This window comes from Pan troglodytes, chromosome 20 (genome assembly GCF_028858775.2).
Source record: "Pan troglodytes isolate AG18354 chromosome 20, NHGRI_mPanTro3-v2.0_pri, whole genome shotgun sequence".
NCBI classification, from domain to species: Eukaryota; Metazoa; Chordata; class Mammalia; order Primates; family Hominidae; genus Pan; species Pan troglodytes.
In genome coordinates this window covers 2,448,033-2,519,426 of record NC_072418.2, presented here as the reverse complement: position 1 = coordinate 2,519,426, position 71,394 = coordinate 2,448,033, and the positions used below count along the sequence as shown (strand labels likewise).

Genomic DNA, 71,394 nt, shown 5'->3' with positions numbered 1-71,394 from the left:
GGCCATACAGGTAGAGTAGATAGTGTGAATCTACTGGCCAGGCAGGTAGTATAGACATGGTGGATCTGCTGGGCAGGCAGGTAGTGTAGACAGGGTGGATCTGCTGGGCAGGCAGGTAGTGTAGACAGGGTGGATCTGCTAGCCAGGCAGGTAGTATAGACAGGGCGGATCTGCTGGGCAGGCAGGTAGTGTAGATAGGGTGGACCTGCTGGGCAAGCAGGTATTGTAGATAGGGTGGATTTACTGGCCAGGCAGGTACTGGAGACAGGAGCGATCTGCTGGACAGGCAGGTAGTATAGACAGGGTGTATCTACTGGACAGGCAGGTAGTGTAGACAGGGTGGACCTGCTGGACGGGCAGCTAGTGTAGACAGGGTGGACGTGCTGGACAAACAGGTAGTGTAGACAGGGTGGTTCTGCTGGCCAGGCAGGCAGTGTAGATAGCATGGATCTATTGGCCAGGCAGGTAGTGTAGACAGGGTGGATCTGCTGGGCAGGCAGGTAGTGTAGATAGGGTGCATCTACTGGCCAGGCAGGTAGTGTAGACAGGAGGTATCTGCTGGACAGGCAGGTAGTATAGACAGTGTGGATGTGCTGGAGAGGCAGGTAGCATAGACAGGGCGGATCTGCAGGATAGGCAGGTTGTGTAGACAGAGTGGATCTGCCGGACAGGCAGGTAGTATAGTCAGGGCGGGTCTGCTGGACAGGCAGGTAGCATAGACACGGTGGATCTGCTGGCCAGGCAGGTAGTATAGACAGGTTGGATCAGCTTGCCAGGGAGGTAGTATAGACAGGGTGGATCTGCTGGGCAGGCAGGTAGTATAGACAGGGTGTATCTGCTGGCCAGGCATGTAGTGTAGATAGCGTGGAGCTTACGGCCAGGCAGGTGGTGTAGACATGGTGGATCTGCTGGGCTGGCAGGCAGTGTAGATATCGTGGATCTACTGGGCAGGCAGGTAGTGTAGAAAGGGTGGATCTGCTGGGCAGGCAGGTAGTGTGGACTGGGTGGATCTGCTGGACAGGCAGGTAGTTTAGGTAGGGTGCACCTGCTGGACAGGCAAGTAGTGTAGACAGGGTGGACCTGCTGGACAAGCAAGTAGTGTAGACAGGGTGGATTTGCTGGCCAGGCACGTAGTGTAGATAGTGTGGATCTACTGCCCGGGCAGGTAGTATAGACAGGTTGGATCTGCTGGAAGGCAGGTAGTGTAGACAGTGTAGATCTGCTGGACAGGCAGGTAGTATAGATAGCGTGGATCTGCTGGAGAGGCAGGTAGTGGAGACAGGGTGTATCTGCTGGACGGGCCGGTAGTGTAGATAGGGTGGACCTGCTAGACGGGCAGCTAGTGTAGTCAGGGTGGACCTGCTGGACAAACAGGTAGTGTAGACACGGTGGTTCTGCTGCCCAGGCAGGTAGTGTAGATAGCGTGGACCTATTGGCCAGGCAGGTAGTGTAGACAGGGCGGATCTGCTTGTCAGGTAGGTAGTGTAGACAGGGTGGATCTGCTGGCCAGTCATGTAGTGTAGATAGGGTGGATCTACTGGCCTGGCAGGTAGTGTAGACAGGGCGGATCTGCTGGGAAGGTAGGTAGTGTATACCAGGTGGACCTGCTGGAGAAGTAGGTAGTGATGACAGGGTGGATCTGCTGGCCAGGCAGGTTGTGTAGATAACGTGGATCTACTGGACAGGCAGGTTGTGTAGACAGGGTGGATCTGCTGAGCCGGGTGGTAGTGTAGACCGGGTGGACCTGCTGGATAGGCAGGTAGTATAGACAGGGTGGATCTGCTCGACAGGCAGGTAGTATAGACACGGTGGATCTGCTGGACAGGCAGGTAGTGTAGATAGGGTGCACCTGCTGGACAGGCAGGTAGTGTAGACAGGGTGGACCTGCTGGAGAAGCAGGTAGTGTAGACGGGGTGGATCCACTGGCAAGGCAGATAGTGTAGATAGCGAGGATCTACTGGCCCAGCAGGTAGTGTAGACAGGGTGGATCTGCTGGACAGGTTGGTAGTATAGACAGGGTGGATCTGCTGGACAGGCATGTAGTGGAGATAGCGTGGATGTACTGGCCAGGCAGGTAGTGTAGACAGGTTGGATCTGCTTGCAGGCATGTAGTGTAGACAGGGTGGACCTGCTGGACAAGCAGGTAGTGTAGACAGGGTGGATCTGCTGGCGAGGCAGGCAGTGTAGATAGCGTGGATCTACTGTTCAGGCAGGCAGTGTAGATAGCGTGGATCTACTGTTCAGGCAGGGAGTGTAGATAGCGTGGATCTACTGGCCAGGCAGGTAGTGTAGACAGGGTGGATATGCTGGGCAGGCAGGTAGTGTAGACAGGTTGGACCTGCTGGAGAAGCAAGTAGTGTAGACCGGGTGGTTCTGCTGGCCAGGAAGGTAGTGTAGATTGCGTGGATCTATTGGCCTGGCAGGTAGTATAGACAGGGTGGATCTGCTGGGTAGGCAGGTAGTGTAGACAGGGTGGATCTGCTGTACAAGCAGGTAGTGTAGACAGAGCGGATCAGCTGGGCAGGCAGGTAGTGTAGAGAGGGTGGATCTGCTGGACAGGCAAGTAGTGTAGACAAGGCGTGTCTGCTGGACAGGCAGGTAGTGGAGATACCACGGAACATCTGGCCAGGCAGGTAGTGTAGACAGGGTGGATCTGCTGGGCAGGCAGGTAGTGTATACAGGGTGGATCTGCTGGAGAAGAAGGTAGTGTAGACACGGTGGATTTGCTGGCCAGGCAGGTACTGTAGATAGCGTGCATCTACTGGCCAGACAGGTAGTGTAGACAGGGTGGACCTACTGGGCAGGTAGGTAGTGTAGACAGGGTAGATCTGCTGGACAGGCAGGTAGTATAGACAGGGTGGATCTGCTGGACTGGCAGGTAGTGTAGACAGGGTGGATCTGCTGAACGGGCAGGTAGTGTAGACAGGGTGGACCTGCTGGTCGGGCAGCTAGTGTAGAGATGGTGGACCTGCTGGACAAACAGGTAGTGTAGACAGGGTGGATCTGCTGGGCAGGCAGGTAGTGTAGATAGGGTGCATCTACTGGCCAGGCACGTAGTGTAGACAGGGGGGATCTGCTGGACAGGCAGGTAGTATAGACAGGGTGGATATGCTGGAGAGGCAGGTAGCATAGATAGGGCGGATCTGCTGGACAGGCAGGTAGTGTAGAGAGAGTGGATCTGCTGGACAGGCAGGTAGTGTAGACAGAGTGGATCTGCTGGACAGGCAAGTAGTAGAGACAGGGCGGGTCTGCTGGACAGGCAGGTAGGGGAGATACCGTGGAACTACTGCCCGGGCAGGTAGTGTAGACAGGGTGGATCTGCTTGGAAGGCAGGTAGTGTATACAGGGTGGACCTGATGGACAAGCAGGTAGTGTAGAGAGGGTGGATCTGCTGGGCAGGCAGGTAGTGTAGACAGCGTGGACCAGCTGGATAAGCAAGGAGTGTAGACAGTGCGGATCTGCTGGCCAGGCAGGTAGTGTAGATTCCGTGGATCTACTGGCCAGGCAGGTAGTATAGGCAGGTTGGATGTGCTGAGCAGGCAGGTAGTGTAGACAGGGTGGATCTGCTGGACAAGCAGGTTGTGCAGACAGGGCGGATCTGCTGTGTAGGCAGGTAGTATAGACAGGGCGGATCTGCTGGGCAGGCAAGTAGCGTAGACAGGACGGTCTGCTGGACAGGCAGGTAGCATAGACAGGGTTGATCTGCTGGACAGGCAGGTAGTATAGACAGGGTTGATCTGCTGGACAGGCAGGTAGTATAGACAGTGTGGATCTGCTGGCCAGGCAGGTAGTGTAGATAGCGTGGAGCTAACGGCCAGGCATGTGGTGTAGACATGGTGGATCTGCTCGGCAGGCAGGTAGTGTAGATGGCGTGGATCTACTGGGCAGGCAGGTAGTGTAGAAAGGGTGGATCTGCTGGGCAGGCAGGTAGTATGGACAGGGCGGAACTGCTGGACATGCAGGTAGTATAGACAGGGCAGATCTGCTGGCCAGGGAGGTAGTATAGACAGGGCGGATCTGCTGGACAGGCACGTAGTGTATAGAGGGTGGACCTGCTGGACAAGCAGGTAGTGTAGACAGGGTGGATCTGCTGGCCAGGCACGTAGTGTAGATAGCGTGGATCTACTGCCTGGGCAGGTAGTATAGACAGGGTGGATCTGCTGGGCAGGCAGGTAGTGTAGACAGGGTAGATCTGCTGGACAGGCAGGTAATATAGACAGGGTGGATCTGCTGGAGAGGACGGTAGTGTAGACAGGGTGGATCTGCTCGCCGGGCCGGTAGTGTAGATAGGGTGGACTTGCAAGACGGGCAGCTAGTGTAGTCAGGGTGGACCTGCTGGACAAACAGGTAGCGTAGACAGGGTGGTTCTGCTCCCCAGGCAGGTAGTGTAGATAGCGTGGATCTATTGGCCAGGCAGGTAGTGTAGACAGAGCAGATCTGCTGGTCAGGTAGGTAGTGTAGACAGGGTGGATCTGCTGGCCACGCATGTAGTGTAGATAGGGTGGATCTACTGGCCTGGCAGGTAGTGTAGACAGGGCGGATCTGCTGGATAAGCAGGTAGTATTGACAGGGTGGATGTGCTGGAGAGGCAGGTAGTATAGACAGGGCGGATCTACTGGACAGACTGGTAGTGTAGACAGAGTGGATCTGCTGGACAGGCAAGTAGTATAGATAGGGCGTGTCTTCTGGTCAGGCAGCTAGCGGAGATAGCGTGGAACTCCTGGCCAGGCAGGTAGTATAGACAGGGTGGATCTCCAGGGAAGGCAGTTAATGTATACAGGGTGGACCTGCTAGAGAAAAAGGTAGTGATGACAGGGTGGATCTGCTTGCCAAGCAGGTAGTGTTGATAGTGTGGATCTGCTGGACAGTCAGGTTGTGTAGACAGGGTGGATCTGCTGGGCAGGGTGGTAGTGTAGACAAGGTGGACCTGCTGGATAGGCAGGTAGTATAGACAGGGTGGACCTGCTGGATAGGCAGGTAGTATAGACAGGGTGGATCTGCTCAATAGGCAGGTGGTATAGACATGGTGGATCTGCTGGACAGGCAGGTAGTGTAGATAGGGTGCACCTGCTGGACAGGCAGGTAGTGTAGACAGGGTGGACCTGCTGGACAAGCAGGTAGTGTAGACAGGGCGGATCTGCTGGCAAGACAGGCAGTGTAGATAGCATGGATCTACTGGCGGGGCAGGCAGTGTACACAGGGTGGATCTTCTGGGCAAGTAGGTAGTGTAGATAGGGTGGACCTGCTGGATAGGCAGGTAGTATAGACAGGGTGGATCGGCTCAAAAGGCAGGTAGTATAGACAGAGTGGCTCTCCTGGACAGTAAGGGAGTGTAGATAGCGTGGATCTGCTGGCCAGGCAGGTAGTGTAGACAGGGTGGATATGCTGGGCAGGCAGGTAGTGTAGACAGGATGGATCTGCTGTACAAGCAGGTAGTGTATACAGTGCGGTTCTGCTGGGCAGGCAGGTAGTGTAGAGAGGGTGGATCTGCTCGACAGGCAAGTAGGATAGACAGGGCGGGTCTGCTGGACAGACAGGTAGTGTAGACAGGGTAGATCTGCTGGCCAGGCAGGTAGTGTAGATAGCGTGGATCTACTGGCCAGGAAGGTAGTGTAGACAGGGTGGATCTACTGGGCAGAGAGGTAGTGTAGACAGGGTGGACCTGCTGGATGGGCAGGTAGTATAGACAGGGTGGATCTGCTCGACAGGCAGGTTGTATAGACAGGGTGGATCTGCTGGACAGGCAGGTAGTGTAGCTAGCGTGGATCTGCTGTCCAGCTAGGTAGTGTAGACAGAGTGGATCTTCTGGACAGGCAGGTAGTGTAGACAGGGTGGACCTGCTGGACAAGACAGTAGAGTAGACAGGGTGGATCTGCTGGCCAGGTAGGTAGTGAAGACAGGGTGGATCTGCTGGGCAGGCAGGTAGTGTAGACAGGGTAGATATGCTGTATAGGCAGGTAGTATACACAGGGTGGATCTGCTGGACAGGCAGATAGTGTAGACAGGGTGGATCTGCTGGACAGGCAGGTAGTGTAGTTAGGGTGCACCTGCTGGACAGGCATGTAGTGTAGACGGGGTGGACCTGCTGGACCGGCATGTAGTGTAGACAGGGTGGATCTGCTGGTAAGGGAGGTGGTGTAGGTTGCGTGGATCTGCTGGCCAGGCAGGTAGTGTAGAGAGGGTCAATGTGCTGGACAGGAAGGTAGTAAAGAGAGGCTGGATCTGCTGGAAAGGCAGGTAGTGGAGATACGATGGATCTGGTGGCCAGGCAGGTAGTGTAGACAGCTTGGATCTGCTGACAGGCACGTAGTGTAGACAGGGTGGACCTGCTGGACAAGCAGGTAGTGTAGACTGGGTGGATCTGCTGGCCAGGGAGGTTGTGTAGATACCGTTGAACTACTGGCCAGGCAGGTAGTGTAGACAGGGTAGACCTGCTGGACAAGCAGGTAGTGTAGACAGGGTGGACCTGCTGGACAGGAAGGTAGTATAGACGTGGTGGATCTGCTCGAAAGGCAGGTAGTATAGACAGGTTGGATCTGCTGGACAGCAAGGTAGTGTAGATAGCGTCGGTCTACTGGCCAGTCAGGTAGTGTAGACAGGGTGGATCTGCTTTGCAGGCAGATAGTGTAGAGAGGGTGGACCTGCTGCACAAGCAGGTAGTGTAGACAGGGTGGATCTGCTGGCCAGGCAGGCAGTGTAGATAGCGTGGATCTCCTGGCCAGGCTGGTAGTATAGAAAGTGTCGACCTGCTGGACAAGCAGGTAGTGTAGACAGGGTGGTTCTGCTGGCCAGGCAGGTAGTGTAGATAGTGTGGATCTACTGGCCAGGCAGGTAGTATAGACAGGGTGGATCTGCTGTGCAGGCAGGTAGTGTAGATAGGGTGGATCTACGGGCCAGGCAGGTAGTGTAGACAGGGGGGATCTCCTGGACAGGCAGGTAGTATAGACAGGGTGGATGTGCTGGAGAGGCAGGTGGTATAGACAGGGCGGATCTGCTGGACAGGCAGGTAGTGTAGACAGAGTGGATCTGCTGGACAGGGAAGTAGTATAGACAGGGCGGGTCTGCTGGACATGCATGTAGGGGAGATAGCGTGGAACTACTGCCTGGGCAGGTAGTGTAGACAGGGTGGATCTGCTGGGAAGGCAGGTAGTGTAGACAGAGTGGACCTGCTGGAGAAGTAGGTAGTGTAGTGAGGGTGGATCTGCTGGGCAGGCAGGTAGTGTAGATTGCGTGGATCTACTTGCCAGGCAGGTAGTATAGACAGGGTGGATCTGCTGAGCAGGCAGGTAGTATAGACAGGGTGGATCTGCTGGACAAGCAGGTTGTGTAGACACGGGGGATCTGCTGTGTAGGCAGGTAGTATAGACACTGCGGATCTGCTGGACAGGCAGGTAGTGTAGACTGGGTGGTCTGCTGGACAGGCAGGTAGCATAGACACGGTGGATCTGCTGGACAGGCAGGTAGTATAGACAGGGTGTATCTGCTGGCCAGGGAGGTAGTGTAGATAGCGTGGAGCTATTGGCCAGGCTGGTAGTGTAGACATGGTGGATCTGCTGGGTAGGCAGGTAGTGTAGATAGGGTGGATGTGCTAGGCAGGCAGGTAGTGTAGATAGGGTGGATGTGCTGGGCAGACAGGTAGTGTAGACAGGGTGGATCTGCTGGACAGGCAGGTAGTATGGACAGGGTGGATCTGCTGGACAGGTGGGTAGTATAGACAGGGCAGATCTGCTGGCCAGGGAGGTAGTATAGACAGGGCGGATCTGGTGGACAGTCACGTAGTGTATAGAGGGTGGACCTGCTGTACAAGCAGGTAGTGTAGACAGGGTGGATCTGCTGGCCAGGCACGTAGTGTAGATAGCGTGGATCTACTGGCCAGGCAGGTAGTATAGACACGGTGGATCTGCTGGGCAGTCAGGTAGTGTAGACGGGGTAGATCGGCTGGATAGGCTGGTAGTGTAGATGGGGTGGATCTGCTGGACAGGCAGGTAGTGTAGATAGGGTGGACCTGCTGGACCGGCAGCTAGTGTAGACTGGGTGGACCTGCTGGACAAACAGGTAGTGTAGACAGGGTGGTTCTGCTGGCCAGGCAGGTAGTGTAGATAGCGTGGATCTATTGGCCAGGCAGGTAGTGTAGACAGGGTGGATCTGCTGGGCAGGCAGGTAGTGTAGATAGGGTGCATCTACTGGCCAGGCAGGTAGTGTAGACAGGGTGGATCTGCTGGACAGGCAGGTAGTATAGACAGGGTGGATGTGCTGGAGAGGCAGGTAGCATAGACAGGGCGCATCTGCTGGACAGGCAGGTAGTGTAGACAGAGTGCGTCTGCTGGACAGGCAAGTGATATAGACAGGGCGGGTCTGCTGGACAGGCAGGTAGTGTAGACGGAGTGGATCTGCTGGACAGGCAAGTAGTATAGATAGGGTGGATCTGCTGGGAAGGCAGGTAGTGTATACAGGGTGGACCTGCTGGAGAAAAAGGTAGTGATGACAGGGTGGATCTGCTGGCGAGGCAGGTAGTGTAGATAGTGTGGATCTACTGGACAGTAAGGTTGTGTAGGCAGGGTGGATCTGCTGGGCAGGGTGGTAGTGTAGACAGGGTGGACCTGCTGGATAGGCAGGTAGTATAGACAGGGTGGATCTGCTCAACAGGCCGGTAGTATAGACATGGTGGATCTGCTGAACAGGCAGGTAGTGTAGATAGGGTGCACCTGCTGGACAGGCAGGTAGTGTAGACTGGGTGGACCTGCTGGACAAGCAGGTAGTGTAGACAGGGTGGATCTGCTGGCAAGACAGGCAGTGTAGATAGCGTGGATCTACTGGCCGGGCAGGTAGTGTAGACAGGGTGGATCTTCTGGGCAAGCAGGTAGTGTAGACAGGGTGGACCTGCTGGATAGGCAGGTATTATAGACAGGGCGGATCGGCTCGAAAGGCAGGTGGTATAGACAGGGTGGCTCTCCTGGACAGGAAGGGAGTGTAGATAGCGTGGATCTACTGGCCAGGCAGGTAGTGTAGACAGGATGGATCTGCTGGACAAGCAGGTTGTGTAGACACGGCGGATCTGCTGTGTAGGCAGGTAGTAGAGACACTGCGGATCTGCTGGGCAGGCAGGTAGTGTAGACAGGGTGGTCTGCTGGACAGGCAGGCAGCATAGACACGGTGGATCTGCTGGAGAGGCAGGTAGTATAGACAGGTTGGTTCAGCTGGCCTGGGAGGTAGTACAGACAGGGTGGATCTGCTGGACAGACAGGTAGTATAGACAGGGTGTATCTGCTGGCCAGGGAGGTAGTGTAGATAGCATGGAGCTAATGGCCAGGCAGGTAGTGTAGACATGGTGGATCTGCTGGGTAGGCAGGTAGTGAAGATAGCGTGGATCTACTGGGCAGGCAGGTAGTGTAGAAAGGGTGGATGTGCTGGGCAGGCAGGTAGTGTAGACAGGGTGGATCTGCTGGACAGGCAGGTAGTATGGACAGGGTGGATCTGCTGCACACGCAGGTAGTATAGACAGGGTGGATCTGCTGGCCAGGGAGGTAGTATGGACCGGGCAGATCTGGTGGACAGGCACATAGTGTATAGAGGGTGGACCTGCTGGAGAAGCAGGTAGTGTAGACAGGGTGGATCTGCTAGCCTGGCACGTAGTGTAGATAGCATGAATCTACTGGCCAGGCAGGTAGTATAGACAGGGTGGATCTGCTGGGCAGTCAGGTAGTGTAGACGGGGTAGATCTGCTGGATAGGCAGGTAGTGTAGATGGGGTGGATCTGCTGGAGAGGCAGGTAGTTTAGACGGGGTGGATCTGCTGGATGGGCAGGTAGTGTAGATATGGTGGACCTGCTGGACCGGCAGCTAGTGTAGACAGCGTGGACCTGCTGGACAAACAGGTAGTGTAGACAGGGTGGTTCTGCTGGCCAGGCAGGTAGTGTAGATAGTGTGGACCTATTAGCTAGGCCGGTAGTGTAGACAGGGCAGATCTGCTGGTCAGGTAGGTAGTGTAGACAGGGTGGATCTGCTGGCCAGGCATGTAGTGTAGATAGGGTGGATCTACTGGCCAGGAAGGTAGTGTATACAGGATGGATCTGCTGGACCGGCAGGTAGTATAGACAGGGTGGATATGCTGGAGAGGCTGGTAGTATAGACAGGGCGGATCTGCTGGACACGCAGGTAGTGTTGACAGAGTGAATCTGCTGGACAGGCAATTAGTATAGACAGGGAGGGTCTCCTGGACAGGCAGGTAGTGGAGATAGCGTGGAACTACTGGCCAGGCAGGTAGTGTAGATAGGGTGGATCTGCTTGGAAGGCAGTTAGTGTATACAGGGTGGACCTGCTGGACAAGCAGTTACTGTAGACAGGGTGGATCTGCTGGCCAGGCACATAGTGTAGATAGCGTGGATCTACTCGCCAGGCAGGTCGTATAGACAGGTTGGATCTCCTGGGCAGGGAGGTAGTGTAGACAGGGTAGATCTGCTGGATAGGCAGGTAGTATAGACAGGTTGGATCTCCTGGGCAGGGAGGTAGTGTAGACAGGGTAGATCTGCTGGATAGGCAGGTAGTATAGACAGGGTGGATCTGCTGGAGAGGCAGGTAATGTAGACAGGCTGGGTCTCCTGGCCAGGCAAGCAGTGTAGATAGCGTGGATCTACTGGCCAGGCAGGTAGTATAGACAGGGCAGATCTGCTGTGCAGGCAGGTTGTGTAGACAGGGTGGTCTGCTGGACAGGTAGGTAGCATAGACTCGGTGGATCTGCTGGCCAGGCAGGTAGTATAGACATGTTGGATCAGCTGGCCAGGGAGGTAGTATAGACAGGGTGCATCTGCTGGCCAGGCAGGTAGTGTAGATAGCGTGGAGCTAATGGCCAGGCAGGTAGTGCAGACATGGTGGATCTGCTGGGCAGGCAGGTAGTGTAGATAGCATGGATGTACTGGGCAGGCAGGTAGTGTAGAAAGGGTGGATCTGCTGGACAGGCTGGTAGTATGGACAGGGTGGATCTGCTGGACAGACAGGTAGTATAAACAGGGCGGATCTGCTGGCCAGGGAGGTAGTATAGACAGGGCGGATCTGCTGGCCAGGCACGTAGTGTAGATAGCATGGATCTACTGCCCAGGCAGGTAGTATAGACAGGTTGGATCTGCTTTGCAGGCAGGTAGTGTAGACAGGGTAGATCTGCTGGATAGGCAGGTAGTATGGACAGGGTGGATCTGCTGGACAGGCAGGTAGTGTAGACAGGGTGGATCTGCTGGACGGGCAGGTAGTGTAGATAGGGTGGACCTGCTGGACGGGCAGCCAGTGTAGACAGGGTGGACCTGCTGGACAAACAGGTAGTGTAGACCAGTTGGTTTTGCTGGGCAGGCAGGTAGTGTAGATACCGTGGATCTATTGGCCAGGCAGGTAGTGTAGACAGGGCAGATCTGCTGGTCAGGTAGGTAGTGTAGACAGGGCGGATCTGCTGGCCAGGCATGTAGTGTAGATAGGGTGGATCTGCTGGCCAGGCAGGTAGTGTAGACAGGACGGATCTGCTGGACAGGCAGGTAGTATAGACAGAGTTGATGTGCTGTAGAGGCAGTTAGTATAGACAGGGCAGATCTGCTAGACAGGCAGGTAGTGTAGACAGAGTGGATCTGCTGGACAGGCAAGTAGTATAGACAGGGCGGGTCTCCTGGACAGGCAGGTAGTTGAGATAGCGTGGAACTACTGGCCAGACAGGTAGTGTAGACAGGGTGGTTCTGCTGGGAAGGCAGTTAGTGTATACAGGGTGGACGTGCTGGACAAGCAGGTAGTGTAGACAGGGTGGATCTGCTGGCAAGGCAGGTAGTGTAGATAGCGTGGATCTATTGACCAGGCAGGTAGTGTAGACAGGGCGGATGTGCTGGCCAGAGTTTAAGGTTATCTCCCTTGTTCCCTGAAATTGCTGTTATCCTGTTCTTTTTTCAAGGTGCCCAGGTTTCATATTTTTTAAACAACTTGTGCAGGTAACGCAATTATCACAGGGTCCTGTGGGGACATTCATCCTCAGCTTATGAAGATGACCGGATTAAGAGATTAAAGTAAAGACAGGCATAGAAAATCACAAGGGTATTGATTGGGGAAGTGATAAGTGTCCATGAAATCTTTACAATTTATGTTCAGAGATTGCAGTAATGACAGTCCTAAGAAATTATAGAAGTATTAATTTGGGGAACTAATAAATGTCCATGAAATCTTCCCAATTTATGTTCTTCTGCCGTGGCTTCAGCCAGTCACTCCGTTTGGGGTCCGTGACTTCCCGCAACACGTTTCTCTCTACTCACAGACTTCTGACCAAATGTGTGTGCAGAGTTTCTACACCAGTTCTCCAACTCTCTGGATACCAACTGCGTATCCCACGATTCCATTCTGACACTACCTAGAGTTAGCACTGGACCCACAGGTTAGGGGCTCAGTCCCACAAGACTACTCTCACTTCAGATGCCAGTTGCAAGTCCTAGGTTGTCACCTGTATCTTGACCAACCAGTTAGAAATCAGGGTTTCCCATGACCCTCTTCTTGAGTTTAATTATTTACTAGAACAACTCACAGAACTTAGAAAAACAGGTTTTTTTTCTTTTCTTTTTAAGAGACAGGGCCTCGCTCTGTTGTCCAAGCTGGTGTGCAGTGGTGCAATCATAGCTCATTGAAGCCTCAACCTCCAGGGCTCAAGTGATTCTCCTGCTTCAGCCTCTCAAGCAGCTGGAATTACAGGGTTCCCACCACCACATTTGGCTAATTTCTTTTATTTTTTGTATAGATGTGGTCTTTTTATGTTGCCCAGGTTGGTCTCAAATTCCTAGGCTCAAGTGATTCCGCCCACCTCTGCCTCCCAAAGTGCTGGGATTACGGGCATGAGCCAGCACATCTGGCCACCTTATTTTCTATTACTGGCTCAATGTAATGGCTCCATCTCAGGAACAGCCAATGAAAGAGATGCACAGGACAAGGTAAGTGGGGAGGGGCACAGAGCTTCCATGCCCTCTGTTGGGCACAGTACCCTCCCAGGACCTCCTTGTGTTTAGCAACACAGAAGCTCTCCAAACCCTGCTGTTTGGGTGTTTATGGAGGCATGATTGATAAAATCATTGGCCATTGGTAGTTAAGTCAATCTCCAGTTCCTTTTGCCTCCTGGAGTTCAGCAGGTGAGGCTGAAAGTTCCAAGCCTCAAAAAATGTGGTTGGGGCCAGGTGCGGTGGCTCACTCCTGTAATCCTAGCAGTTTGGAAGGCTGAGGCACATGGGCCACTTGAGGTCAAGTTTGAGACCAGCCTGACCAATGTGGTGAAACCCCATTTCTACTAAAAATAACAACACTTAGCTAGGTGTTGTGGCACATCCCTATAATTCCAGCTACTCGGGAGGCCGAGGCAGGAGAATTGCTTGAACCCGGGAGGTGGAGGTTGTAGTGAGCTGAGATTGTGCCATTGCACTCCAGCCTGGGCTACAAGAGCCAAACTCCGTTTAAAAAAAAAAAAAATGTGGTTGCTTTCTCTGGCAGCTAGCCCTCCTCCTGAAGCAGTCTAGGAGCTTGCAGCCACCCTGTTAGCTCAACAGCATCCCACGTGCATTCTTACCATGCTGCAGATCTGAAAGACCTTAGAGGCCCTTGTGTCAGGAACCTGGGACTAAGACTAAATATCAAAACAGAAAATGCTCCTATTACCTCTGTCACGAAGGGCTTTATAAGAGCGTTGGAAGCTCTATGCCAGGAACCAGGGGCAGAGACCAAATGTATATTTCTTTTCTTATATTGGAGACAGAGTCTCACTCTGCCACTGAGGCTGGAGTGCAGTGATGTGATCATAGCTCACTGCAGCCTTGACCTCCTAGGCTAAAGCAATCCTCCCACCTCAGCCTCTCCAGTAGCTGGAACTACAGGCATGCATCATCATGTCCAGCTGATTTTAATTTTAATTTTGTAAAGGCAGGGTCTTCCTATTTTCCCCAGGCTGATCTCTAACTCTTGGCCTCAAGCAATCCTTCCTCTTTGGCCTCCCAAAATGTTGGGATTACAGATGGGAGCCCCCATACCCACCAATCACAAGGATCTTTATAAGAGAAGGAGGTAGGAGAGTCAGAATTAGAGAAAGTGATGTGGTAATGGAAGAAGAGGTCAGAGAGGGAGATTTGAAGATGCTGCACTTCTGGCCTTGAATATGGAGTCATGCGGTAAGTCAAGGAATGGGGGTGTCTTCTAGAAGCTGGAAAAGGCAAAGGAGCACATTCTGTCTAGAGCCTCCCCCAGAAGGAATGCAGCCCCTCTGACACCTTGACTTTAGCCTTAATAGACCTAGTTGGGCTTCTGGCCCCCAGAACTGTAAGATGGTAGATTTGTGGTGTTTGATGCCACTAAATGTAGGGTACTTTGTTGTAGCAACAACAAAAAATGAACATGAAGCTGGGACCTCATGTTACAGTTGCTCACGCCTGTAATCCCAGAACTTTAGGAGGCTGAGGTGGGAGGATCGCTTAAGCCCAGGAGCTTAAGACCAGCCTGGGCAACATAATGAGACCTCATGTCTAAAAAAAAATTTTTTTAAAGGCCAGGTGCAGTGGCTCACGCCTGTAATCCCAGCACTTTGGGAGGCCGAGGAGGGTGGATCACGAGGTCAGAAGTTCAAGACCAGCCTAGCCAAGATGGTGAAACCTCATCTCTACTAAAAATACAAACATTAGCCAGGTGTGGTGGTGGGTGCCTGTAATCCCAGCTACTCGGGAGGCAGAGAATCACTTGAACCCAAAAGGCAGACATTGCAGTGAGCCAAGATCGCACCCTTACACTTCAGCCTGGGCGACCGAGACTCCGTCTCAAAAAAAAAAAAAAAAAAATAGCCATGTGTTGTGGCATGCAGCTGTAGTCTCAGTTCCTAGGGTGGCTGAGGCAGGAGGATTGTTTAAGCCCGGGAGGTTGAAGTTGCTGTGAGCTGTGATTGCACCAGTATACTCCAGCCTGGGCAATAAAGCAAGACCTTGTTTCAAAAAGAAAGAAAGAAATGAGCATGGTGGGAGTGGGGACAGATGGCAGTGTTAAGTAGAGTGGTCAGGGTTGGCCTCATAAGTGAATATTGAGCAAAAGTTTGAAGCAGGTGATGGAGCTGGCCAAGGTACTGAGGGAAGAGCATTGTAGGCTGAATCAACAGGATAAAGGCATTAGGAGGAAACTCTCTGGTGTGTCTGAGGCTCTGGAAGGAGGCCAGTGGAGCAAAGAGATAGAGGGAGCGAAGTCAGCGAGGAGGCCAGGGAGTTGCTGGGCTGGGATCGGTACAGATCATGTAAGCCCTGGGAGGCTATTGCTGGGGCTTTGGCTTTTACTCTGACTAAAATGGGAACCACCGAGGGCTTCTGAGCAGAGAGGCGACATGATCTGTCTCCTGATTTAAAAGCACGACCTGGCTGCCAAGTTGAGAAAGACTATGGGAAGATTTGGGTAGAAGCATGGGGGCCAAGCTGTGGCAACATCCCGGTGGGAGATGATAGTGATCCTGACCGGGTTCACGGTGGTGGTGAGAGATGGTTAGAGCCTGGATACATGTTGAAGTCAGTCAGTAGGATTTCCTGATAGACTGGATGTGAGCTGTGAGAGAAGGCAGTGGTCAAGGTTGAGTTTGATTCTGATTGAATTATTAAGTAATTTTAAAAAACACTACTGCCTTTCCCAATCCTACCAAGTAAAGGATGCTAGATAAAAGAAATCTCAAGTCAGGCCAGGTACAGTGGCTCACACCTATAGTTCCAACAGTTTGAGAGGCAGAGATGGGAGTATGTTTTAAGGCCATGAGTTTGAGAGCAGCCTGGGCAACACAGCAAGACCTCCTCTCTACAAAAATAAAAAAAATAAACTTAATAAAATAAAATAAATATAGCCAGACATGATGGTATGTACCTATGGCCCCAGTTACTCATGTGGCTGAGATGGGCAGATCTCTTGATTCTAGGAGTTTGAGGCCAGCTTGGGCAACATAGCAACACTTCTCTCTCTACAAAAATGAAAAAAATGCCTGACATGGTGGTACTTGCCTGTATTCCCAGGTATGGGGGCAGCTGAGGCAGGAGCATCTCTTGAGCCCAGTTGGTCAAAGTTGCAGTGAGCTATGATTATACCACTGCACTCCATCCTGGGTGACAGAGTGGGACCCTGTCTCAAAATACAAATACAAATGAAATCTCAAGTCAGACCAGTCCCTTCTAGGCTATGTAGGCCTTGTAACCACATAGCTGCATGATCGGGTTTGCGTGGCTGTGGATGAGGAGACCCCTGTCCAATTGTTGGCTATGTAGTTAGTTTATTTTTCAATATAGTAATCAAATATATTTCATCATACTTGATGGTCTCAGACATGTGTGGATTTTGGAATTCCCCTTGGAACAGGTTGTAACATCTTATTGGCTCCATAATTCCATAATTTTTAAAATCTGATCAGTTTTTAATAAGATCAGAATTGATATTAGACTACTTAATCGGTTTTGTTAATGAGAAAATGAAATTGTGTTGTTTGCATTTTATCCAAGATGGGTGTCATATTGGGTAAATCTCATCAATACTTGAACAAATGCAAAATTAGAGCTTCTTTATCATGAAACAAGATGTAATTCTTGAAGAAGATGCCATTTCTTTTTTTTCTTTTTTTTTTTTTAAGACAAGAGTCTTTCTCTTGTCACCCAGGCTGGAGTGCAATGGTGCGATTTTGGCTCACTGCAACCTTCACCTTCTGGGTTCAAGCAATTCTCCTGCCTCAGCCTCCCGAGTAGCTGGGATTACAGGCGCCCGCCACCATACCCAGATAATTTTTGTATTTTTAGTAGAGATGGGGTTTCACCATGTTGGCCAGGCTCCTCTGGAGCTCCTGACCTCAGGCAATCTGCCTGCCTCAGCCTCCCAAAATTCAAGGAGTACAGATGTGAGCAACCACGCCCGGCCTCCATTTCTTTTTTGTAGTCTGTAATAAACAGCTGCTATCATTGCAGACTTGCTGTTTAGGCACTTAGGAATTTTTCACTAGAAGGCATGTAAATAAAGACCATGGGCATTTGTAATGAATTTAGCGTTCATTCTTTGACTATATGACTGTCCCCAGAGCTGTAACTGTATTGAATTTTTTAGAAGCCATTTAGCTAGCAACTGAGCCTAACCAGCCACTCACCGTCATTATTCAGTGCTCTTTTATTATTGTCTATTTCTCCTCCAACTTGGCTACACTCACAAAGTGATAAAAACTTGCATTTGTTTTCTTTCCTTTTCAGAGACAGCGTCTTGCTCTGTTGCTCAGGCTACAGTACAGTGACATGATCATGGTTCACTGTAGCCTCAAACTCCTGGGCTCAAGCGGTTCTCTCACTTCAGTCTCCCAAGTAGCTGGGACTACAGACATGTGCCACCATGTCCGGCTAATTTTTTATCATAGAGACGGGATCTTGCCACGTTGCTCCGACTGGGCTCAAAACTCCTGACCTCAAGTGATCCTCCTGCCTCAGCCTCCCAAAGTGCTGGGATTACAGGCAGGCATGACCACCTGTGCCCAGCCCCCTATTATTATTATTTTAAATAATAGCTTTATTAAAATATTCACATACCATTCACTTTATTTATTGAAATCTGCAATTCAGTAGGTTTTAGAATATTCACAGAGCTGTGCATCGATCACCACAGTCACTTTTAGAACCTTTCATTACCCTATAGAGAAATCCATACCCCTCAGCCACTACCTCCTACTCTCCCCACCTACCTTCGCCCCCAGCCTTAGGCAACCATTGATTAATTTTTTGTCACTATAGATTTGCCTAATCTGGACAAATAGAATTGTACAATATGTGATCTTTTGTGGCTTTTTTTCCCTCTTAGCGCAGTGTTTTCAAAGTTCCTTTATGTCATAGTGTGTATCAATATTTCATTCCTTCTATGGCAGTATTCCATGGTAGAGACACACTGCATTTTGTTTATCTGTTCATCAGTTGGTGGATATTTGGGTTGTTTCCATGTATTCCATGTATTGGTCATTATGAATAATGCTGCTATGAAGATTGTTGTACAAGTTTTTGTGTGGACATATATTTTTATTTTTCTGGGATATATGCCTAGGAGTGAAAATATTGCATTATAGGATGACTGTACATTTAGCCTTTTGAGAAACTGCCAGACTGTTTTCTAACGTGGCTACACCAGTTGGGTGCAATGGCTCACACCTGTAATCCCAGCTACTCAGGAGGCTCAGCTAGGAGGATGGCTTGAGCCCATGAATTCAAGACCAGCCTGGGCAAGATAGTGAAACCCTGTCTTGATTTTTTAAAAATCCAATTAAAATGACAAGAAAAGAAATACCCAAACAAAATGGTTACACAATTTTATGTTCCCACCAGTAATGTATGTGGGTTCCAATTCCTCCACATCTTCACTGACATTTTTTTTTTTCTAGATAGGGGCTTGCTCTGTCTCTCAGGCTGCAGTGCAATGATGCCATCACAGTTCACTGCAGCCTTGACCTCCAAGGCACAAGTGATTCTCTCATCTCAGCCTCCTGAGTAGCTGAAAATTACAGGTGTACGCCACCATGCCTGGCTAATTTTTATATTTTTCTGTAGTGGTGGGATTTTACCATGTTGCCCAGGCTGGTCTCATACTCCTGGCCTCAAGTGATCTGCCCACCTCAGCCTCCCTAAGTTCTGGAATTACAGGCTGCCACCATGCCCGGCCTTCACCAACATTTGCCATTATCTGTTTTTTTTTTCTTCCTTTATACCTTAAAGCAGTATAAGAACAAGTGTCTTCAATTATAGGAAACAGTATAATCCCAGGGCATTGGCAGGCTAAGACAGGAAGATGTCTAGATGCCAGGAGTTTTTTTTTGTTGTTGTTGTTTTGTTTTTGTTATTGTTGTTGTTGTTTTTGACAGAGTCTTGCTCTGTCACCCAGGGTGGAGTGCAGTGATGGGGTCCACTGCAACCTCCACCTCCCAGGTTCAAGTGATTCTCCTGCCTCAGCCTCCCGAGTAGGTGAGACTACAGGTACACGCCACTACTGCCCAGCTAATTTTTGTATTTTTGATAGAGTCAGAGTATCACCATGTTGGCCAGGCTGGTCTCGAACTCCAGACTTCAGGTGATTTGCCTGCCTTAGCTTCCCAAAGTGCTGGGATTACAAGCATGAGCCACCATGCCCAGCCTGATGCCAGGAGTTTTAGACTAGCCTGGGCAACATAGCAAGACCTTGTCTCTACAGAATATTTAAAAATTAGCCAAATGTGGTGGTGCCTGTGTATAGTCTCTCTCCCTCTCTCTCTTTTTTTTTTCTTTCTAACTTTTTGTGACATGGTCTGGCTCTGTCACCCAGGCTGAAGTGCAGTGGTGTGATCATGGCTCACTGCAGCCTGAAACTCCTGGGATCAAGTGATCAATCCTCCCACCTCATCCTACCAAGTAGTAGGGACCACAGGTGTATGCCACCCAGGTCTTGCTATGTTGTCCAGGCTGGTCTTGAGCTCCTGGCCTCAAGCAATCCTCTCACCTTGGCCCCCCACAGTGCAAGGATTACAGGTATGAGCCACCATGCCTGGCCCCTACCCTGCCTACTGAGAACCAAAAGAAGGACCCAAATTCTCCTTAGCTCAACTCGAGCCATTTCCTGATTGCTTCATCAGCAAGGAGCTGGTTATTGGGCTGTCCAGGCCTCCCAAGCAGCACAGAAATGAGGTGAAGGAGTTTTCCTGTTGCTCCACTCTGTAAGGAGTTGGAGGGTGATGTTTACTCGTTTGCAGAGAGAGATGCCTTGTAGGCACCTCAGGATGGAGAGGACCCTGATTCCAATGTCCTTTTTTTCTTCAGAAACAGGACCTTGCCCTGTCACTCAGGATGGAGTTCAGTGGTCCTATCATGGCTTGTTATAGCCTCAAACTCCCAGGCTCAAGCAATCCTACCATGTCAGCCTTCCCGTAGCTGGGACTACAGGTAAGCATCGTGACACTCAGTGAATTTTGTTTTTATTTTGTTGTAGAGATGGGACCTCAGTATGTTGCCATGGCTGACCTTGAACTCCTGCACTCAAGGGATTTTCCTGCCCTGGCCTCCCAAAGTATTGGTCTTACAGGCATGAGCCATTGTGCCCACCGTCTCTGGTTCTTAACCTTCTGCCTCCCTCTTCCAGTTTTAAAGAATGCTTGTAATTACATGGGCTCTCCTAGATACTCCAGGATAATCTTGTTTTAAAGTCAGCTGATGAGCAACATTTATTTTATCTGCACTCTTAATTCCCCCTTCCTATGTAATTGTGCTGTGTAACATAGGACATGAGCAATTGGTGGTGGTGGGGGTTATTACTTTGGCCACCACAGTAACTATTTTATGCCAGGTACTCAGCTAAGCACTGGTGAATTAAGCATGAATAACACACACTCCCTAATTTTCATCCATTCATGGGAGGAGCACTTCACCTGCCATGCTCCTGAGAATCTCGGGAGTCAAAGAAGTCTTCTATGAGGAGGTGATGCCAAAGCGGACAAGTGACAGAGGAGTCGAAGCTAGCTAGGAAGAGAGTAGAGGTTTAAGGGGAAGCATACTATAAGCAGAGGATATTACCCACTTCAGAGACTCCCAGAGGAGAAAGAGTGTGTGTTCAAGGGGCAGATGAGGCTCAGTTGGACTCCATAGCAGATGAAATGGAGAGGGGCAAGCAGTGAGGCTGCCTTGCAAGGCAGGGCAGAGCAGGGGCTGTTAAGGAGTTTGGACTTAATCCCTGAGGCAAGGAGAAGTGATGTAAATGGGGGAGTAACATGATGAGATTAATGGATTAGAGACATGGCTCAGGCTGCTATAGAGAAGGCACCAGGGAGAGCAGATGGCTCAATGGGTGTGCAGGAGACCTCTCCCTGAGTTTAGGGAGAGGTTTTTAAAACAGAAGAAGTTTGAGTAATTTAAATGATGATGGGAAGGAGCTAAAAGTGGGGGATAGGTTAAAGATACAGGAAATTGGGAGGAAGAACTGACAAGTGAGGTTCCAGAGAGGGCAGGAGAAGAGGAGATTCCCATAGGGGGATTAACACTTTCTTTTCTTTTTTCTTTCTAAGACAGGGTCTCACTCTGTCGCCCAGGCTGGAGTGCAGTGGCACAATCTTGGCTCACTGTAGTGTAGACTTCCCAGGCTCAAGGGATTTCTCCCACCCCAGACTCCCAAGTAGCTGGAACTACGGGTGTGCACCACCACCACACCTGGCTAATGTCTCTTTTTTTTTGGTAGACACAGAGTCTCACTATTTAGCACTGATTGGTCTCCAACTCCTGGCCTCAAGCGATCCTCCTGCCTAGGCTTCCCAAATTGCTGGGATTACAGGCATGAGCCACAATGCCTGGCCTCTGCTAGTTCCGTATTCTCTAGAGTTGTCTTTACTTTGTGCTAGTGTGTCCCTCATTGTGCTGATCCTCTGTAAAAATTAATACTTTTTTTTTTTTTTTTTTTGAGATGGAGTTTCACTCTTGTTGCCCAGGCTGGAGTGCAATGGCACTATCTCGGCTCAGCGCAACCTCCACCTGCCGGGTTCAAGCGATTCTCCTGCCTCAGCCTCCCGAGTAGTTGGGATTACAGACATGTGCCACCATGCCCAGCTAATTTTGTATTTTTAGTAGAGATGGGGTTTCTCTGTGCTGGTCAGGCTGGTCTCGAACTCCTGACCTCAGGTGATCTGTCTGCCTTGGCCTCCCAAAGTGCTGGGATTACAAGCATGAGCCATTTTGCCTGGCCAAAATTAATACTTTTTATATTAAATTTACATATATATATATACGTTTTTTCTTTTTGATACCAGGTCTCACACTGTCACCCAGGCTGGAGTACAGTAGCACAACCTCTGCTCACTGCAGCCTCCACCTGCCAGGCTCAAGCAATTCTCCTGCCTCAGCCTCCCGAGTAGCTGGGATTACAGGTAAGTGCCACCACACCCAGCTGATTTTTGTGTTTTTTGTAGAGACGAGGTTTCGCCATGTTTCCCAGACTGTTCTCAAACTCCTGAGCTCAAAGCAGTCCACCCACCTTGGCCTCCCAGAGTGCTGGGATTACAGGTGTGAGCCATCTTGTTCATTCTAGTTTAAACTTTTGAGTGGTTTGTGTCTCCTGATTGGACTCCTACAAATACAGAATTGATGCTAGGAAGGGTACCAGGAGATAGACGCACACAGATGGGATTTGGGAATAGGTTTGGTTATCCAAGGAGCAGTGCTGAGCTCCTTGCTAATGGGATATGGGATGCTGGTGATTTCCAGGAAGTGAGCTCACAATGACTCAAGCTGCCACATACTGTTGATTGTGAAATGCCAGTTGAAGCATATGTCCTGCGAGCTTAGGGGTGCTACAAATTGACCACTGCAGCAGTAAAGATGACTCTGAAGAATGGCGTGGGATGGATCCTTTCCAATGCACTTGAGCAGCGGTCTCCAACCACAGGGCCACAGAGCTGGAGGTGAGCAGCAGGCGAGTGAAGGCAAACTTCATCTGTATTTCTAGCCCCTCCCATCACTTGCATGACCACCTGAGCTCCATGTCCTGTCAGATCAGCAGCAGCATTAGATTCTCATAGGAGCACAAACTCTGTTGTGAAGTGTGCATGTGAGGGATCTAGGTTGTGTACTCCTTATGAGAATCTAATGCCTGATATTCTGTTACTGTCTCCCATCACCCCAGATGGACAGTCTAGTTGCAGGAAAACAAGCTGAGAGATCCCACTGAGTCTACGTTATAGTGAGTTGTAGAATCATTTCATTATATATTACTATGTAGTAATAATAGAAATAAAGTGCACAATATATGTAATGCACTTGAATCATCCTGAAATTATTCCCTCACTCCCAGTCTGTGGAAAAATTGTCTTCCACACATTCACTCTGTTTTTTGGTAGAGGCAGGGTCTTAATATATTGCCCAGGCTGATCTCAAACTCCTGGCCTCAAGTAATATACCTCTCTCAACCTCCCAAAGTGCTGAGATTACAGGCATAAGCCACCACCCTCAACCAAGACTTTCTTAAACCAAATAAAAATTAAGTGAGATTACTTGAGCCCAGGTGGTCAAGGCTGCAGTGAGCCTGATTGCACCACTGCACTCCAGCCTAGGTGACAGAATGAGACTGTCTCAAAAAAAAAAAAAAAAAACAAAAAAAACAAAAAAAACAAATTAACCCTTTATGACATTCCCAGTAACTTCCTAAGTGTTCCCCACAAGTCTTTGAATTCTGTTTAATTTTCACATAACATTTAAGACATTTAAGAACTTATGTCTGTCTGTGTCATCCCTTTATGTCAAAAGATGGCTTTTTGTCACTTCCAGCTGGATCTACCATGAAAGACTTGTGAATCCAGGAAGAGAGACTGACTGGGCAACATGTTATTCAGGTACAAAAAGATTTGGACTGTAACTTAAAAATGATCAAATAATAGTGCATGCATCAAGTGCAATGGGAAGCTCTTCTGGAGAGTGAGAGAAGCTTCCAGTTAAGGTGACATTGAAGCCAAGTCCTGAAAGATGAGGAAGAGTTGTATGAGAGTGGGGAGGGAAGGGGGAGGTGGAGGGATGGGGAATGGGCTGGGATGGGATAGCGCAAACTGCCCGGGAAGGGAAACCAGCACTGTACACACCTGAACAACGAAGATGGCATATTTTGTTCAGGGAATGGTGAATTAAGTGTGGCAGGAATGCTTTGTAGACACAGTAATTTGCTTGTATGGGATTTTACCTGAGAGACCTCATTGCAGTTTCTGATTTTTTGATGTCTTCATCCATCACTGTCCTTGTTAAATAGTTTGGAACAGGTATAATGATCACAATAACCCCAAGCATAATATTTCATTAATTCTCACAGAATCACATGTAGGTGCCACAGTTATCCCCATTTTATGAATGGAGTGATGAAAACCTTAGGAATAATGAATGATTTGCGCAGGCTCACCTGGATATTAAGACTGAGTCAAATGTTGGGTCTAGTCTGACTTTAATGTTTGCTTTGTTCATGAGCACCACATATTGCCTCTCCTATGCAGTTAAGCAGGTAGGTGACAGAAAAGCCCATGTTTGTCTCTACTCACACACTTCCGACTGAATGTATGTATGGAGTTTCTACACCAAATTCTTCAGTGCTCTGGATATTAACTGGGTATCCCATGACTTTATTCTGACACTACCTGGAGTTAGCACAGACCCCACAAGTTAGGGGCTCAGTCCCACGAGGCCATCCTCACTTCAGATGCCAATGGCAAGTCCTAAGTTGTCACCATACTTTTGACCAACCTGTTACCAATTGGGGGTTCCCATAACTGTCTTCTTGGGTTTAATAATTTGCTAGAACAGTTTACGGAACTCAGAAAAACAGTTTATTTTCTTTTTTTCTGAGAGAGAGGTTCTTATTTTGTTGCCCAGGCTGGTGTGCAATGGTGCAGTCATAGCTCATTGCAGCCTTGATTGTCTGGGTTCCAGTGGTTCTCCCACCTCAGCCTCCCTAGTAGCTGAGACTACATGCCTGCACCACCACATCTGGCTAGTTTCTTTTATTTTTTGTATAGATGGGGTCTTGTTGTGTTGGCCAGGCTGGCCACAAATTCCTGGTCTCAAGTGATCCTCCCACCTCAGCCTCTGAAAGTGCTGGGATTACAGATGTGAGCCACCACATCTGGCCAGTTCATTTCCTATTACTGGTTCATTGTGAAGGATACATCTCAGAAACAGTCAATGAAAGAGACGTGCATGCTGGATGCAGTGGCTCATGCCTGTAATCTCAGCACTTTGGGAGGCCAAGGGGGGAGGATCGCTGAAACTCAGGAGTTTGAGACCAGCCTGGGCAACATGGTGAAAACCTGTCTCTATAAAAAATTAAAAAATAATAATAATAACCGGTGTGGTGGTGTGCACCTAGAGTTCCAACTACTAGGGAAGCTGAGATGAGAGGATACCTTGAGCTGGGGACTGGGGAGGCTTAGGTTACAGTAAGCTGAGATTGTGCCACTGCACTCCAGCTTGGACAAAAGAGCCTGATCCTGTCTCAAAAAAAAGAAAGATACCCAGGGCAAGTTAAGTTCGGAGGGGCACAGAGCTCCCATGCCCTCTGTTGAACATGCGACCCTCCCAGCATCTCCTGTGTCCAGCAACCCTGTAAGCTCCGCAAACCCCTTTCAGGGTGTTTATGGAGGCTTTATTATGCAAGCATGATTGATAAAATCTTTGGCTGTTGGTGATTAAGTCAGTCTCCAGCCCCTCTTCCCCCTGGAGTTCAGTGCATGAGGCTGAAAGTTCCAAGCCTCTTACCATGTGGTTGCATGGTAATCAGCCCTCCTCTCGAAGAAATTTAGGAGCTTGCAGTCACCCAGTCATCTCAACAACATCCCCAAATGCATTCTTACCATGCTGGAGATCCCAAAGTTCTTAGAGGCTCTTGTGTTAGAAACCTGGGACCAAGACCAAATATGAAAACAAAAGATGTTCCTGTCACATCTATCACTGAGGTCTTTGTAAGAGCTTTAGAAGCTCTGTGCCAGGAACCAGGGACAGAGATTAAATATATATTTCTTTTCTTTTTTTTGAGACAGAATCTCCTGTGTCATCCAGGCTGGAGTGCAGTGATGTGATCATAGCTCACTATAGCTTTGGCCTCCTGAGATCAAGCAATCCTCCCATCTCAACCTCCCAAGTAGCTAGGACTACACATGCATGTCACCCATGCCCAGCTCATTTTTGTAGAGTCGGAGTTTCACCATGGTGGCCAGGTTGGCCATGTTGGCCAGATGGGGTCTTCTTTTGTTGCCCAGGCTGGCCACAAATTCCTGGGCTCAAGTGATCCTCCCACCTCGTCCTTGTAGAGATGAGATTTAGTTATGTCGTCCAGGCTGATCTCAAACTCCTGGGCTAAATCGATTGTCTCACCTCAGCCTCTCAAGTAGCTGGGACTACAGGCGCATACCACCATGTCGGGCTAATATTTATTTTTATTTTTTTCTGGGGGGGGCGGTCTCACTGTGTTTTTCCTGCTAGTTTCAAACTTCGGGCCTCAAGTGTTCCTCCTGCCTTGACCTCCCAAAGTGTTGGGATTCTGGGTGGGAGCCACCATGCCCAGCAATCACAAGGGTCTTTATAAAAGAAAGAGAGTAGGAGATTCAGAATTGGAGCAGGAGATGTGGTGACGAAAGCAGAGGTAAGAGAGGGAGATTTGAAGATGCTTCACCTCTGGCTTTGAAGATGGAGTCAGGGGCCATGATCCAAGGAATGAGGGTGGCTTCTAGAAGCTGGAAAAGCCAGGGGAACATATGAGAGTCTCCAGAAGGAATGCAGCCCTGCTGACACCTTGACTTTAGCCTTAATAGACCTAGTTTGGGTTTCTGGCCCCTAGAACTGTAAGATGGTAGATTTGTGGTGTTTTAAGCTACTAAATGTAGGAAACTGCAAACTATGTTGCAGCAGCAAGAAGAAATGAACATGAAGCCAGGCATGATGGCTCATGCCGGTAATCCCAGCACTTTAGGAATTTAGGCAGGAGGATCACTTGGGGCCAGGAGTTCAAGACCAATCTGGGCAACATAGTAAGACCTTGTCTCTATAAAAAATGAAAAAACTGGCCAGGTGTGGTGGCTCACGCCTGTAATTCCAGCACTTTGGGAGGCCGAAGCGGGCAGATTACCTGAGGCCAGGAGTTCGAGACCAGCCTGGCCAACATTGTGAAACCCCGGCTCTACTAAAAATACAAAAATTAGCTGGGCGTGGTGGCACGCACCTGTAATCCCAGCTACTTGGAAGGCTGAGGCAGGAGAATCACTTGAATCTGGGAGGTGGAGGTTGCAGTGAGCCGGGATCGCACCGTTACACTACAGCCTGGGCAAGAAGAGTGAAACTCTGTCTCAAAATAAAATAAAATAAAATACTAAAAAATTTAGCCAGGCATGGTGGCATGAACCTGGAGTCCCAGCTACTTGGGAGGCTGAGGTGGGAGGATCGCTTGAGCCTGGAAATTTGAGGTTGCAGTGAGCTGTGATTTCGCCACTGCACTCCAGCCTTGGTGATGGTGAGATCTTGAAAAAAAAGAAAGAAGAAAGTAAAGAAAGAAGAAATGAGCATGGTGGGCATGGGGACAGATGGCAATGTTAAGTAGAATGGTCAGGGGTGGCCTCCTAAGTGAAAATTGAGTAAAGACTTGAAGGAGGGGAAGGAGGTGGCCAAGGTGCTGAGGGAAGAGGATTGTAGGCAGAAACAATAGAAAAAAGTGTCTGAGGTGTGTCTGAGGCTCTGGAAGGAGGCCCATGGAGCAGATGGAGAGAGGGAGAGAATTAGGGGAGGGAGCCAGGGAGTTGCTGGGTGGGGATCAGTACAGATCACATAAGCCCTGGGAGGTTATTGTTGGGGCTTTGGCTTTTACTCTGACTCAGATGTAAACTGCGGGAGGGTTCTGAGCAGAGAGGCGACATGATCTGTCTCCCGATTTAAAAGCAGTCTCTGGCTGCTGAGTTGAGAAAGACTGTGGGAAGATGTGATAGAAGCATGGGGGCCAAGCTTTGGCAACATCCAGGCGCGAGATGATGGTGGTCCTGACCAGGGTCATGGTGGTGTTGAGAGATGGTCAGAGGGGAGAAGTAGGGGAGGAGGCCAGGGAGTTGCTGGGTGGGGATCTTTAGTACATGTCGAAGACAGTCAACAGGATTTCCTGACAGACTGGATATGGGGTGTGAGAGAAGGCAGGGGTCAAGGTTGAGTTTGATTGTTACTGAAATTATTAAGTAATTTTAAAAAACACTACTGCCTTTCCCAATCCTACCAAGTATGGGATGCTAGATTAAAGAAATCTCTTCAGGCTCATTGCAGTGGCTCATGCCTGTAGTCCCAGCTGTTTGGTAAGCAGAGGTGCGAGTATCTTTTAAGGGCAGGTGTTCAAGACCAGCCTGGACAACACAGCAAGATCTGCTCTTTACAAAAATATTTTTCAAAATTAAATAAATGTAGCTAGGCATGGTGATGTGTACTTGTAGTTTCAGCTACTCAGGAGGCTGAAGTGGGCAGATCTCTTGAGGTCAGGAGTTTGAGGCCAGCTTGGGCAACATAGCAAGACCCCTCACTCTACAAAAAAATTAAACAAATAACCAGGCATGGTGACACTCAACTGTACCACCAGCTACTGGGGAGCTGAGGCAGGAAGATGGCTTGAGCCCAGGAGGTCGAGGCTGCAGTGAGCTGTAAGTGCACAGCTGCACTCCAGTCTGGGTGACACAGCAGGACCTGTCTCACAATACAAATAAAAATACAAGTAAAATAATATCTCAAGTCAGAGCCTTTTGGCTCTGCAGCCCTTGCAACCCCTCAGCCGTGCAGTGGGGTTTGCATCCCTGGGAATGAGGAGACCCCTGCCCGGTGTTGTTGCCTGATTAATGAGTGTTTTAAAACATATATTAATTGGGGTGGGCGCGGTGGCTCACACCTGTAATCCCAGCAATTAGGGAGACCCAGGCGGGTGGATCACCTGAGGTCAAGAGTTCAAGACCAGACTTGCCAACATGGCGAAACTCCTTCTCTACTAAGAAAATACAATAATTAGCTGGACGTGGTAGTGGGCGCCTGTAATCCCAGCTACTTGGGAGGCTGAGGTAGGAGAATCGCTTGAACCTGCGGGGTGGAGGTTGCAATGAGCTGAGATTGTGCCACTTCACTCCAGCCTGGGCAAAAGAACAAGACTTTGTCTCAAAGAAAAAAAAAAGTATTATATCAACATGTAATGGTTTTATTATTAATATGTAATGAATATTAAATATTTTTAAAATCTTGTATTATATCAACATGTAATGGCTTTAATATGTGATGAATAATATTTAAAAAATTGTGTCTTATTTTCTAGTTTTAATATAATTATCTGCAGAAAGAAATAGTCTTAGAGATCTTCAACAAAGCTAAAAAATGTAAAGGGATGTTAGACCCCAAAAGATTGAGAATTTCTAGTTTAGAAATATTCAGAGTAAGCCACATACAACTTGCTACTTGAATTATTTTTTTTCTTTGCTTTTTATTTTAGGAGACGGGGTCTCACCCTGTCACCCAGGCTTGAGTCCAGTAGTGCTATCACAGCTCACTGCAGCCTTGAACTCCTGGGCTAAGGATCCTCCTACCTGAGCCTCCTGAGTAGCTAGGACTGTAGGTATACATGACGATACTTGGCTAATTTTTAAATTGTTTTGTAGACATGGGGTCTCACTTTGTTGGCCAGGCTGGTGTCAAACTAATGGCCTCAAGTGACCCTTCCACCCCTGCCTCCCATCCTCGAGGTATGTGCCACCACAAGGAGCACTTGTTCAATTTTCTAAAAAAAAAATTTCTAAAGTAAGGCTGTGGGATGATGGCAGGAAGATAAAAGAAAAACAGAAGAATAAGTTAAAATGACTTATTCATACATATTCTTTTGACAGCAAGAAGAACTTTTCGTATATACATTCCTTACAAACAAACAAAAGGCAGATAAACAATGTTGTATAGGAACTTCAACACACACTGTACAATATTCCCACTTTGCTGACATAAGTTATGGAAATTTCATGGTTTACTTGAGTGTCGCTACCAGTATTTTGCTTCTCTGATGATTTTTATCAACTTCCTCATCTGTTAACTTCTCTCCAAGGTATGTTATGTCACGACATACTGCTGCTGCACGAACATGGCCAGTGTCTTCCTATTCAACATGTAGAATGCTTTCCTAATTTCTCTTTTTACTCTCTGTCTTTGTGTTCTGCATTTTCCTTACTTTTATTGTCAGAAACTCCAGAAAGTCAATCGTACTAATTTATCACGATTTGCTTTATTAATTTATACTTTGCTTATATGGAATTTTGCCCAACAGACCTCATTACAGTTTCTAACCTGTTTTATTTTGTCTTTTTTTCTGAGACAGGGTCTCTCTCTGTTGTCCAAGGCTGGAGTGTAGTAGCGCTATCGCAGCTGACTGCAGCCTCAACCTTCCAGGCTGAAGCGATCCTCCCACCTCAGCCTCCCACGTGGCTGAGACTACAGGTGCTTGCCACTATGCCCAACTAATAGTTGGAATTTTCGTATACGTGGATTCCAGAGGGGTGACAGCGAAACGTGAGTAAGCATGGATTTTGGTATATGCAGAGATGGGGGGCTGGAACTGATTCTGTATACTGAGGGACGACGACTGTATATGTTTTTACAATTACGCTGTAGGATACATACTGTTGCATAGCCTTGAAAATAATAATTTTTAATTGAGTGGAATAATAATAATATTGATAAAAGTAGCAGCTGGCCAGGTGTGGTGGCTCACACTGGTAATCGCAACACTTTGGGAGGCTGAGGCAGGAGGATGGCTTGAGGCCAAGAGTTTGCGATAGGCCTTGGAAACAAAGGGGGAGTCAGCATCCCTACAGAAAAACACATGAATTAGCCTAGTGTGGTGGCATGTTCCTGTAGTCCCAGCTACTTGGGAGGCTGAGGTGGGAGGATCACTTGAGCCCAGGGAGGCTGAGACTGCAGTGAGTCATGATCAGGCCTCTGCACTCCAGCCTGGGTGACAGAGCGAGACCCTGTCTCAAAACAACAAAAAAGTAGCAGCTAACATCAACTGACCTTTTATACCAGGTGCCTATTGATACCATAGTTTAATTTCTTATAACTGTTTCTTATTTCACTTACCAACTCTGTCTTCAGTTACTCCCAGATTTTTACTGTGTGTGTACAGATGACCTTTTGTTTAGATTGAATTGTCTCCCCAGAAGTAAGATTACTGTGAGTCATGGTGAGTGGACATTCTCATTACCCTTGATGTAAATTGACAGGGTTTTGGGTGCCTCCCAGCTATAATCTTAGCACTTTGGGAGGCTAAGAGAAGAGGATTGCTTGAGGCCAAGAGTTGGAGGAGGCAGTGTGGCAGTATGGTGAGACCCTGTCTCCATTATTTTAAAAAATTGACAGGCTTTACCCTGGAAGGCTTATACACAATTTAAACACCCCTCATAGTATAAGAAAGTGCCCATTTCACTGCACCTTTGCCAGCACAGGGTATTATAATTTAGTAAGTCATTTTTTGTTTGATTATTTTAAATAGACAAAAGACCTCATGTTACTTTACTTGTCACATTTCAACATCTTTCCTCAGCTTATTGGCTCTATTTCTTTTCTGTCTGTAAACGGTTGTTGCTGTGTTGGTCTTTGAGACAGGGTCTTGCTCTGTCACCAGGCTGGACTGTAGTGGCATAATCATGCCTCACTGCAGCCTTGACCTCCCAGGCTCAAACTTCAGCATTCTGAGTAGCTGGGACTACAAGTATGCACCACCAGCCCCAGCTAACTTTTTTCTTTTTCTGGATAGAGACAGGGTCTCACTGTGTTGTCCAGACTGGTCTCTAGCTCCTGGCCTTAAGCAATCCTCCTGCATTAGCTTCTCAAATTACTGGAATTTCAGGCATGAGCCCCCATGCCTGGCCTGGGCTTGTCCTGTATTCTCTAGAGTTCTCTTTACTTTGTGCTAGCCAATCTCTCATTATGCTGTTCACCTGTTATAATGAATAATTCTCTGTATTAAATTTTACCACTTAAAACTTCTGAGTGGTTTATGCTTCCTGATTGGACTCTGACTAATATGTTAGGAAGGGTCCCAGGAGATAAACCCACACAGATGGGATTTGGGCATAGGTTTGGTTTCCCAGGGGGCAGTGCTGAACTGTTTGCCAGTGGGAAATGGGATGCTGGTGATTTCCAGTAGGTGACCTCACAGTGACTCAAGCTACCACTTACTGCTGATTGTGACGAAATGCCAGCTGAGGCGCATTGCCTTGGGAGCTAAGTGGTTGCTGCCCTTGACCACTGTGAAGACTGGTGTGGGAAGGGTCGCTTTGGATGCACTTGAGCAGGGGTCCCCAACCCCTGAGCCATGGAGCCGCAAGGAGCCACACAGCAGGAGGTGAGCGGTGTCGAGTGAGGGAGTGAGGGAAGCTTCGTCTGTATTTACAGCCACTCCCCTTTGCTCACATTCCTGCCTGAGCTCCACCTTCTCAGATGAGCAGCAGCATTAGATTCTCATAGGAGAACGCACCCTGTTGTGAACCGTGCATGTGAGGGATCTAGGTTGCGCTGTCCTTATGAGAATCTAATACCTATTGATCTGTCACTTTCTCCCATCACGCTCAGGTGGGACCATCCAGTTGCAGGAAAGCAAGCTTAACACGCCCACTGATTCTACATTATGGTGAGTTCTATAATTATTTTATAATATATTACAGTGTAATAATGGAAATAAAGTGCCTAATAAATGCAAATGTGCTTACATCTTTTGGCCCAGCTCCTACCTCCCGGCAGCCTCTCCAGGCCCAGAACTTTCTCCAGTCAGCCTCTACAGACCAAGCTCATGACTCACAATGGCCTATTTAGGCCCATACCCTACGTCACGGCAGTCTCCACAGATGAGGCTACTGCCTCACAACAGCCTCCACAGGCACAGCTCCATCGTTACAATGGCCTCTTTAGACCCAGCTCCTGCCTCCCAGCCTTCTCTCCAGGCCCTGAGCTTTCTCAAGTCGACCTCACCAGGCCCAGCTCATGCTTCTTTGCAGCCTCTCCAGGCCCAGCTCCTGCATCTTGGTGGCCCCTCCAGGCCCAGCCTCTGCCTCCCGTCGGCCTCTACAGTCCCAACATCTGCCTCACAGCAGATTCTTCACGCCCAGCATCTGCCTCACTGTGGACCCCCCAAGCCAAGCTCCCAACCTTTCAGCAGCTTCTACACACCCAGCTCCTGCCACCCAGTGGCCTCTTTAGGCCAAGCTCATGCTTCACAAGGGCCTTTCCAGGCCCAACTTTTGTCTCATGGCAACCTTCCCTGGCCAGATTCCTGCCTGTCTCCCAGCAGCCTAGACAGGCCCAGGTCTTGCCTCACACTGGCCTCTCTACATCGAGCTTATGCCTCACGGTGGCCTCTCCAGGCCCAACTCCTGTCCCAGGACGTCATCTCCGGGCCCAAAACTTACTCAAGTCAGACTTTCTAGTCCCAACTGCTGCCTCCTGGTGGCCTATGAAGGCCCAAAATCTCCTCAAGTTGACCTCTCCAGGCCCAGCTCCTGCCTGTTAGCGTCTACAGGCTCAACCTCTGCCTCATGGGGGCTTCTCCAGGCCCACCTCTTCCTCTTGGCTGGGTCTACAGGCACAACTGCTGCCTCACAACAGCCTTTTTTGGCCCAGTTCCTGTCCAGCTCATGGCGGCCAATGTAGGCCCAAAACTTCCTCAAGTCAAACTCTCCAGGCCCACCTTCTGCTTCCCGGTGGCATGAACAGGCCCAGCTTTGACTTGAGAACAGCCTCTGCAGTCCCTGCTCTTGCCTCCCAGGGGCTTTTTCCAGGCCCAGCTCTTGCCTCATGGCAGCTGCCCCAGGCCAAATTTCTGCCTGCCTGCCAGCAGCCTCAACAGGCACAGCTCCTCCCTCACAGTGGCCCATTTAGGCCCAACTCATGACTGTCGGGCCATTTCCAGGCCTAGTGCCTGCCTCGTGGCTGACTCTTGAAGCCCGAAACTTCCTCAAATCAGCCTTTTGCCCAACTTCTGTCTACTGTCGGACTCTACAGGCCAGCCTCTGCCTCACAGTGGACCCTCCAGACCCAGATGGTGTCTCACTGTGGCATCCTCAGGCGAAGCTCCTGCCTTTCGGCAGCCTCTCCAGGCCCAGCTCCTCCTGCCTCCCAGTGGCCTCTTTTGGCCCAGCCCAGCTCATGCCTCCCGGCGGCCTTCCCAAGCCCCGCTTTTGACTTTCGGTGGCCTCTGCAGGCCTCGACAAGGCCCAGCCTCCTGCCTCCCGAAGGCCTGCACAGGCCCAGCCTCTGCCTCACAGCGGACTCTCCACGCCCAGCTAGCTGTCGCCTCACTGCGGCCTCCCGAGTCCAAAGCTCCTGCCTCTCGGCCGCTTCGGCAGGCCCAGCTCCCGCCTGCCAGTGGCCTCTTCAGGCCCATGGGGCTCATTCCTCACAACGGCCTTTCCAGGCCCAGTTTTTCCCTTCCGGTGGCCTCTCCGGGCCCAGAACCTCCTCAAGTCGGCGTCTCCAGACCCACTTGCACCCTCCGGGCGTCCTCTCCGGGCCCAGCTCTTCTTCCTGGTTGCGTCTCCAGGCCCGACTCCTGCCTCTCAACAACCTCTTTGGACTCAGTGCCTATCCATCTCCTGGCGGCCTTGGTCGGCCCACAGCTTCCTCAAGCCAAGCTCCCCAGGCCCAGGTCAGGCCTCACGGTGGCCTCTCCAGGATGAGCTCCTGTCCTCCGATGGCATCTCCAGGCCCCAAATGGTCTCAGGTCGGTGGGCTCCTCCACGCCAAGCTCGGGCCTCCCGGCGACCGCTGCAGGCCCAAGTTGTCCTGAAGTCGGCCTCTCCCAGCCCTGCCTCCCAGCAAGTAAGCAAGCTCTTTTGGCTCAACTCCTGCCCAGCTCCCAACCGCCTTTGTAGGCCCCGAACTTTCTCCAGCGAAGCTCTGAGGGCCCAATTCCTGCCTCCTGGTGGCCTGTACAGGCCCAGCAATGGTTGGAGAACAGCCTCTGCAGGCCCCGCCCTTGCCTCCCAGGGGCCTCTCCAGGCCCAGCTCTTGCCGCCACGGTGGCCTCCTGGGGCCAAGTCCCTGCCTGCCTCCCAGCAGCCCGCGTGCGGCCCAGCTCCTCCCTCACGGTGGCCTGTTGATGCCCAACTCATGCCTCTGGCACCCTGCCCAGAGGCGTGAGCCCCTGCCTCACACCGGCCCCTCCCACGCTGACAGAGGTCAGTGTGAGCCCCTTGCCTCACACCGGCCCCTCCCACGCTGAGAGAGGTCAGCGTGAGCCCCTTGCCTCACACCGGCCCCTCCCACGCTGACAGGTCCGCGGGAGCCCCTTGCCTCACACCGGCCCCTCCCATGCTGAGAGAGGTCAGCCTGAGCCCCTGTCTCAACAGGCCACCGTGAGAGAGGAGCAGGGTCGCACGTGGGCTGCTGGGAGGTAGCAGGGACTTGGGCCCGGGAGGTCGCGGTGGGGCGAGAGCTGGGCCTGGTGACTCCCCTGGGAGGCAACAGCGGGGTCTGCAGATGCCCGTCTCCAGCCGGAGCTGGGACTGTTCAGTCACTGGGAGAAGGGATGTGGGTCTGAAGAGCTTGGTTGCAGAAACTTCGGGGTCTACAAACGCAGGCGGGAGCTGAGCCAAAAGAGCTTGTTTGCTGGGAGGCGGGAGATGCAGCCAGGAGGAACAGCTGGGCCATGCGGGAGGCGGAGGCCAGGCCTCCTCAAGTTGGCCTCTCAGACCCACTTGCAGCCTCCCGTCGTCCTCTCCGGGCCCAGCTCTTCCTCCTGGCTGCATCTCCGGGCCGGACTCTGGGCCGACTCCAGGTCCCAACAACGTCTTTGGACTCAGCTCCTGCCCAGCTCCCAGCGGCCCTGGTAGGCCCACAACTTCCCTAAGCCAAGCTCCCCAGGCCCAGCTCAGGCCTCACGGTGGCCTCTCCAGGCTCAGCTCCTGCCCTCCGATGGCATCTGCAGGCCCCTAACGGCCTCCGGTCGGTGGGCTCCTCTAGGCCCAGCTTGGGCCTCCCGGCGGCCTCTGCAGGCCCAAGTCGTCCTCAAGTCGGCCTGGAAGTGGGCCTGGAAGAGCAGCAAGTCGGCCTCCCCGGGCCCAGCTCCGTCCTCTCGGCGGCCTCTCCAGGTGGAAAACTTCCTCGAGTCAGCCTCTCCAGGCCCAGCTCCTCCTGCCTCCCAGTGGCCTCTTTCAGCCCAGCCCAGCTCATGGCTCTCAGCGGCCTTCCCAGGCCCCGCTTTTGACTTTTGGCAGCCTCTTCAGGCGCAGAACTTGATCTCCAGTCGGCCTTTGCAGGCCCGGCCTCCTGCCTCTCGAAGGCCTGCACGGGCCCGGCCTCGGCCTCACAGCGGACTCTCCACGCCCAGCTAGCTCTCGCCTCACTGCGGCCTCCCCAGTCCAAAGCTCCTGCCTTTCGGCCACTTCGGCAGGTCCAGCTACTGCCTGCCAGTGGCCTCTTTAGGCCCAGCTCATTCCTCACAACAGCCTTTCCAGGCCCCGTTTTTCCCTTCCGGCAGCCTCTTGGCCTCTGATTTATCTTTTGTGTATAAATCCCAAAATATTGAATTTTGGAATATTTCCACCGTCATATATTTTGGTAGGTAATTTATTTGGAGTGAGTTTCTGCACCATGCCCGAATTTTTTATTTTATTTTCCTTATTATTTGGTGTTAAACAGGTTTAATGACGGTCATGGCAAGTTTTTGGCACAATGAAAAATATCGCCCATGATCAACGTGTTCTGTTCTGGGGAAGGGGGCAAAGGCAGGGTGAATCACTTTCTTAAAAAGTATAGCTCAAGTTGGGAGTGCAGAGGGAATGGGGAGAAAACCCTCCCGCTGCCTGTGTCGAAGTGCAGGAGCCCCCACCCCCATACTCACCTGAGTCCAGCCCCTCTGGGGAAAGAAGGGGTGCATGAACTCCCCCTAGTCCACAGGCGACTCCCTGTGGCCCAAGGCCCTGTTCACACTCCATCTTGTAGCCCCAGCAGGAGCTATTTTCCGAAAAGTGAAAAGCTCTGAAGGTCCCACAATTCATGGTATGTACAGGGGCTTGCAGGAGGGAAACTGCCCAGCTTTCCCCCTGGCACAGCTGCAGGGGTAGAGGGTATAGATAAGAGGAGCAGGCCTTGGCCAGGCGTGGTGGCTCACGCCTGTAATCCCAGCACTTTGGGAGGGGGAGGCAGGCAGATCACGATGTCAGGAGATCGAAATCAGCCTGGCCAAGATGATGAAGCCCCGTCTGTACTAAAAATACAAAAATTAGCCGGACGTGGTAGCATGCACCTGTAATCCTAGCTACCCGGAAGGCTGAGGCAGGAGAATGGCGTGAACCCGGCGGGAAGAGGTTGCAGTGAGCCAAGATCGCACCACTGCACTCCAGCCTGGGTGACAGAGCAAGACTCGGTCTCAAAAAAAAAAAAAAAAAAAAAAAAAAAAGAGGCAGGCCTTACTCCATCCCAAACTGAAAGGATTAAATGGCTTTACCTGGGAGAAGATAACCATCCTGCCCTCCATTGCTACCCCCACATACTTTCCATGTTCTCAGGGGGTACGGTGAGTCCTGGGATCTTTGGGGTTGCCCACCTGCCTGTGGTAGTTATGGAGACCCCCAGGTGTTGAGGCAGGGCTGGGGTGTCCCCTTCCAACCAGGCTGTCAAGGCCCCAACTCTGGGGCAGAGGCAGTGGCAGGGCAGCCAGGGTTGCACCAGAGCCTGAGCAGGTTGAGGTGGGGTCAGGCAGGGCTGGGAGTCAGGGCAGGGGCAGCAGCAGTGGATCCGCTATGCACACATCATCTTCTCCAAGGTTTGTGTGCAGAACATCCTGCCCATGCTGCCCCAGCAGCTTCAGTTGGCACCTGCCCCAGTCTAGCCTCTGGAAACCATGCAGCAGCTCCCAGCGGCCCTGCACCCACCACCAGCATCCGTTTCACCTGCAGCTGAAGATCCGTGAGGTGCCCAGAAGATCATGCAGTCATCAGTCCCACGGAGCAGCCCGCGAGGCTGAGGCTCCTCCCACTGGACCGCCCCCCAACTGGCACCACTGCTGCCCCTGCCCCTACTCTCAGCCTCACGTGACTCTCGGGCAGAGGCAGTGGTGGGGCAGCCAGGGCAGCGTCAAGAGTCTGAGCCAGGTGAGGTGCGGTCAGGACCCCCACAGGGCTGGGAGTCAGGGCAGGGGCAGAACAAACCTTGGAGGGGAAGATGTGTGCATAGTGGGCCTGGAGGGCGGCTGTGGCCTAGTGGACGGGAAGAAGCAGTGGGCCTGGAAGAGCTGCTTGATCAGGGCCGGCACTGGTCCAGGGCACGTGCAGTGAAGAGGACAGCGCCTTCTCGGTCTCCGGTTCCCTGAGCCTGTCCTCGGTTTCTCCACCTGTACAGGCAAAGGGGAAGCTGTCCCCATCACACATGGCACAGTTGGGGGTGTCGGGCTTTGGACTGCAGCTGGAGCATCTTCTCATCTTGCATTTGGGCGTGGTGGGGTCCTCCAGTGTGGGATCCATGTCCGTGGGGTTCCCTCTGCCCCGACCCCGAAAGCCCAGTCAGTTTCTCTTCAGGCTCTGCCCCCCGGGTGGCTCAGCTCAGCTCCTGCCTAGGAAAGCCTTAGTGTTGGGAGGGACCCTGATGACTGAGGAGCCTGGTAGCTCCAGGTCGCCCACACTTTCAGGTCTCTTGCACCAGAAGGTGGCAGGATCCATTGGGAGGAAACAGGTCACCTTGGAAGGCATCCCTGGGCCCCCATCCCCCGGGGTAGGGGCCGTAGGGGGCCCGCTCTGCTGCCTTGACCAGACTCCTGGGCTTTGAAGGCTCCTGGGCCCAGTAAGAAGGAGGTGGGTGCCAAGGTTGAGGAGGAAGCATCCGAGTATGTGTAGGAGGAGGACAGGGTGGGACCATAGACTTTGCCAAAAGCTGCAGGTGGATCGGGGGACCCTGGGGGCTCAGGATCCAGCAAGGGGCGGCAGGAGTAAAGGAGGAAGGAATGACAGGTGCAAATACCTTCCCACCAAAACCCTTGTTGCCCTCTGGCTCCTCCCCAGAGTTGTCCCCACTCTCAGTCGGTCACCCACTCCTTGAACTTCAGATCGGTGTCAGTGGTGCTAAAGCCATCATCAGCAATGACATCATCACCCCTTCCTCCTCATGGATGACCATGTGCTCCTCGTCACTCACTATGTCCTCACTGGCCATGTGCTGGGAATGAGCAGCTCAGGTGGGCAGCAGCAGGGCTGCCCACTGGTCACCTCCCTCACCAGGGGCTGCAAAGTGGCCTGGAGCTCCATACTGAGTAGAAGGCTTTGGGCCAGAGTATGATGCAGTGCCAGACACCACCTGTGTCAGTTCCCGTAGTGCCTGACGGTCTATTTCCCTGCCGTCCAGGCTGTGTACGCCGCTGTGGGAGAAGGCTTGGGCCAGGCTGGGCCAGGTTCCCTGACTGTGTGCAGCCGTTCTGCCCCACAGAAGCTGCTTCTTGGTATCCAAGCTCTGGAGTGTTTGGGCTGCAACTGACAGGAGTTCAGAGGACACCCCAGGGGCAGTGGCAGTGACAGTGCCCGTCTCTGATATGCTCCGCTCCCACGAGCCCTTGTTACACTCCTGCTAGCCCCTGGCTTGTGGGCTTGGCTTCTGAGCTGGACTTCTTTCGGTCCTTGTTGCAAGTGGGCCACCTTCACCTGGAAGGCCAGGTCGTATTTCTGCATCTCATTGGGCCCCAGGGTGTACCACCGCTCGCTCAGCATCTGGCTGACGGTCTGGTTATCCTGGTTGGGGTGATCCTGGTGCGCCCTGCCAGGGCCTGGTGCCGCTTGCTGAAGATCATGACCGCCACTCATGGGCCACCGGATGTGGTCCTTGTCCCATTTGTTGGGGCTGCGTCCATCCTTCTCAGAAGATGAGTCCTGTTCCTTGCGCAGGGCACTGAGGGACTGGGCCTGACATCATCTGAGTGGTAGAGGCAACTGGGTGTCAGGAGACATGATGGAGAGGAAAGCATCATCATGGTCATTCTCTGTCTCACTGTCCAGCAGGGACTCCCCTGAGGGGCCCAGGGCTCCTCCTCCATGGTGGGAGGTGAGCTTTTACCAGGTTCCACCACCCCCAAAGTGTGTGGGGTTGCGGGCCCTGGGCTTTCAGGGCAGGTGGCTCCAGGGGGCCGCCCAGGGTCAACACTCCCTGTCCCACCTGGTGGACGCTCATGAGCAACAGCTGCCAACTTGGCAGGTTGTTTTCTCTGGTTGGAGGCCACTGAGTGACTGGCAGGTTGCTGGGTCTCGTGTGGCTGCAGGGAGGGGTGAGGAAGGGGATGGAGTACCAGGGGAACACGGCCGCAGAGTGACCTTCCACATTCCTCCACACGAACATGCTGATGCCACGGGAGGCCTCACTGAACGCAGGCCTGGGGGCCGAGTACTTGGTCCGGGCAGGGGGTTCCTGGCAGGGGCTCACACCTCCTCACCCCCTCCTCAGCCAAGGTGGCTTGGGCCCAGAGAAGTGGAGGTTGGAGAGGAGCAGAAGGCCAGGCCTCAAGTTTTGTTTTTTTTTGTTTGTTTTGTTTTTTGTTTTTGAAATGTAGTTTGACTCTTGTCACCCAGGCTGGAGTGCAGTGGCACGATCTCAGTGGCCTTCATACCTGGCTAATTTTTTGTATTTTTACTGGAGGTGGGGTTTTGCCATGTTGGCCAGGCTGGTCTTGACCTCCCGACCTCAGGTGATCCACCCACCTCAGCCTCCCAAAATGGGATTACAGGCATGAGCCACCGCTCCCAACTTCATTCATTTTTACTTGAAAAACTCCGTTAAGCATTTTTTTAAGGTAGACCTAGTGGTCCTGAATGCCCTCAGCTTTGTTTGTCGAGGAAACACGTTATTTCTTTCTTCTTTCTGAAGGACAGCTTTGTCAGACATAGTATTAGTTGCTGGCAGTTTTTTTCTTTCAGCACTTTGAATGTATTATTCGATTCTGTCCTGACCTGCAAAGTTTCTTTAACTTTTGACTATTTGATTATATTGTGACTTGGTGAGTATCTATTTGGTTTGAACCTCTTTAGGTATCTTTAAGCTTCATGGATTTAGATGTCTAAATCTTTCCCATGATTTAGGCAGTTTTCAGCCATTCTTTAAATAAGCTTTCTTCTCCTTTCTCTACTTTCCTTCTCAAACTCCCATAACCTGACAATGGTTTGCCTAATGGTGTCTTGTTGGCTTTCTTTTCTCTGTCTCTTTTCTTTTCTTTTTTTTTCTTTTTTTGAGACAGAGTCATGCTCTGTCACCCAGGCTGGAGTGTAATGTGTGGTCTCGGCTCACATTGCACTCCAACCTCCGCCTCCTGGGTTCAAGCGATTCTCCTGCCTCAGCCTCCCAAGTAGCTGGGACTACAGGTGTGTGCCACCACACCCGGCTAATTTTTGTATTTTTAGTAGAGATGGGGCTTTGTCATGTTGGACAGGCTGGTCTTGAACTCCTGACCTCTTAATCTGCCTGCCTCGGCCTCCCAAAGTGTTGGGATTACAGGCTTGAGCCACCACACCCAGCCTTCTTTTCTCTTTTTTATTCTTTTTTTCTTTGTCCTCTGACTGGATAATTTCAGAAGATCTATATTCAAGTTTACAGATTCTCTCTCCTGTTGAAGTTTACTATTGTGTTATATCACCCAGTCTGGTCTTGAACTCCTGGGCTCAAGAGATCCTCCCACCTTGGCCTCCCAAAGTGCTGAGTTTACAAGCATGAGCCACTGCATCCAGTCAGTCCCAGCACTTTGGGAAGCTGAGGTGGGAGGATCACTTGAGCTCAGGAGTTTGAGACCAGCCTGGGCAACGTACTGAGAACTTGTCTCTATATTAAAAAAAAGAAAAAGTCTTTGGGAGGCCAAAGCGGGAGGATCACCTGAGGTCAGGAGTTCGAGACCAGCCTGGCCAACATGGCAAAACCCCATCTCTACTAAAAATACAAAAATTAGCCAGGTGTGGTGGCACACACCTGTAGTGGTGGTGCATGCCTGTAGTCCCAGCTACTCAAGAGGCTGAGGCAGGAGAATCACTTGAACTGGGAGATGGAGGTTGCAGTGAGCTGAGATCGCACCAGTGCACTCCAGCCTGGGCAACAGAGTGAGACTCCATCTTATAAAAGGAAAAAAGAAAGAAAAGAAAAATTCCATATCTGAGTGTTTACTCCTGAGTTTTTGAGATTGTTATTAAGATCGTGCTCTACTGTGATGATTTGGGTTTGTTTGATAATCAGAAAAAAGCATATTCTTTTGGGTGTTCAGCCACACTGCTTTGGTGTCACAACTGCACATTGGTTTCACAGCTGCAGGACAAATTCGAGCATCTTAAAACGATTCAACAGGAGGAGATAAGGAAGCTCGAGGAAGAGAAAAAACAACTGGAAGGAGAAATTATAGATTTTTATAAAATGAAAGCTACCTCTGAAGCACTGCAGACTCAGCTGAGCACTGATACAAAGAAAGACAAACATCGTAAGAAGCAATAGTTTCTCTTACTATTCTGAGAGCCTTATCATTCTACATCCCATCTTCCTGTGAGATTGTCTTTGTAGCATTTAACTCTAATTGCAGTTCTCTTTTTAAAAATTGGCTTGCTTATTGTATATTTTCCCCAACTAAAGCGTGAACTCCTAGCAGGGCGTGGTGGCTCATGCCTGTAATCTCAGCACTGTGGGAGGCCGAGGTGGGTCGACTACCTGAGGTCAGGAGTTCGAGACCAGCCTGACCAACATGATGAAACGCTATCTGTACTAAAAATACAAAAATTAGCTAGGCGTGGTGGCTGGGACCTGTAATCCCAGCTACTTGGGAGGCTGAGGCAGGAGAATCACTTGAACCCTGGAGGTGGAGGTTGCAGTGAGCCGAGATCTCACCATTACACTCCAGCCTGGGCGACAAGAGCAAAACTCCATCTCAAAAAAAAAAAAAAAAAAAAAAAAAGGGTGAACTTGAAGGCAGGTCCTGTGTCCATCTTTTCAGATTCTGTATCCCAGCACTTAGGACATAGACAAACACGAAGATGACAATCAATATTTGCCAAAATGAAAAAACAAAAGAAACATGTAACATCATGTAAAAGAAGCTGGTTAGGTGGAGAAATTTCTTTACCATAGTCTTGCTTGTGGATCCAGTAGTGACTTTTACATTTTATATCTAAATAGAAGCTGGAGGCTTTGTTGGGTACTCATAGGCATAAAATATTATGTTATTTATTATGGAGTTAAATGCTACAAAGACAAATCTAATCAATAGGCCTATTTTCCTTTTTAAGTTCTACTCATAATTTCTTCATAGTTTTTATGATAAAAGGTTGGATTTTGATTAGAACTCCCATGCTTTTGTGTCAGAATTAAAACTGGTATTAGAATAAATAATTCAAAAGCTAGAGAAAGAGTACAATGAGAAGCCATGATTTGCATTTGAATTATAATAATATGTCTTACAGATTTGGGGTATATGCTAAAGTTACCAAAGTTGTAGAAAATAAGGCCGGGCATTGTGGCTCACATCTGTAATTCCAGCACTTTGGGAGGCCGAGGTAGACGGATCATTTGAGGTCAGGAGTTCGAGACCAGCCTGGCCAACATGGTGAAACTCCGTCTGTACTAATAGTACAAAAATTAGCCAGGCGTGATGGTGTGCATCTGTAGTCCTTGCTACTCAGAAAGCTGAGGCAGGAGAATCGCTTGTACCCAGGAGGCAGAGGTTGCAGTGAGCCACTGCACTCCAGCCTGGGTGACAGAGTGCTATGAGTCACCACACCTGGTATGAGCCACCGTGCCTGGCCCACAGTGACTTTTACACATGTTGTTAAATCATCTTACAGATTTTATAATTTGGGGGAAGAAAAGTTTTACTAAATGGTCTTTTAATGGAAACTCTACAAGAACCAGAATCTTTGCTTTGTTCACTTATGTATCCATTCCTATGCCTAGAAAAATGTCTGACACATAGCGGCAATTATTCATTGAATAAATGGACCCAGCGATAGTACATTAGCTATGCTATATGCATACATTAAAGATGTAGATTATTGACTTTCAAAAGATAATTAATGTAACTTCTTACTGCTTCTGAACATGTTTGTGAGTTATATTGCTGAGGGACCTTTATCTTCTCATTCTTTCATCTTAACCCAGTGTTATAAAATTGAAATCACCAATATTATTCCATATCTAAAATTAATATCTACCTTGTAAAAAATATCACTCTGCTGCATTTGACAATAGACTTTTTAGGTAATAATGATGCAATCCATAGGGTTTTTTGGGGGCACAGAGGGATTCATGCTAACAGAACATTTTATTTTCTATTTTCCCAGAGCTGTAAAACATGAAATTGGGGTAGTATAAGGCATATTTTTACTCTTTTTATAATTTTTTCTTAAAAAAATTAGTGTTTGTTCCCTATATAACTTTTAACTTTATAGGTAAATGTTTGTCTCTTTCAGCTCCAGTTTTATGTGAAATAGAGTTTTCAGATTTATGTAGCATGGAAAGTTTTAATACGTCAGAGTTACTGATTTTTGCCATTTTCTCAATTATTTCTTTTTTATCTTTAGTTGATTTTTTTGTAGTGACACATTTTGTTTCTAGTCTCATTTCCTTTTGTTTATATTCTATGTATATTTCGTTTTTTGGTTACTATGAGAATTACATATAACATCCTAGAGTTATAACATTTTAATTTGAATTTATTTCAACTTAAGTTCAATCACATACCAAAATTCTACTGCTATACATATAGCTCTACTCTTTTTATGTTATTGATGTAACAGATTATATCTTTATTCATTGTATACCAGCTAACAGATTTACAGTTACATTTTATGCATTTGCCTTTTAAATTATGTAGAAAATAAAAAGCAGAGTTAGAAACCAAAATTACAACAGGACTGTTTTTATGTTTGTTTATGTATTTACCTTTACCAGAGAGCTTTGTATATTCATACAGCTTGCTTATTTACTTATATAGTTATTGCCTAGAGTTCATTTATTTCAACCTGAAGGACTTAACACTTCTTGAATGGCAAATTCTGGGATAAATGGATTTTTTTTCAGTTTTTAAAAAAAATCCGGAAATGTTTTAATTTCTCCCTCATTTTTGAAGGGTAAGTTTTCCAGCTATAGATTTCTCAATTGACAGGTTTCTTCATTATTTTAAATATGTAATCCACTGCCTACTGGCCTTCAAGGTTTCTGCTGAGAAATCAGCTGCTAATGTTATCTGGATCCCTATCTGTGAGAGTTGCTCTTCTCTCTGAGTTTTCAACATTCTCCCATTATCTTTTGTTTGTTTGTTTTTGAGACAAATAATTGTACATATTCATGGGATACAGAGTGATATTTTGATACATGTATACAATGCCCAATGATCAAATAAGGATAATTAGCATATCCATCACCTCAAATATTTGTCATTTATTTGTATTGTGAACAGTCAACATTCTTTCTTCTAGTTTTTTAAATTTATAAACATTTAAATTTTATTACAGAAATTTAAATTTTTTGATTCTGAAAAAGTCGTATATGTATGCAACATCGTTTTATCATTTATTTATATATTTATGCATCTTTCCTTTTAGTTTTGACAGAGATTTTCTATTTTATCATTATTTCAAAAGAACTCTTACCTGTATTTATTTATCAATTATATTTCCCTTGTTTTTTCCTAGTATATTAATTTATTTACTTATCTTCTAAAAATACTCCATATAATCTGTTTATTTTGTTTCCTTTCTATAATTTCTTCAATGATTAGTTCTGTTCTATTTTCCATTAAAATATTTCAATCTCGTATGAATTTTTGTCAGATTAGAAATTTAGGGCATTTCTTAATTTCTCTATATTCTAGCTTTTGACTTTTTTTTTCTGACCTAAGAGGTATTTAGAGCACATTTTAGACTTTTTATTTTGACTAATCATTATACCATTTAACTCAGAAATTTCTTTAGTATTTGATTAATGGGTTTATGTTTGATATGTAATGTAATTTTCTAATGCTAAATCAAGTGGTAATTTTGTTAGTCAAGTTGATTTAGTGGCTTGGGAAGAAAGCTTTTAATGTTCCCCTAATTTTTCTTACCTTTGACATGATCCTTCACATGTCTTATTTTGCTTAGTGATTTTTCTTTTCTTTTTTTTTTTTTTGAGACAGGGTCTTACTCTACCACCCAGACTTGAGTGCAGTGGTGCGATCACAGCTCATTGCAGCCTTGACCTCCCAGACTCAAGCTATTCTTCCACCTCAGCCTCCCAAGTAGCTGGTACTACAGGCACATGCCACCAAACTTGGCTAATTTTTGTATTTTTTGTAGAGACAGAGTTTTGCCAAATTCTCAGGCTGGTCTGGAATTTCTGGGCTCAAGTAATCCTGCCTTGGCCTCCCAACATGCTGATATTACAGACATAAGCCACAGTACCTGGCCAGCTTTCTTTTTTAAAAAATCTATTGGTTATTAATTTGAAGCCTTCCTTTTCATAGCTGTGCTCCTTAATTGGGAGCAAATATGAATGGACCACAACTTAGCCAATTTTTTATACACGAACTTTGCCATCCTAATTTAAAGGAATATTATTTCTTTCTTTTCCTCTTTCATTCCACAAACCTGTATTGACTACATCTAAGTTCTAAATGGTGCACTGGATGTTGAAAAAGTTGATGATGAGCAAGAACAAAATTCCTCCTTTCAGGAGACTTACAGTTCAATATGGGAAATATAATTTGTTAAAATATAAAAGTGCAATTGTGTTACATGCTGTACGAAGTACATGTTGACGTGTGAGTATATAATAAATGGGCTGGAGGCCAGAGGATTGCCAAAGAGAATGGGCCTCCTGCTGAGATGAAAAGTTGAGCAGGGATTAGTTGGCGAAAGTGGAGGGACGATCCTTTCTAGGCAGGAGGAAGAACATGTACAGAATCTCTGAGGTGTGATGCAACAAAGTCTATATAAAAAACTGAAGAAAGGTCTAATGTGGCTTAAATACAGAAGTTAGTAGGAGAGGAGTTGAAAAGAGGCTGGAGAAGTAGAAAGTGTCTGCATTCTGCAGGAACTTATATTGTATAAAAAGAATTTCTCTTTATTCTAAGTGCAATGTGAAGCCAATGAAGTGCTTTAAACAGGTGATGTGATTTGATTGAATTTATTACTTCACTTAACACATATTCATTACATGCCCACTGTTTGTCAGATATTGCTGTAGCCCCTGGTGATACAGTAGGGAATAAAACAGGCAAAAATCCCTGTCCTCTTGCAGCTTATAATGGACTGCAATATTTAATATGTCAGAGGAGGTCCACGGAGGAGTGACTTCTAAGCAAGAATTTGAAAAAAATGAGGATATCTAAGGAGGGAACAAATGGTTCAAAAGCCCTATAATTGCAAGCAGGCATGATGAAGCAATTGTAGTTGTCCTGACTCTCAACACCGTGGAACTCAAAGGAGATGGAAAGATTCTTTCTCTCCCTCATATATTTTCTCTCTTTCTGTCTATATATATAGAATATGAGACATTTCCCTAATCATTATGTGTAATTACAATTACATATATATGTATGTAATATATAAACATATATATATGTAATTGTAATTACACATAATGAATAGGGAAATGTCTCATATTCTCAGAAATAAGCAATATAGCAATTACTGTTTTTTACATTTTACAGTTACAGTTTCAGAGAAAGTTTGATATTTATCTAAAATTTTTCAAAGTATGAACTTTTTCATTTGGCAAACCATAATTGTACATATTCTTGGGATACAGAGTGATATTTCTTTACATGTATAGAATGTGTAGTGATCAAATCAGGGTAATTTCCACTAATTTAAAATGCCACCTTTATGTTATTGTAATTTATATATATACTATATATATATACACACACATATATATAAACATGTCCACATACAGTGTGTGTGTGCACATGTACACACATGCATATGTGTATGTAATGCTCAGTATAAGCAATGTGCACAAATAAAATTAGCTAACAGAGATAGTATAGAGTGAGAGGAGAGGCAGATTAATCTTTGAGGAAAAGCACAATTTTATGGCTGAATGGAGAAAGCTGAGGTGGTTTCTAAGATGGAGAATAAGACGAAAAATGTAAGTACGTTGTCTGACTGAATTCAAGAAAGAAGGGTAAAAGTGAAGAAAGTAGTGGTCTTATCATTAAATGCCACAGAGAGGTAAAGATAAAAACAACATATTGTTTTGGGTTTGGTAATTTAAGGGTTACCAAATTCCATTTTGGAGGAGGAACAGATTCCATGTCCACTAGAATGGAATGAACAAGAAATGGAGGAGGAAAATAGGTAGTTTTTCAAAAGTTTTCAAAAATATGAAAAGAAGAAATGAAATGGTACTTGGAAGAGATTGTTGAAATGGGAGAGACTATGGTGGCTTGTTTAGAAGCAGCTGAGATAGATCCGATTGAGATAGAGATATTGACTATATAAACAAAAGAATGACAAATTAATAGTGTAATGGATAACTTGACTTTGGCAAATATTGTGAATTTTTGTGAAAGTACAACTAAAAGGCAATGTCACTCCAATAATCACCAGAGTAATCAATTTGCTTATTGCTGTCCCTTTAAATATAGTTCTCTGGTACCAACTAACATGTTTTTAACTAATGATGCTTCTTAAAGAAAAGGGAAAAGACCTTTTTCTTTCTTTCAGTCTTCAATGATTCACTGCTTCATCTCGCTCCACCAAAGATAAATGAAATCTACATCTCTTATACATTAACAATGCATGACAATTTATAAATAGCTAAATTTTTGGAGCTAACTTTAAGTACCTGAATGGAATTTAATCAACCCACTAATCTCCTTCTCACTTCTCAGTTATTTATCAAGTTTATGTCAAGGGACAAGGAAAAATTATCCAAACATTGTTTAAAACAATCATCATTAATTAGTAACACTTATCCAGGGGGGGTTTTAACCTTTCCCCCACTCAAGGATTATTCTAATGTCAGAGTAGAATAAAAAATAAGTGCAGCGATGCTGACTCTTCCAAGCTTAACATTTCTCACAAGTCAATTAGCTTTGTACTGGGAGGAGGGCGTGAAGGGCTGCTTGCGGTAGTTGTGTGGCAGCAGCACAATGGCCGCAGACAAGGAAAACAGTTTCTAGGAATTCCTCGTATATAATTTTATATTTTTGACAAGATTAATGACCCATGCTCCCTTCCTCTCCATTTCTTTTTTTGGAATTCTGTTGGTATGTAGTTACTATATTTTATTAAAGGAAATTAGCCTTATCTCTTATTATATTTTATTAAAGAAAATTATTATATTATTCCTTTATATTTTTATTAAAGGATTTTATTATTATTAAAGGAAATTAGCCTTATCTCTTATTATATTTTTTATGACCTTCAAAGTAGTGTCTCTGCTTAAAAGTGTACCCTGGCCGGGCGTGGTGGCTCACACCTGTAATTCCAGCACTTTGGGAGGCCGAGGCGGGTGGATCACGAGGTCAGGAGATCGAGACCATCCTGGCTAACACGGTGAAACCGCATCTGTACTAAAAATACAAAAAATTAGCAGGGCATAGTGGCGGGCGCCTGTAGTCCCAGCTACTCAGGAGGCTCAGGCAGGAGAATGGCGTGAACCCGGCAGACGGAGCTTGCGGTGAGCTGAGATCGCACCGCTGCACTCCAGCCTGGGCGACAGAGCAAGACTCCGTCTCAAAAAAAAAAAAAGTGTACCCTGAAGCACACATCAAGCGACATGTAGAGTTCATAAATTCTCCCAAATGGTCATACCTCAAACCTCATCAGCACTAAGGCTCTTTACTTGCACTGACAAATATGAACGCTGGGGAATTTGGAAATGATATATAATATATAATATATATATAATTGATATATAATATATAATATATAATAGATATATTATATAATATATGTAATAGATATACAATATATAATACATATAATAGATATATAATATATAATAGATATATAATATTATATATAATAGATATATATAATAGATATATATTATATATAATAGATATATATAATAGATATATATTATATATAATAGATATATATAATATTATAGATATATATTATATATAATAGATATATATAATATTATAGATATATATTATATATAATAGATATATATAATATTATAGATATATATTATATATAATAGATATATGTAATAGATATATAATATTATAGATCTATAATATTATATATATAATAGATATATAATATATAACTTTCCATGTGATTTTCCTCTTAATTTTTTTCTAGCTGATCCGTATGAATTCCTCTTATTAAGAAAAATAAAGCATCCAGGATTCAATGAAGAACTGACTATCACCTTGTTAATCATTCAGAAACATGTTGCAGACTTAAGCCATTTTTGATATAGATACTGAAACAATTACTTGCTAAGAGCAAACTTGAAGGTATGGATAAGGCCCTGAGTCATCTTCCTGAGCTGAATGATAGTTAAGCTGAATGTACGTATAAAATATGATTTTCTAACCACTTGCTCGCCAACAAGGAAAACTTTTAAGTAGAGCAGAACCTGAATAGACAAGACATTTCTTTCTTTTGGTAGAAAATGATTTACCATCACTGTCTAGTTAATTGTAGACTAGGTAATTTTAACTTTGTGATTTATTGCCGGAGACATTTTCTTCTGTACTGTAAAGTGTGTGTCAAAAAAAAATAGCGATTTTGGAGGATTAGGGGAGTTTGATAAATTGCCTGCAATTCTGGCAGTATGAACTGCATATTAATTTCTCTCTTTCAAGAACATTTTTATTTATTAATTCCTTACAAAAACTCCCTAAACTTTGGAACAGCTCTCAATTGCCTGTATTCTTTTTTTTCTTATTATGGTACTCTTCTAGAGATTTGGCTTGCATCTATGAATAAGCCAGGACATCTTCAGAAATTGTCTGATTAAAAACACCACCAATGGAGTTTCATTAAATTTGTATTGCTCTGACTAGTGAAACACACACATCTATGTTGCTGAGGATATTTTACTGCAGTTTGAGTTGTAATAATAGCTCTGTTTAAGATCCGTCAGTCACTTGAATCTTCTCTAAGGCTTTGTATGTTAGAAGTTAATTTGCTTTCTTACAAGGCCACATTCTATCTTGTAACTAAACAACTGTATTTTATGTCTTAGCATAGATGGTTTATTACTTTCTGGTTTTTCTTTAGTAAGAATCCTATAAAAACACTAGTATTTTTCTCTGAGTTTAAAATGCAACACATGCCTACTGATATGGTTAGGCTTTGTATCCCCACCTGAATCTCATCTTGAATTGTAATCCCCATAGCCCCCATAATCCCCACAGGTCAAGGGAGAGACCAGGTGGAGGTAATTGAATCATGGGGGCAGTTTCCCCTGTGCTGTTCTTGTGATAGTGAGTTCTCACGAGATTTGATGGTTTTATAAGGGATTCTTTCCCCTTTGCTCGGCACTTCTTCATGCTGCCTTGCGAAGAAGCTGCCTTGCTTCCTCTTTGTCTTCCGCCATGATTGTAGATTTCCTGAGGCCTCCCAAGCTGTGCTGAACTGTGAGCCAATTAAACTTCTTTCCTTTATAAATTACCCAGTCTTGGGCAGTTCTTTATAGCAGTATGAAAACAGACAAATACACCTACTATGTAAAACTTAAAATACAAAAAAAAAAACACATTATCTCACTAACATAGGAGCTAATATTTTGGTGTACTTTGTTTAGTATTTTATATTAAAAATATGTACATATATTTATATATAATTAAGAACATGTATGTACAATCGTGCATACATCATGTACATACATCTACTTAAGAAAGTAGCTATGTAATATACCATTACACAACGAGATTATAATTTTTTCTCCATTTCTTTATTGTAATTTATCATTTTCTACTTTTTTGTTTTCTCATTTTTATTGCATAATATTTAATTATGCAAAAAATACATTAAATACATTGAAAATATATAGTGTAGCTATAAGAATAAAGAACGATGGTAAAACAAATGCTAATACCCACTACCTGACTTAAAGAATATGATACTATTTTTTTCCAATTGAAATCCCCTCAACTACTCAGAATTACTGCTATCCCTTTTATCCTTTCATTAATTTTCTTCTAGTTTTCTCACATGTGAATCTATTTCTAAATACATTTCTTTATTTTGCAAGTTTTTGGACTTCATATAAATGTAACCATATTGTATATATTCTTCTTCACCTTCTTACTTTTTCACTAAACAATATGTTTTGCTGATACTTACATTCATATGTACAGTAATAGTTGATTTATTTTAATGGCTATATATTATTCCATTGTTAGAATACACCAGGATTTATTTTTACTTATTTTTTTTGCTGGAAAATTGGGTGTCTTTTTTATATTTTGATATAACAAACAATGTTGTAATCATTTTGTATTTACTTCCTAGTCCACTCCTGTAAGTTTCTCTTGAGTACATACTAGCAATGAAGATGCTGAGTCACTGCATATACATACTCACAACTGTATTCTATAATGTAATATTCTGTAAAGTAGCTATATCAGTTTATACTTTAACCAGTAATGGACAAGATTTTCTGTTACTTCCCATCTTTGTTAATTGTTACTTTTAGACTCTAACTTTTATCAGGCTCATGGATGTAAAAAGCATCTCAGGGTGGTTTTAATTTGCATTTATCTGCTTATCTATGAAGATGAGCTTCTTTTCATATAATTATGAGTCATTATTTTTGTTTTGCCTTCTTTTGTTTATGCATTTTGCTTGTTCTATGTCTTATTTTTCCTGTTGATTTTTGGGAGTTCATATATATTCTAAATGTATATTTATTCACTCATATATATGTTGCAAATATTACAGTTTATGATTTGTCACCTTATGATATCATCCAAATAGAGAAGCTTTATATTTTGATGTAGTCATATGTTCATTTTTCCTCCTTAATGTTTGTTTTTCTTGGTTCTATGACCTACCAAAAGTAACAAAAATTCTCATTTATTTTTAATCTAAATGTTTTAAGTATTTTCCTGGAATTCACCTTGAATTGATTTCTATTGGAGATAGGTATCCAATCTAATTTGCCTCATATGGATAACCACTTGTTCTATTACTGCTGTAACAAATTTCTACAAACTAAGTGACCTAAAATAACACAAACTTGTCATCTTACAGTGTACACAAGTCAGAAATCAGGCATGAATTTTAGTGAACTAAAATCAAGTTGTCGACAGGCATGTTTCTTTATGGCGGCTAGGGTAGAATCCATATCCTGGCCTTTTCTATCTTCTAGAGAACATCAGCATTCCTTTTCTCATTGCCTCTCCTCTCTCTTTTTAAAGCTGGCAATGTCACATTTCTCTGACCATTCTTTCATTGTCACATCTCTCTCTGGACTCAGCTAAGAAAGGTTCTCCATTTTTAAGAACTCATGTGATTAGACTGGGCCCATCTGGATAACCCAGGAAGATCTCTCCATCTCGGTTTGCATCCTTAATCACATCTGATAAGCCTTTATTGCATTCAGTGTAACATATTCACTGGTTCCAGGGTTAGGCATGGGCATCTTTGAGGGCCATTATTCTCCCTACCACATTATTTGCCTAGCATCTTTCATTACATTGTCCAACTATTTACTTACTGATTTCGAATGACATCCAAATCAGTTACAACATTTTATGTAAGCATTGTTTTTATTTTTATGTTATTCCACTAGTCTATTTTTCTACTCATGAATTATGGTACATGAGTTTATTTTTGCAACTTTAAGCTCAATAACATGTTTTAAGATTTCCTCAACTTTCTTTTTCCACTTCTTCAGAAGTTGACTCTTTTGGCCCTTTGGTCTTCTATACACATTTTAGAAATGCTTTGTTGAGGACTAAGAGGAATGCTAAGATTTTGATAGGAATTTCATTGAATTTTGAGTATATTGGCATGCTACAATGGTTAGCGTTTTATACATGAAAATAATATATCCCTTCCTCTTTTCCTAGTATCATGAGATGTTTGTTAGGCAGACATGAATATTGAGTTGTATCAAATGTGTTTTTCTGCATTATTGTGGTGGTGATGTGATTTAGCTCCTTTAATTAGTTAATGTAATGAATTACATTTGTAGATTGCTCTAACTATTGAAACAAGCTTGAATTTCTGGAATAAGCCCAATGTGATATTTATTCAACAAATATTCATTGAGTATACCTAGTATGTAACACGCTTTAAGAATACACCAGTGAACCAAACAGAAATATCTGACATTACAGAACTTAACATTCCAGTATTTGGAGACAGACGATAAAAAAGTGAACATGTATATTTACAGTTTGTCAAGGAATGATAAATGAAGACTCTTAAAGTAGATGGGGAATTGGGAGTGAAGTCTGTAATTTAAATAGGGTGGGCAGGAAAGCTTCACAGAGAATGGGACATTTAAGAATAGACTTGAAGGACAGGCAAGAGCAATCTCTATGTTTATATGGGAGAAAAGGTTCCAGGCAGATGCAGTAACAATGGCAAATATCCTGAAGTAGGATCATGCTGGAGTTTTTGTGGAGCAGCAAGGAGGCTAGTGTGACTGCCACAGAATCACCCAAGGGAAGATGAGAAGATCAGAGCAGACCAGCACTTGGGCATCTAATGGGAAAAGTTTCTCAAGCCATCATAAAAATTTCACTTTTACTATAAATACTACGAGAAACCATGGGATGTTTTACAGTAAGAAAGGTGGCATAATATGTTACATGTTTTAAACAAACTCTATAGCTTCTGAGTTGAAATAGATTGTAGGGGCTCATGGCAGAAGCAGAGGGAACATTTAGGAGACTACTGTAAAGAATATCATGAAAAGAACAAACAACGCTATGTAACATGCTTAAATGGACTGAAGAAGATGTATAAAATCAAAATGATGTTACCTTCACACCTTGAATCAGTACGATAAACCCCCCTCCCCAATCACAAAAGAAAAACTAAACACAAAAACCAGGCTTTGGTTGCTCCGACAATTTTACAGGTGAGTTCTAGCAAACATGCAAAGAACGTTTAATTGCACTGTTACAGAAATTCTTCTGGAGACAAGAAAATAAGACACATCACCCAACCAATTTCATGATAACAATGTCAATGTATAATAACAGAAAAAGTGGATCTCCAAAGAAATAAATTTATTTGGAAATAAACAAGGATTATAATCTGAGATATTTGTGCTATGATCAATCATCGGTGCATCCCAAGAGGTTGAGGTAAGGAAAATATTTAAAGACAAAAAGAAGTCTATGCAAGCTGTTTTGAAACAAACATCATTGGTCACAGGGCCTGATGCAGGAGCTGGTGTTAACTTAAGCACAAAGTTGGAGAAACAAAACGCAAACTAAACAACAACAATGAAACAGAACAGAGTTAATCTGCTGTAGCTCAAGAGAGGACGTACCTGCCCCCACCCCGCATCCCTGGGCTCGGGTTTGCCTTGCTGACCTCTGCTGCCACCTGGTGCCACACAGAGAAACTGAGGAGAAACCACATCAGTCTCCTTCAGCCTCAGCTTCACATCTGTGGGTCAGGTAACCCTTTCAGAAGCTGAATAATGTGGGAAAGCTTTCCTCTCAGGAAAATGCACACATCCAACTTTGAGAAGATGCCCTTGGGGGCGCTTCAAGGATCCTAGATAAAGAACCCCCTTTCCCGAACATCCAAGAACCTAAGTTTTTTTTTTTTTTTTTTTTTTTTTGAGAAAGTCTCGCTCTCTCTCCCAGTCTGGAGTGCAGTGGCATGATCTTGGCTCACTGCAAGCTACACCTCCCAGGTTCACGCCATTCTCCTGCCTCAGCCTCCCGAGTAGCTGGGGCTACAGGCACCTGCCACCACACCCGGCTAATTTTTTTGTACTTTTAGTAGAGACGGGGTTTCACCGTGTTAGCCAGGATCGTCTTGATCTCCTGACCTTGTGATCCACCCACCTCGGCCTCCCAAATTGCTGGGATTACAGGTGTGAGCCACCGCACCTGGTCCAAGAACCCAAGTTTTAGATCTAGAGTGATGTCAGCATGACATTGATTTCCTGAGGCCCAGGGGTGAAGGAGCTGAGGACAGCAGAGGGGTGAAGGAACTCAGCTACAGACAGCAGCAGCTGATGCACAGGCCTCCCAGCGCCTGAAGTCACCTGGAATTGGGAAGTGCTGAGAAGCTTACAAAGCTGCCTCGAGGTGGGAACATGACATAAATCCAAGAGCAGATCCCTGATCCTATAAAAATATACTAGATGCAGTGGGGGCATTTTAAATGAGCAGAGAAGGACAGACAGATAAACAGAAGGACAAACAGTATTGGGATTGGGATAAATGCTCAGCTTTTGCCCAAATCTTAGTGACTTAAGCATCACTTATTTGCTCACGATTCTGTGGCTGGACCATTTGGTTTGGCTCACAGGGCAGGGACTGTGCTGGTCTTACCTGAGCAGACCTGCATGTCTGCGGTCAACTGGGTTGGCAGAGACAGAGTGACTGTCTTCCTCCAGGAAGCAGCAGGTTAACTGGTTGGCAGAGACAGAGGGACAGAGGGACTGTCCTCCTCCAGGAAGCAGCAGGTTAACTGGTTGGCAGAGACAGAGGGACAGAGGGACTGTCCTCCCCAGGAAGCAGCAGGTTAACTGGTTGGCAGAGACAGAGGGACTGAGGGACTGTCTTCCTCCAGGAAGCAGCAGGTTAACTGGTTGGCAGAGACAGAGGGACTGAGGGACTGTCCTCCTCCAGGAAGCAGCAGGTTAACTGGTTGGCAGAGACAGAGGGACAGAGGGACTGTCTTCCTCCAGGAAGCAGCAGGTTAACTGGTTGGCAGAGACAGAGGGACTGAGGGACTGTCCTCCTCCAGGAAGCAGCAGGTTAACTGGTTGGCAGAGACAGAGGGACAGAGGGACTGTCTTCCTCCAGGAAGCAGCAGGTTAACTGGTTGGCAGAGACAGAGGGACTGAGGGACTGTCCTCCTCCAGGAAGCAGCAGGTTGGCTCTGTTTCCTTCGTGGGGCAGCTGGTCTCCAGGGCAGCAAGAGACACCAAGCCCCAGTGCACATTCTACAGCCTCTGTGCACATCAGACTTGTTAATATCCCATTGGCCAGTGTAAGTCACATGGCCAAGCCCAGATTAAGGAGTGGAAAGATGGAGACTATCTCCTCCTGGGAGAGGAGGCAAAGGAGGTGGGAGCATTATGTGGCCACTTATGTTTGCAATCTACCATACTTAGCACTTTGAGAAAAGAATTAACTGAGAAACTTGCTTCAAATAGGGCATTCAGTAAAATGAAGCCCCAATTGAAGTAAAATGCATATATAAAAATGAAACTGTCATCCGGGAGCCAAGATGGCCGAATAGGAACAGCTCCGGTCTACAGCTCCCAGCGTGACCGACGCAGAAGACGGGTGATTTCTGCATTTCCATCTGAGGTACCGGGTTCATCTCACTAGGGAGTGCCAGACAGTGGGCGCAGGCCAGTGGGTGCGCGCACCGTGCGCGAGCCGAAGCAGGGCGAGGCATTGCCTCACCTGGGAAGCGCAACGGGTCAGGGAGTTCCCTTTCCGAGTCAAAGAAAGGGGTGACGGACGCACCTGGAAAACTCGGGTCACTCCCACCCGAATATTGCGCGTTTCAGACCGGCTTAAAAAACGGCGCACCACGAGACTATATCCCACACCTGGCTCGGAGGGTGCTACGCCCTCGGAATCTCGCTGATTGCTAGCACAGCAGTCTGAGATCAAACTGCAAGGCGGCAGCGAGGCTGGGGGAGGGGCGCCCGCCATTGCCCAGGCTTGCTTAGGTAAACAAAGCAGCCAGGAAGGTCGAACTGGGTGGAGCCCACCACAGCTCAAGGAGGCCTGCCTGCCTCTGTAGGCTCCACCTCTGAGGGCAGGGCACAGACAAACAAAAAGACAGCAGTAACCTCTGCAGACTTAAATGTCCCTGTCTGACAGCTTTGAAGAGAGCAGTGGTTCTCCCATCACGCAGCTGGAGATCTGAGAACGGGCAGACTGCCTCCTCAAGTGGGTCCCTAACCCCTGACCCCCGAGCAGCCTAACTGGGAGGCACCCCCCAGCAGGGGCACACTGACACCTCACACGGCAGGGTATTCCAACAGACCTGCAGCTGAGGGTCCTGTCTGTTAGAAGGAAAACTAACAAACAGAAAGGACATCCACACCGAAAACCCATCTGTACATCACCATCATCAAAGACCAAAAGTAGATAAAACCACAAAGATGGGGAGAAAACAGAACAGAAAAACAGGAAACTCTAAAATGCAGAGCGCCTCTCCTCCTCCAAAGGAACACAGTTCCTCACCAGCAACGGAACAAAGCTGGATGGAGAATGATTTTGACGAGCTGAGAGAAGAAGGCTTCAGACGATCAAATTACTCTGAGCTACGGGAGGACATTCAAACCAAAGGCAAAGAAGTTGAAAACTTTGAAAAAAATTTAGAAGAATGTATAACTAGAATAACCAATACAGAGAAGTGCTTAAAGGAGCTGATGGAGCTGAAAACCAAGGCTCGAGAACTACGTGAAGAATGCAGAAGCCTCAGGAGCCGATGCGATCAACTGGAAGAAAGGGTATCAGCAATGGAAGATGAAATGAATGAAACGAAGCGAGAAGGAAAGTCTAGAGAAAAAAGAATAAAAAGAAATGAGCAAAGCCTCCAAGAAATATGGGACTATGTGAAAAGACCAAATCTACGTCTGATTGGTGTACCTGAAAGTGATGCGGAGAATGAAACCAAGTTGGAAAACACTCTGCAGGATATTATCCAGGAGAACTTCCCCAATCTAGCAAGGCAGGCCAACGTTCAGATTCAGGAAATACAGAGAATGCCACAAAGATACTCCTCGAGAAGAGCAACTCCAAGACACATAATTGTCAGATTCACCAAAGTTGAAATGAAGGAAAAAATGTTAAGGGCAGCCAGACAGAAAGTTCGGGTTACCCTCAAAGGGAAGCCCATCAGACTAACAGCGGATCTCTCGGCAGAAACCCTACAAGCCAGAAGAGAGTGGGGGCCAATATTCAACATTCTTAAAGAAAAGAATTTTCAACCCAGAATTTCATATCCAGCCAAACTAAGCTTCATAAGTGAAGGAGAAATAAAATACTTTACAGACAAGCAAATGCTGACCGATTTTGTCACCACCAGGCCTGCCCTAAAAGAGCTCCTGAAGGAAGCGCTAAATATGGAAAGGAACAACCGGTACCAGCCGCTGCAAAATCATGCCAAAATGTAAAGACCATCAAGACTAGGAAGAAACTGCATCAACTAACGAGCAAAATCACCAGCTAACATCATAATGACAGGATCAAATTCACACATAACAATATTAACTTTAAATGTAAACGGACTAAATTCTCCAATTAAAAGACACAGACTGGCAAGTTGGATAAAGAGTCAAGACCCATCAGTGTGCTGTATTCAGGAAACCCATCTCACGTGCAGAGACACACGTAGGCTCAAAATAAAAGGATGGAGGAAGATCTACCAAGCAAATGGAAAACAAAAAAAGGCAGGGGTTGCAATCCTAGTCTCTGATAAAACAGACTTTAAACCAACAAAGATCAAAAGAGACAAAGAAGGCCATTACATAATGGTAAAGGGATCAATTCAACAAGAGGAGCTAACTATCCTAAATATTTATGCACCCAATACAGGAGCACCCAGATTCATAAAGCAAGTCCTGAGTGACCTACAAAGAGACTTAGACTCCCACACATTAATAATGGGAGACTTTAACACCCCACTGTCAACATTAGACAGATCAATGAGACAGAAAGTCAACAAGGATACCCAGGAATTGAACTCAGCTCTGCACCAAGCGGACCTAATAGACATCTACAGAACTCTCCACCCCAAATCAACAGAATATACATTTTTTTCAGCACCACACCACACCTATTCCAAAATTGACCACATAGTTGGAAGTAAAGCTCTCCTCAGCAAAAGTAAAAGAACAGAAATTATAACAAACTATGTCTCAGACCACAGTGCAATCAAACTAGAACTCAGGATTAAGAATTTCACTCAAAGCTGCTCAACTACATGGAAACTGAACAACCTGCTCCTGAATGACTGCTGGGTACATAACGAAATGAAGGCAGAAATAAAGATGTACTTTGAAACCAACGAGAACAAAGACACAACATACCAGAATCTCTGGGACGCATTCAAAGCAGTGTGCAGAGGGAAATTTATAGCACTAAATGCCCACAAGAGAAAGCAGGAAAGATCCAAAATTGACACCCTAACATCACAATTAAAAGAACTAGAAAAGCAAGAGCAAACACATTCAAAAGCTAGCAGAAGGCAAGAAATAACTAAAATCAGAGCAGAACTGAAGGAAATAGAGACACAAAAAACCCTTCAAAAAATTAATGAATCCAGGAGCTGGTTTTTTGAAAGGATCAACAAAATTGATAGACCGCTAGCAAGACTAATAAAGAAAAAAAGAGAGAAGAATCAAATAGACGCAATAAAAAATGATAAAGGGGATATCACCACCGATCCCACAGAAATACAAACTACCATCAGAGAATACTACAAACACCTCTACGCAAATAAACTAGAAAATCTAGAAGAAATGGATAAATTCCTCGACACATACACTCTCCCAAGACTAAACCAGGAAGAAGTTGAATCTCTGAATAGACCAATAACAGGAGCTGAAATTGTGGCAATAATCAATAGTTTACCAACCAAAAAGAGTCCAGGACCAGATGGATTCACAGCCGAATTCTACCAGAGGTACAAGGAGGAACTGGTACCATTCCTTCTGAAACTATTCCAATCAATAGAAAAAGAGGGAATCCTCCCTAACTCATTTTATGAGGCCAGCATCATTCTGATACCAAAGCCTGGCAGAGACACAACCAAAAAAGAGAATTTTAGACCAATATCCTTGATGAACATTGATGCAAAAATCCTCAATAAAATACTGGCAAACCGAATCCAGCAGCACATCAAAAAGCTTATCCACCATGATCAAGTGGGCTTCATCCCTGGGATGCAAGGCTGGTTCAACATACGCAAATCAATAAATGTAATCCAGCATATAAACAGAGCCAAAGACAAAAACCACATGATTATCTCAATAGATGCAGAAAAAGCCTTTGACAAAATTCAACAACTCTTCATGCTAAAAACTCTCAATAAATTAGGTATTGATGGGACATATTTCAAAATAATAAGAGCTATCTATGACAAACCCACAGCCAATATCATACTGAATGGGCAAAAACTGGAAGCATTCCCTTTGAAAACTGGCACAAGACAGGGATGCCCTCTCTCACCGCTCCTATTCAACATAGTGTTGGAAGTTCTGGCCAGGGCAATCAGGCAGGAGAAGGAAATAAAGGGCATTCAATTAGGAAAAGAGGAAGTCAAATTGTCCCTGTTTGCAGACGACATGATTGTTTATCTAGAAAACCCCATCGTCTCAGCCCAAAATCTCCTTAAGCTGATAAGCAACTTCAGCAAAGTCTCAGGATACAAAATCAATGTACAAAAATCACAAGCATTCTTATACACCAACAACAGACAAACAGAGAGCCAAATCATGAGTGAACTCCCATTCACAATTGCTTCAAAGAGAATAAAATACCTAGGAATCCAACTTACAAGGGATGTGAAGCACCTCTTCAAGGAGAACTACAAACCACTGCTCAAGGAAATAAAAGAGGATACAAACAAATGGAAGAACATTCCTTGCTCATGGGTAGGAAGAATCAATATCGTGAAAATGGCCATACTGCCCAAGGTAATTTACAGATTCAATGCCATCCCCATCAAGCTACCAATGACTTTCTTCACAGAATTGGAAAAAACTACTTCAAAGTTCATATGGAACCAAAAGAGAGCCCGCATCGCCAAGTCAATCCTAAGCCAAAAGAACAAAGCTGGAGGCATCACACTACCTGACTTCAAACTATACTACAAGGCTACAGTAACCAAAACAGCATGGTACTGGTACCAAAACAGAAATATAGATCAATGGAACAGAACAGAGCCCTCAGAAATAACGCCGCTTACCTACAACTATCTGATCTTTGACAAACCTGAGAAAAACAAGCAATGGGGAAAGGATTCCCTATTTAATAAATGGTGCTGGGAAAACTGGCTAGCCATATGTAGAAAGCTGAAACTGGATCCCTTCCTTACACCTTATACAAAAATCAATTCAAGATGGATTAAAGATTTAAACGTTAGACCTAAAACCATAAAAACCCTAGAAGAAAACCTAGGCATTACCATTCAGGACATAGGCGTGGGCAAGGACTTCATGTCCAAAACGCCAAAAGCAATGGCAACAAAAGCCAAAATTGACAAATGGGATCTAATTAAACTAAAGAGCTTCTGCACAGCAAAAGAAACTACCATCAGAGTGAATAGGCAACCTACAACATGGGAGAAAATTTTCGCAACCTACTCATCTGACAAAGGGCTAATATCCAGAATCTACAGTGAACTCAAACAAATTTACAAGAAAAAAACAAACAACCCCATCAAAAAGTGGGCGAAGGACATGAACAGGCACTTCTCAAAAGAAGACATTTATGCAGCCAAAAAACACATGAAAAAATGCTCATCATCACTGGCCATCAGAGAAATGCAAATCAAAACCACTATGAGATATCATCTCACACCAGTTAGAATGGCAATCATTAAAAAGTCAGGAAACAACAGGTGCTGGAGAGGATGTGGAGAAATAGGAACACTTTTACACTGTTGGTGGGACTGTAAACTAGTTCAACCATTGTGGAAGTCAGTGTGGCGATTCCTCAGGGATCTAGAACTAGAAATACCATTTGACCCAGCCATCCCATTACTGGGTATATACCCAAATGACTATAAATCATGCTGCTATAAAGACACATGCACACGTATGTTTATTGCGGCATTATTCACAATAGCAAAGACTTGGAACCAACCCAAATGTCCAACAATGATAGACTGGATTAAGAAAATGTGGCACATATACACCATGGAATACTATGCAGCCATAAAAAATGATGAGTTCCTATCCTTTGTAGGGACATGGATGAAATTGGAAACCATCATTCTCAGTAAACTATCGCAAGAACAAAAAACCAAACACCGCATATTCTCACTCATAGGTGGGAATTGAACAATGAGATCACATGGACACAGGAAGGGGAATATCATACTCTGGGGACTGTGGTGGGGAGGGGGGAGGGGGGAGGGATAGCATTGGGAGATATACCTAATGCTAGATGACGAGTTAGTGGGTGCAGCGCACCAGCATGGCACATGTATACATATGTAACTAACCTGCACAATGTGCACATGTACCCTAAAACTTAAAGTATAAAAAAAAAAAAAAAAAAAAAAAAAGGAAACTGTGACCGATTTTAAGGACAGTATTGGCAAATATTTCTGTGCTCTTGGAGGAGAAGACCCTTATTGGCATGACATGTCAGAAACCACAATGAAAGAATTATTTTAACTTGCATTCATAAAAATTAAAATTATTCATTAAAAACATCGTGAATGAAATTAAAAGTCAAAATGTAAGCCGGAAAATTATTTACAACGTATGTGTCAGGAAAAGACAATACCCTTCAAACTTTGAGAGTTTACATCAGAAAGAAAACAGCAAATGACATGATCCAAACTTGATAAAGGACATGAAAAAGAGCCAGCACTTAGTATGTTTTCTGAATGAATAAGTAGCAAACAGCACATGAAAATGTGTGTAATCCATTTGTAAGCAGAGAAATGCAAACTAAAACAGTAAAGTGTCATTTTCACTTCCTGGATTGGCAAAGGGTTTTATGTATTTTACTGATAGTGCACAATATTAGCAGTAAACAACAAATGGTGAGTAAATATGAGCTTCGGAACCTCAGGGAAATGATCTCCTTATTTCAACCTGTAGATTCCTTCCTACAACCAGTGTCTACTGAGCACCTACTATGTGCCAGGCACAGCCTAAGTCCTGAAGGTGTAGTCTCCACTGAGAAGGTGATATTTGCACAAAGACCTGAAAGACAGGAGTGAACTGTGTGGATAACTGTGGGTACCCCTACAGGCAGAGGAGTAGCAATGTGGGTCCCAAGGTGGGACCACATCAGACATGTTCGAGGACTAGCTGAGGGAGAGAGGTGGGAGGTCAGAGGAGACGGGGGACAGCTTTGCTGGCCGTCACGAGCACTCTGGGTGCAGAGGGCGAGAGGTGGGAGGTCAGAGGAGATGGGGGGCGGCTTTGCTGGCCGTCACGAGCACTCTGGGTGCAGAGGGCGAGAGGTGGGAGGTCAGAGGAGACGGGGGCCAGCTTTGCTGGCCGTCACGAGCACTCTGGGTGCAGAGGGCGAGAGGTGGGAGGTCAGAGGAGATGGGGGGCGGCTTTGCTGGCCGTCACGAGCACTCTGGGTGCAGAGGGCGAGAGGTGGGAGGTCAGAGGAGATGGGGGCCGGCTTTGCTGGCCAACACGAGCACTCTGGGTGCAGAGGGCAAGAGGTGGGAGGTCAGAGGAGATGGGGGCCGGCTCTGCTGGCCGTCACGAGCACTCTGGGTGCTGAGGGCAAGAGCACTCTGGGTTTTCCTCCAAATGCTATGAGAGCAGAGGAGTAACCTGGTCTGACTTGGGTGTGAGCAGATCTCTCTGGTTGTTGTTCTGGAAAAAACTGAGGTGCCCACGTGAAAGCAGAGATTGGTTAGGAGGCTGCTGCAGCAATTCAGGCAAAAATGGGTGGCGGGCCTCTGGTGTAGTGGAGGAGAAGCGATCGGCTTTTGGATATTTGTAGCTCCCCCAATACGATTTCCTGGAGAAGGAGATGACTTCAATCTTCTGGCCTGAGTAGCTGAAAGGATGAAGCTGTCCTTCGTGGAGGTGGGGAATCCACAGAAGCGGGTATGGAGAGAGTGTCAGGAGCTCAGTTTTAGCCATGGATGTTCAAGGGGAGGTGTTGAGCAGCAGATAGAGACACAGGCCTGTGGTCCCAGGAAAAGGTCTGGGGGTCTCTAGCCCATGGATGGAGTCACAGGCTGCATAGATTGCAGGAAAGCGAAGGTGGAGAGAGAAGAGCAGAGTACCAGGACGGGCCATTGAGCACCCTGGTGTTGAGAGCAAGTGGCCTCTAGTCAGAGTTGGGTCAGGGCCACTGTGAGTGGGCTGCCCCCAACATGAGTCGGTTGTCTAGGACTAATTTATCTCTGCTTCTCACTTTACTGGTATTATGGGGCAGCTCCTGCTGTCTTCCAATTTGGTGTTTGTAAAATGAGGCATAAAAAGCAGGTGACAAGGATACCAGGAAGTGCACAGGTCTGAGTGGAGTATGGGGCTGTCTCCAGGGGAGAGGTGGCTGTTTGGAGGGAAGGGTGACAATGGATAATCAGGGTCCATGGGCATCCCTGCTTGTTTTGGAGCCATGGGCACTCAAATAATGTGATTTTATGAGGCTATTGAAGAAAAAATTGGCCACAGGGCCAAGAGGGCTGGGAAGACCCCAGCTCTCCGACTGGTGTTTGCTTCTCTGCCATCAGGGTCGGGAGGCCATGCCAAGCATTGCGATTTGCAGAGTCCATGAGACAGGAACACTCCCACCACAGTGACCTGCCTCTGCACACAGCCAGAATGTAGCTGACTCCTTTCTTCTCCCACTTGCATGCTTCCAAGCCTTCAAAACATACTCATCTCCATGTTCTGTGAATTAGCAATTTTTAAAAAAATAAAAAAATAAACAAACTCATCTCTGAAGGTCCAGGTGATTTTTATGTTTTACAGAAAGTTTTGTGTAGAGATGACAGAAAGGGTTATATCAGATCCACACAGCAATAACTCCTCAAAAGCAAATTTTGGCCGGGTGTGGTGGCTCATGCCTGCAATCCCAGCACTTTCAGGGGCCGAGGCGGGAGGATCGCTTGTGCTTAGGAGTTTGAGACTAGCCTGGGCAACATAGCACGTCCCCGTCTCTACTTAAAAAAGAAAAAAAAAAAAGAGCCAGATGTGGTGGCACGCAGCTGTAGTCCCAGCTACATGGAAGACTGAGGTGGTAGGATCACTTGAGCCAGGAGGTTGAGGCTACAGTGAGCCATGATCACACCACTGCACTCCAGCCTGGGTGACAGAGTGAGACCCTGTCTCAAACTTTTTTAAAAGGCCAGGCATGGTGGCTCATACCCATAATCCCAGTACTTTGGGAGGCCAAGGTGGGTGGATCACTTGAGCCCAGGAATTTGAGACCAGCCTGGGCAACATGGTGAAACCCCATCTCTACTAAAAGTCAAAAAAATTAGGTAGGTGTGGTGGTATACATCTGTAGTCTTGGCTCCTTGGAAGGCTGATGTGGGAGGATTGCTTAAGCCTAGGAGGTCGAGGCTACAGTGAGCCATGATTGCACCGTTGCATTCCAGCCTGGGCAAGAGTGAAACCCTGTCTCTCTCTGTCTCTGTCTGTCTGTCTCTCTCTCTCTCTGTCTCTTTCTCTCTCTGTGTGTGTGTCTCTCTCTCTCTCTCTCACACACACACACACACAACTTATAAGCATCTCTTGTTTCTCCTAAAATTACCCTTCTAGCATTAGCTGTCTCATTAAAATTCTAATAGGCTTTTTTGTGGACATCTGCAAATTAATTATAAAATTTATATGGAAATGCAAAGGGCCAAGTAAGGGCCCTTAAAAGGGGCAAAAATGGGAGAAATTACTAGATACCATGGCTCACCATAAAAGCTGCCTTGATTAAGACAGTGTGGCAGTGGTCAGCAAACAGTGGTCTGCCCCTGGGCCAAGTCTGCCCACCATCTGTTTCTGTATGCCCCATGAAGCAAGAATGATTTTTACATTTTTAAATGGTTGAAAATAATTGATTGGTGGGGACAATGCTGGTGGAGTCTGAAGTTGTCATGCAGTGACTCACTCAAGCTTAGGCAGATTTGGTGATATATGCCACAGAGATGCAAAGAAATGCTGTAGCTGACACACACAGGGTGGCTCTGGGAGATGCAGAAGGAGCACGTCACCCAAAATAGAGCCAGATAGACATCTTTAAGGAAGGAGCAAAGGGGCTGCATCTTAAAGAATGAAGAAGGGATTTGTCATGAGAGATGGGGCAGGAAGTTCTTGAGAGGCAGAGGGAGAGCATGAGAATGCTGGGAAGGGAGGAGAGATTCTCACACATCTGGGAAGCTGACAATCCATCAGCATGTCCAGAAGGAAAATAAGGAGGAGGAGCAGAAATAGATGAGGCTGGATATAGAAGCAGGGGTGAAGCTGTGTTGATCGTGGTAAAGAGTTGTGATTCTATCCAGAAGGCAATAGGTAGCATTCTAAACAGAGATCTCTTAAAACAAGAGTCAGCAAATATTTTCTGCAAAGGGCTAAATGTTAAATATTTTAAGTTTTCCAAGCCATATGGTCTCTCTCTTAATGACTCAGGTCTTCCATTATACCATGAAAGTAACCAGAGGCGTTATATAACACATGTATTGGCTGTGTCCCATTACAACTTTACTTACAAACGCAGACTGTGTCAGACATTGTCCATGCATGGTAGTTTGCCACACCCTGTTTTAGAAAGCTCAGGTTTATGATGTGATGGAGAATGCCTACAAGAGCTCTTGTTTTAAATGGTAGAGTGAACATACACTGGAATTCTATCTTGCTTGACCCAAGCTCTTGATAGCAAAAGGTAGAAAAGATAGATAGTAAATAGATAGATAGATGATAGGCAGGTAGACAGATAGATGATAGATAAAGAAAATACATAGCTGTTCCAGAAAACAGAAATGGATAATTTCATGAACCAAAAGCAGAGTAATATACTTTAGAAAGGAAGCAGGCTGGAAGACCCACAGTTGCAAAGCAAATAGAATTTCCAACTGCCTCTTGTAGACCCTTCCTGGAAGTAGTCACAGCCCGGGGTGTTCGACTTCTTCCTCTGTTTTTTGTTTGTTTGTTGTTTGCTTTTCTGTGGGTTTTTTGTTGTTGTTGTTTGCTTTTAAAAAAAATCCCTTTCCCTGCTTTTTTGTCACAACAGCCTTTGTCACTTCAAACACCGCAAGTGTTCTTTAAAAAAAATTATATCAACCTTTCAATTAAAATGCAACATGTCTGAAACTTGGTATCTGGAGAGGTGAGATGGACAAAGGAGCCCTTGTTACTGCACGCTTTCATTCTCCAAACTTCACCTTGCACACAGTAACAGACAATGCACAAAGCTACTTCCTTATGGACAGAAATTCTGAAATCCTTTTACGCCTGGCCTTTCCATCCTTCAACTTCCCCTCTCCCATGCTGTGAGTGATTTTATTGGACATTTTTGTTTTAATCTCAGTGACAGGGGAACACAGATAGCTCTAATATAGCTGTGACCCAGATGCTTCTGTTTCTAGCATGTATTAATTTTGCAGCAAACATTACATCCATAATTTTTCACTGTCTTTTGAAAATAATTAGGCAATATCTCATCTGAGGTAGGATGTTTCTAGGGGTTGTGTTCTGAGTGAGAAAAACTAATCTGTTCTCTTTCCACTGCATTCTAGGAACAGTAAGAGGACCTTGTGCATGAATAATTTGTTTCCACACTGCAGAGTGGGTAATAAGCAGATTAGTAAAAACGATTCTGCCTCACTTCAATAACAGCCTCCTCCAACTCATTTTTTCTCAACAAACTTATTTTTCCAGCAGAAGAATCCCAGACTTCTTAGAGAACCCAGTGACTTTTTGCACCTTAAATCTGTGAAATCCTCACGCTTTCTTCTGCCGTATCCATAGTTCAAACAAACATGAGGCAAAGCTAGACGCATTCCTGAAGGAACCCAAGAAATTCCTCTCTTTCTTTCTCTGGAATGAAATGAATTCTCTAGACCACCAGTTCTAACCTTCAAAAACCAAACCTGTTTGTGAGATCTCCTTCAAATACTACTGTAGACCCCAGTGTTTATTCATTAAATTTTTTAAATATTTGTTTTATTTGGAATCCATGTATTTGTAATTTTAGTGTTTGTATTAATATCAGGGAGAAATGTTTAAATCTGTCTATGCCATATGTGCCTCTGGCTTATTGCCCAATTAATTGTAGTCTCAGGCTAAACTTTGGTTTCCGTCTTTAATTTTTGTCGGAAGAAATATAACTGGTCCCAAAACATCTGCTTTTATTGTAGGGACTCGTGCTGCCATCTCCATTCCTCTCTGTTTTCTTGCAATCTGGGTGGAAGTTCTTTAATATGAACATTTCAACCACCTTCACTCTACCATGTCCACTATCAGCACATTCAAACGTATCCAGCCAAGGGTATCATCTTAGGCCAGGGATTTTTTAAGAATCTATTTTGCTGTGATGCACCTGGTACCCCTTTGACTCATTTTATCACCCCAGGGTTCTTTTCATTTTAGAAGCCCAAGAGGGCAGAAAAAGAAGTAGGTGAGCAATTAAACACTCTGAGTCAGGAGCGTCTCCCCTTGTGTTAAGCAATGTTGTAGAACATCGTATTTAGCAAGCTCCTAGCAGATGAGCCACGTGGCTGCTGAGCACACACGCCTGCTTGCTGCTGTGAGCTCAGACACCATCATTATGTCTTTTTCACCTCTGGAGGGAATTGTAAGCGCCACTTAATAACCTGTAAATCATAGAGAGTTAAAGGTGTTTCCCTAAAACACTGATGACAGAATGAAAGGTAAGGAGTGTTAGCCACAGGTCAAAAGTGCAGGAAAGTCTCTCTATGTGGGTTGTTGAAGAAATGCAGGTCTTTTTTCTTTTGGAAGTCTCCCTAGAATGGGGTCAAGGACTCTGCCCATTCTAGGATGAAAAATTGGGATATTAGACACCCTCCGATATTTATCCCAAGCTTTCATTTTGGGCTCTTAATTAGTTCATCCATCACAATCGCAAATGCTAAGCAGGGCAGTTGAATCTCTCCACAGTCCAAATCAGCACCGTCTTTTAAAGTTGAGTTTCTTATTATTCTCATCTGATATACCTTATTTATCCCACACCCACCCCAATAACATATCGTGCTCACTGTTATCTTTAAGAAAACACTTGAATTTTACTCAGCCTGGAGCGCTCTTCACATGTCTTGTCCAGATCCAGTTCGGACTCATTCTTCAGCTGTGCATCAGTAAATGGGGGCTAGGTTAAACTGTGGTGACAAACAACCTCCAAATTTCAGTGGCTCAAAAATCTTCTTCCTCATTTATTTACATTTCATCATGGGTCAGGTGAGAGGTAGCTCTGTGCTGTGTCATCCTAACACAGGAATCCAGACGGAAGGAGGGACGATCAATAAGATTCCCATTGCTATAGAAGAGAGAAAAAAGTATGCGGAATAGAACTCTGTTTCTTGGAGATTTCTCCTGAAAAAGTCACATGTTATGTCTTCTCACCTCCATTGGCAAAAAAAAAGTCATGTGGCCATGCGAAAATGTAAGTAGGTGGGATGGAACAGTCAGAATGCATTCATAAAATATGAACTGAAAATATCTGGAGAACAGCACCTATGACTACCACGAATGCCAACATGCATCCCTAACAACCCAGTGCTGTCACCCTCCAAAGTTTTTATGTCTTGCAAAGTATTAGAACTTCTTATCTGAAGCCATACCACTCAGAGGGAATGCAAAATACATAATGACACGTCCTTTATGATGTCCTTAGAGAATTCAAGGAAAAGAAGTTAAATAATTTAAAAGTGCTTTTGGGTACAGCTATTTAGCACTAGAGGGTAAGATCAGACATAGATTGTAAAGATAATAATAGGGTTAGGGATAGGATTAGGATCTGGGTCAGAGTCAGGGCCAGAAGTATGGTTAGAGGTGGGGTCATGGTCAGGGTCAAGATCAAAGTCAGGGTCAAAGTAAGGGTCAGAATTAGGGACCAGGGTAGGGATCAGGATTTAGGTTCAGTGTCAAAGTCTTGGGACAAGGTTAGGGTTAGAATTAGAACCAGAGCTTTGTTCTCCTCAGGACCCACCCGAGGGTGGGTCACCATGGCTTTGGAGCACCTGGTAGTGTGGCGTGTCCACAGTGAAGACTAGAGTTTCGTTGTCCCCGTGTGCTGAGGAGGGAGCTCTGCCATGGGCTTTACTTTCACACGTTATATTCCACAAGTCTTGTTTTACAAAAGCGTCCCTTCCTTGAGGCTTCGGCTGCTCATCGCTGCTCATCATCATAGCGTGCCATAACATATGGTAAGATTTGGGTTTGTTTCTGGGGAGAGATCTTGGTATAGAGAAAGGAGAAGTGCTTAGAGCCACCATCAGGACAGTTGGGATGAAAGTTGGGTATAGGCAGAGGCTGGAGGAAACATGTGCATCTCCTGTAAACACTTTTATTCATGTTTTATTTACTCATTTTTCTTACAGTGTTAAATTAGCAAAAATAGTATTGAAAAATTGAAAAGTAGGCATATTAAAACTTGCAACACTATTTAAGCTTAGATATATTATTTGTACCTCATCAACATTTTTTATTTTGTTGAGAAAGTCTAAGATTAATTGACAGCATATTTCTAATAGTAGATAGAATAATATCTCTTTTATAAACATTGACATCCTACATTACATGTATGAACCCTGAAAATCTGAGACAGCTCTCAGATTTTTTAGAAAGTTTATTTTGCCAGTCTTGAGGATGTGCGCCCGTGATGCCTCCTCAAGAGGTCCTGACAACATGGGCCCAAGGTGGTCGGGGCACAGCTTGGTTTTATACACTTTAGGAAGACACGAGAGATCAATCAATATGTGTAAGATGTACATTGGTTCAGTCCAGAAAGGTGAGAAGGCCAGACAGGGGGCTTCCAGGTCACAGGTAGGTAAGAGACAAATGGTTTCATTCTTTTGCGTTGCTGATTACCCTCTCCACGTGAGGCAATCAGGTATGCATTTATC

General features: G+C 46.2%; 2 protein-coding genes and 3 pseudogenes across 2 annotated transcripts; 4 read left to right on the top strand and 1 right to left on the bottom strand.

Annotated features, from left to right (window-relative positions):
• Positions 1-21,783: 21,783 nt before the first annotated feature.
• Positions 21,784-33,579, top strand: LOC104003216 (putative uncharacterized protein FLJ44672). The gene is made up of 6 exons (XM_054673463.2): positions 21,784-22,036; positions 22,238-22,434; positions 23,297-23,361; positions 29,874-30,064; positions 32,129-32,186; positions 32,280-33,579. Exons 5-6 carry the CDS (start codon positions 32,184-32,186, stop codon positions 33,060-33,062), a joined length of 786 nt encoding a protein of 261 aa, XP_054529438.2. The 5' UTR covers positions 21,784-22,036; positions 22,238-22,434; positions 23,297-23,361; positions 29,874-30,064; positions 32,129-32,183; the 3' UTR covers positions 33,063-33,579.
• Positions 33,493-36,100, top strand: LOC134809024 (uncharacterized; annotated as a pseudogene).
• Positions 34,999-36,100, top strand: LOC129138078 (putative uncharacterized protein FLJ44672; annotated as a pseudogene).
• Positions 36,101-36,915: 815 nt separating this feature from the next.
• Positions 36,916-51,736, top strand: LOC134809023 (uncharacterized). The gene is made up of 3 exons (XM_063800418.1): positions 36,916-37,644; positions 41,813-41,981; positions 49,792-51,736. Exons 1-3 carry the CDS (start codon positions 37,294-37,296, stop codon positions 49,905-49,907), a joined length of 636 nt encoding a protein of 211 aa, XP_063656488.1. The 5' UTR covers positions 36,916-37,293; the 3' UTR covers positions 49,908-51,736.
• Positions 37,889-40,411, bottom strand: LOC129138077 (protein capicua homolog; annotated as a pseudogene).
• Positions 51,737-71,394: the final 19,658 nt, after the last annotated feature.

Excerpts from the sequence above, each read along its gene's own strand:
- LOC134809023 (XM_063800418.1), top strand. The coding sequence starts at position 37,294 with ATGCACACATCATCTTCTCCAAGGTTTGTGTGCAGAACATCCTGCCCA. Across the intron at positions 37,645-41,812 it reads GCGTCAAGAGTCTGAGCCAG|CTGCAGGACAAATTCGAGCA; the intron begins GTGAGGTGCGGT and ends TTGGTTTCACAG. Across the intron at positions 41,982-49,791 it reads TACAAAGAAAGACAAACATC|CTGATCCGTATGAATTCCTC; the intron begins GTAAGAAGCAAT and ends ATTTTTTTCTAG.